This window comes from Artemia franciscana, chromosome 8, assembly GCF_032884065.1.
Source record: "Artemia franciscana chromosome 8, ASM3288406v1, whole genome shotgun sequence".
In the NCBI taxonomy this organism is placed as follows: domain Eukaryota; kingdom Metazoa; phylum Arthropoda; class Branchiopoda; order Anostraca; family Artemiidae; genus Artemia; species Artemia franciscana.
The window spans coordinates 13627945-13689737 of NC_088870.1; the positions used below are offsets into that span (position 1 = coordinate 13627945).

General features: G+C 34.9%; 2 long non-coding RNA genes across 2 annotated transcripts; both read left to right on the forward strand.

Annotated features, from left to right (window-relative positions):
* The first annotated feature begins 3143 nt into the window (after positions 1 to 3143).
* On the forward strand, positions 3144 to 59704 carry LOC136030014 (uncharacterized). The gene is made up of 2 exons (XR_010618167.1): positions 3144 to 3441; positions 56324 to 59704. It is a non-coding gene; the product is annotated as an uncharacterized LOC136030014 (long non-coding RNA).
* Positions 25287 to 44912, forward strand: LOC136030015 (uncharacterized). Its single transcript, XR_010618168.1, has 2 exons — positions 25287 to 25331; positions 41009 to 44912. It is a non-coding gene; the product is annotated as an uncharacterized LOC136030015 (long non-coding RNA).
* Positions 59705 to 61793: the final 2089 nt, after the last annotated feature.

A 61793-nucleotide genomic window follows, 5' to 3' on the forward strand; every position in this document is an offset into this window, starting at 1 on the left:
GGCATATAAACATTCAAATGGGAATAAGTCCATTTATTAGACAGTGAAAACAGATACAAAAGTTTGGATGTATCTGGATGTAGTGAAAACAAAATATATAAATACATTTCAAATGTTTTCACTGTTTTTACTTTACTAAATAAAAAATTATCAAAATTTTAAGAAGTTTATTTCAGTTTAAGTATAATAAAATTACAATCCACGGTTATTTGTTAATGTTGTTTTCTTTTCTTTTCTTTACTAAAGTACAAATTATGTTATGATCCTGAGGAGGCAGGGGTTATCAACTTTACTCATGTTTAAATTTTGCTTGTTTTGAGTTTGACTAAGCTATTTATTGTAATTTCTGTTATTTTTGGGTTTAATTTATTTATTGATGATGAGTGATGGTAGTTTTACGCTTGGAAGATTATTTAGCTTTATTTCTGCTCATTTTTGGTTAAATGGAGCAATTTTAATTTTATTTAAAAAACTTGTTTTTTGGAAAAAGTTTTTAAATTAATTTCTGTTCGTTTTTATTGACATCGACTTTTTAAACGGAATTTTAGATATATAGTTTTTTCTTCCATAAGAATACATAGCTTGGCTTACTTTTGTATATTGGACAAACTTTTTCAATATTTTTAAATCCCAACACAAACAGCATTGTTTAATTAGTTTTACACCTCCTAAAGTTCACCTGGAAAGTAGAACCTACCATTCCCAAAATACCAGAAGTTTTTAGTTGTTATAAAAAGTAGAGTCGTGAGAAGGAGTCTAACTGTAGCCTAAAGAGTGAGGCGTTGAGGATGGGACAGCCCCTTTCATTTACGGAAAATTTCTCTTCGTTTTAAGTTTTAATGTTGCTTCTTATCTTCAGTTATTTTTTTTTATTTAATTTCTGAACGTTTTTGAATTAATGCAGGTTTTGAATTTGGCTCGCCGTGCAGGAATAATTAAAACAAAATTTGAATATTAATTTTGCTTTTTGTTTGGCTAAATGGATATCTCAAAATTTTGATCGGACGATTTTGAAAAAAAGGGGCAGGGTAGTAAACTCATATCCGTGATCTTTCTTTTGGCAAAAAAAAATACAAAATTCCGCATTCTTGCAGTTAGGAGCTTGAAAACTCTACAGTAGTGTATTCTAATAGTCTTCTTTTTCTACATAATGTGATTTATATTAAGATCCTATGAATTTTGACAGGTGTTTTCTCGTTTTTCTCGAAAATCAGGCAAATATTCTCAGGCTCGTAACTTTTAATGGACAAAACAAAACTTGATGAAAACTAAATATTTAAAATAAGCATTAAATCCTATTCTTTTAATATTTCTATTAGTATCAAATTTCGTTTTTTAGACTTTCGGTTACTATTGAGCCACGCTGCTCGTTCGCCCTCTTTACGGATAATCTCTTTCCCAATGAAAAATTCCCCCATGAAAAAAATCTTGATACCAAAATTCTGTTTTTTTAGAGTTTCGCTTACTATTGAGCCGGGTGGATCCTTACTTACAGTTCGTTACCATGAACTGTTTGATAGGGCAAAATGCATAACTGTGGAGGGCATAATATGCATAACTCTTGACATTCCTGTGTATGTTCCCAAAATTTTTTGCCTGAATACCCCCTAGCTTTAGTAACAGTATAAGTACCAGCATTAATAGTAGTAGCAGTATTTGCGGTAACAATAATAGAAGTAGCCTTAGCTTTAGTGGCAGTAGTAGTAGTAGTGCTACTTAGCAGTCTGAAAAGTAGGGTTAAGATTATTAAAACCGAGTACGCAGTTATTATGAAAATGAACACTGGCTTTGATGTTTCTCAAACCTGCGTGCTTGTTACTAGTGTAATTTTTGCTGTATTCTTCGGAAATTCAAAAGTTGCAAAGCTGATGCTTAAGACGAAGAATACGATACATTGACGACCATACATCGAAGTTTGGACTGAAGATAGAACATTGTTTTTTTTTGTGTCACTCTATCGATCGAAAAGCCCAAACAGTGTCTTAACTCAACTGCCAAGAATTCCGATATTTCACCCGGGAGTGTTCAAGTCCGACCAAGCGCAGTAGATGTGCGGACAATCACAGCAATAAGGACCAAGCGTACCAAGTAGACAATATGCAAACTGTAGAAAAACCCAGAGTAGTAAGAAATTAATTTGTGTAGAGGTGAAAAATTACCTGCCTGCCCAAGGTCAAAGAAATAATTTGACAGCTCCAAGACGTTAAAACTTATATGTCAGGATTTATCAGAATGGTGATGGTGAGTACAAGACACATGGTGATGCGTCTTGCTGAGTAATTTTTAATTGAAAATAGTGTCTATATTACAGCCTTCGCCTTATTCTCAGCTTTTCCTTCGGCCAGCAAATAGCTGACAGATTGCGGTAAATAAAAAGTTCACCGCTTCTTCGTTAGATCTGAATAATATTTATATTGCTGTTGAGCAAGGATGCTTTGTATTTATATGCCGACTAAATAACGTAACCACATTTTTGATACAAGTTTGCATCAGCTTGTGCGTCACTATCAAATATTCTCCATAAAAGTTAGACTGCATACATGTGGCTTGTCATCTGTAGTGACTTCAACACTAGTCTGAATGATTCCTTACAGCCACTTACACACAGTGGTGGTTCTGGCCTTTCTTGAGCCCTGGGTAAAATCTCTATTAGCGCCCCCTCCTATCTCCCACAAAAATTTCAGGCAAAATTATAAGTAATCATTTATTCGCAAAATTATTTTCAATTTATTAATTAATTAATATTTATTTTTCATCTATTATTTTTATCATCATTATTTAATAAAAACTGTTTAATTTTCTTATATTTTTATTAACTACGTTTACTACATAATTTTAACAAAATAAAATTTTAAAAAATACAAAAGATTATTTAAAGCTAACCCAATCTGCGACTACTACAATTCAGATTTCCACGGAAATAAAACTTTGAAATTGGCATTGCAGTGAAAATTTTAGCATATCTTTCATTTTATATTCAAAATCTCTTCTCGTCTTGTAGGCTTTTACACCAAGATTCTGGTATCCCGGAAAGGAGTTAACAATTTGTCACAAGTGTTTAAAACCCTCAAGGGTTACCACCTAACCGACCCTCATCTTGATTTACCTGTCTCACTGTATTTTTTTTCCTAGGGCTTTTTGTGACAATCTGACAAGAACCGCCATAGGGAAACAGAGGAGCACAGTTTGTGCTTTGGGCGGCGCGTAGATCACGCCAGAAAGGTTTTAGCACTCGGCAAGTAAAGAAGTGTTCATTGGTGTTTCTTTGGTTTTTTTTCAAGACGAGAACTAGCAAGTATTTGGGAAAATTGTTTTTTTAAGGTGAAGTTTTTTTTGGATATCAAAATGGATATGACTTGTTGAACCTTCAAGGCCAGATTTGGAATACTCGCTTGAAAAAGTAAAATATGGATACAAAAATCTTTCTAGTCACCGCTTTAGGTAAGCTTTTTAACTAGGTCTAGCCTTTTGATTTAGACTACGCCTATTCATATTTTATTTGGATAGTCTAGTAGATAACCTAAAAGGTATATAGTGTTTTCTATCTTCTATACAGATATATATGGCTATTTATTTGCGCATTATGAGTGGTGGGGGGTAAAGTGCAAATGCAGTCAAGGTGCGTTAACTAGCCTATTATTTTTCTAGACATTGTGAAGTAGCCTAAAGAGTCATTTTCGTAACATGTTTCTTTTTAACTGTAGCCTACCAATCTTTGGCTTATACTTCTGTCTTCTATTGTCTATTCTATGTCTTCTGTTTTAAACGAAGATATAGGGTAGCCCGTTATTTTTATTGACTAGAGTAGGCTAATGTGAAATGACTGGTGGTTTTGAAATAGCCTAGCAACCTAAAGTGTGTTTCTTGAGCAAAAGCGAAACACAATATTCATTTTTCTAAGGATCCTCAAAATTTTCTATAAAATTTTCCAGTTAGATTTTGAGTCATAGAAATAGAGAGTACGTTCCCTGTACGACAGAAAGCAAGTAATATTTAGGTTGATAAAAATTAAGGTACTTACCGGTATGTATTATAGCAACCCAACTCAAGAAGTGAAGTTAGGTTAATCCTAATGAAATATATCAAAATATGATGAAAATATAATACTTTTTTAACAAAATTCTGGGAACTTCTACAGGGAATTATGGAAAGCAGGCCGCCTAGTTGTAAACATGGCCAAGTACAACCTAACCTAGTTGTACAATTCCAAAAAGGATTCTTCCTGACAGAGTATGTAAGTCATGTTGTTTTCATTGACGCCCTCATTTGTTTTGTGCAACACCCCCTTATCCTCGAAAAGTCTAATTGTGTCTTTTTAAGTCCTTGCCAAATCCCAAATCTTTTTTTTGCATCCATGGTCTAAGAAAACAGTTCTACCCAGATCAGGAATTTGACTGTGGTTGCTATAATATACAAGTAGCCTACCAAAATTCTTTTTTTGTTCCAGGGGAAAGGGAATTAACAGCTGTAATAGTCTAAAATTAACCTATTAAATTTCAAATTGATTTTGTGACTACATTTAGCATCTTTACCGTATTAACTTCTGCAGAATCATCATCAAATTGGGAAAAATAGGGGAAATGACCATTCTAATGAGAATAACTGAGTAATAAGGCAATAACACTCACGTTTTTTCATATTTTACTTACCACGCAATAACTACTCATATTTTAAAATTATTATAATGTTTGTTAAGACATTAATTCATAAACCATAAAAATAAAATTAATTCATAAAACTAATAATAATTCGCAAATTTTTATTTTAACTGAAAGCAAGGAGCAACATTAAAGCTCATATTTATTTGAAAAGAAATTGCAATTAAATGAAAAAAAAACGAAGTCTTTTCAACTGAAAGCAAGGAGCAACACTAAAACTTAAAATGAACATAAATTATTATGTATATGAGAGGGACTACCCCTCCACAGGACCTCACTCTTTACGCTAAAGTTTTTTACTTTAAAAAAATTAGCTTCTTATTGTTTTAATTAAATGAGCATGGTGTTTCAGCAGTCGCTCTTAAGGAATTGGGGCATAATTCAAACTTTAGCGTAAAGATTAGGGTTAATCTTTTTTTGATTCTTATTTTGATTCACATTAAAGTTGAAGTAAATATGAATTAAATTGCATTTTCCACTTGAAACGCACTGGAAGAAGGAGTAGCCTAGAGGAAGGAGCTTGAAAACACCTTTGCAGAGTACAACTTAGGCACTGGATTCATTCCTGACGGTTTCATTTTCCCAACTTAATACTTTGTAAGATTGAAACAGTCCCTCATCTTGAATTTTACCATAAACATCTTCAGGTATGGGCATGGGTGGGTAGAGGCCTCCTATAGACTGCAACCCTAATTCTAATCAGGGTCTTTTAGTGGCCTGAATCCTTTTCCAGTTACTCTGCAAAGTTTGCAAAAAGGTACTTGTGTATTATCCCGAACACTATAAAGAAGTTTGCTCTGTTTGATCTTAGAAAAACCGGTTTGTCTGTCTCCAATCGGTTATGATACTTATCTGTTATAGCCACCACACTCAAGTTCTTGGTCTGTCAGAACCGGTTTCTTTCTGTAGTTTCTTTAAGCTTAGCGTGAAGAGAGTATTTACACTACAATGTAGTTATATTTTAGTTGGTATTTTGGTCGGTTTAGGTCAGAAACCATTTAATATAATGCGTTCTCGGGGGCCTGATTTCCATAATTTCGTTACTAAAGAATTTTATTTTCACAATACTTTGGTATATTTCATTAAGATTAAACTAACTTCACTTCTTTAGTGGGGTGGCTATAACAAATAAGTACCTTGGTTATAATTTACATAGTCTTACTGAGAAAAACTATGATACAGGTTTATTTTCATTAAATATTTTTCTGCACTGCCTGCACGGCCTGCTTTCCATAATTCTTTTCTGTAGTATGCATAGTTTTGTTACTCAGTGTGATAAGCCACACCCTCCTCCAAAAATGAACAACTTGTGGTTAAGTGTCTGTGTCATTTCATGGTCCCATTAGCAATTATTGCTATAGTCAAGTTCCAAATCAGGTTAAATTGTAATTGGATTTGAAGCTAACATCCATGAATTAAAATTGTTATACTACTATTTATATGTCTTATTTTTTTTTTGTTTGAGCCCTGCATCAAGTTTCATTCTCCGTCTCCGTTTATTGCTATGAGCAAGTCTGGAAATTTGGATAAATTACAGTGTAGATTCAGTGCAATTAGGCTTTGAATAATTATAGCCCATATTTTTCCAACAGTAAAGGTTACTCATGCTAATTCAAGCTTTAACTGTAGTTATAACATATCTGTAAGCACCATTTATGTTACTTCTGACGGCGACTTAATGGTTTCTTCAAACCGTGGCGTGCTATCTCAAAATAAAAATGGACTAGTCTTCTCATGAGGAATATTCAGGAATTTGAATTTATGCCTGTCCGCTTTTATTAATGAAAAATATAGGCCACATTTTGATGCGGCGAGGCACATTTGCAATTTTCACCTTTGATCTAACCGTTGACCAAAGAGAAGAAAGATCAAAGGTGCGCAAGTCCATAACATAAAGAAAGGTTCAAGGGTTATCTAACCATTAGGGACCGGGGGGGCGTCTAAATTGAGTACTAGTAAAATGAGTGGAAGTTAAAATGTCACAAGTAGTGTTGATGCTATTTAAAATATTCTGGTGTCAAATCACGTTGAAAATTATCAAAATGATACTAAAAGACTAAATTTTATGTATTCAAATATAGACTTAATATTTCTTGAAATGTATTATACTAGTTATTTTATCTAGCTAATGAAAAACTAAGTTCAAGCCATAAATATTATTTTCCACTTTAAAATTATGGTAAAGCTACTTTTTGCTATCTTGGAAAAGGGTTAGGTTAGGAAAATTAGACTTTCAGTAATAAGTTCCGGGCAAAAAACATACTCTGGGAAGGTATTACCAAACTACTATATTAACCCCATCTGATTTCTAAGTCTTAGAAATTCGCCATACCTTCCCGGGTCATACTTCTTCTGTAGATCCATCCCTGGAAGTTTCTTTTCCATAATCTAACTGCTTTCCAGGTTAGCAAAAAATAGATCATCTAAAATTTTACCTTTTTTCTAATTTGGCACCTATCGTCAATTTGCACTCGGAAGATCTGTGGAAACGTCCACTGTAGACTGCATTTGTGGCCAAAATGAGTTTCAAAGATAATTTTATGGGCAATCTAATGTATATTATCTGGATTAAGGGTGCGCTTTTAGAGTCCCTCCCCGCATCTTGAAGTAACCTTTTGATGTGAGCCTTCCGTATTTTTTTTTAGTATGTACGTATGTTGATAAATGGCTTTGTATGATAACACACTAATTTTTCGTTACTTAATTTATTTTTATCCAGGTGTGAATGCAATGTAAAAAAGAATGTACCCACTCACTAAAATGTTTAATTACATAGCTGTGGTTTGACCAATAGACCAAGTTAACACCTTACCAAATCATAATGGCCAGTTGCTACAAACTTGGTTATTAAGGCGTGACTCGTGAATTATTGTTTTTTCATTTTGTTTTATCAGAACATCATCTGAGCAATGTTATAAAGTTTCGATGCGAAGGCAGATCTTAGAGCAACACGTTTTTATAGCTACCTCTTGCACATATTGTTCGTCTACCGGAAATAGACACAAATTGAATGCCACAAAAGTAATTAAAGTTGTTGAGGATTTTGAATGGGCGCTAAAAAGTTTTGAGAAAAATTGAACAAGTGCTAACCATGCAAGGTGACAAATATTTGTTTTTAAGAAGAAGGGAAAAATTGAGATATAGTAAGGTACTTTTGTATTATGGCCACCACACTCAAGATCTTGCATTGCGAATATGGTACAGTAACCGGTTTTCATGGTCTTTATGTTATTGTTAGCTTCGACTCGATGGGATCTTACATTGTAGCTATATTTTAATTACATATTTAGTTATTATTTTGGTTAGGTTAGTTTAGGTTGCGTATTTAATATAATGCCAACCATCTAGAGCCAAACGAAAAGCAGGTCGTTCCCAAATTGGGCAGTAGCAGGTCTCAAGGAAGGATATAATGGAAAATGGAACTTCTTGGGAGGGCGTAAAGAGGGAGGCTTTAAATAGATTGGGTCAGGAGTAGCATGCGTAGCTGTGTCAGCCTTAGATAATTTGGTGCTGTAGTGATTTGTTAGTAGTAGTAGTAGAGTTTGGAAAAATAAATTTCACCCCCCCCGACTATCATGCACTTGTGCCCTCCTGTTCGTCCAAACCTCGAGTTTGAGGACCAGTGTTGGCAATGGGGGATATGTCCCACTGAAATGTCCCGTGTCCTGCTAAAGTTTTGAGTCCTACCATATCCAAAATAAGTTGTGAGACCCACGTGCCTGGTTCATACATACCGGTAGTATAATATTTAAAATCAGAAGGACATCTGTTATAGAAGCAGATGTATTTTCTATTGCAGAAATGATTTCTAAAATCCCCGGGTGATTAACAACATGCTAAAAAGAGAACGCAGATAGTTATATTTTTCCATGCTAAGCAGCCATTTCTACAGACTGTGAGACGCATGTATATTTAAGAAAATCAAATGGACAATTTTTCATTTATATCAATGAAAATACCAAAAAAGCTATTTTTCGAAACCTAGGAGAGGAGAGGTAAATGCCCCCCCTCCCTGTAACTGGCTCCACTGCTAAGGGACCGTTTTCGTCAGTGTCTGAACTTGTAACAAATTAAACGGAGACGTCTTGTGATTTCATAAACATGATTAGTCGATAAAACAAGGCTAATAACCACAAATAGGACCGTTTAACACCAAACAAGCTTGTTGCAGGTAACTTGTTTAGATTCTGGACGGCCGAAATGTTTTTTTTTTCTTTCCAAATTCTAATTTATTGTCTCAAATTCTTCCCTGTCATGTCATTTATAGTTTCCTTCATTTCACTTTAAAAGCATTCTTTAAATGGTTCTTACCTTGCGGCGTCGCTCCAATCACGAGTTATTGCAAGATTTGGCAAGAGCATTCAAAATTTGAAGATCCGATGACGTTTGATTAGCTGGTTGTTCACTGTCTCAGATAACTGGATTTGGGAAATCATTACACCTCGGGCAGATATAGTGGGGAGATTTTTTGTTTGATTTCTTCTCAAAATTCGAGCTAAAATTCATAGTGGATGTGAAAGTAAGCAGTCCTGTTCTTTTGATTTTTTTTTTCTGAAGTAATGATTAAATTTATTGCAATTAATCGAGCAATATTAGTTTAATTGTATTTTCAGAATTTTAAGGATTCTCCCCGAGGTTTTGTTGTCTAAAACTACCAAAAGTTGTCTTTTAAGGCGCAAATTATTCAAAGCAACGCAGGCAGACCTATCCAGAATTTTATTAAGGGGGGAGGGTGTAAAACAACTAAAAAACGATTCAAAATTTGTTTGTATGCATTTTCCTTACGTTTTTACAAGTTGGAATCAAATTGGGGGGGGGTGTTCAAACCCTGAACCCCCTCTGGATATGGTCTTGGACCCAGGGTAACTTCTCTCTAGCTTGCAGGTTAACTATAGATATAATATTTTAAATATTACATGTAGCCTAGTATTATATTAATACATCTATGCTTCTCCCAGCGTGCACGATGTTCAACAAACGTTTTACTTTCATCAGCCTTTGGTATTGCTAGTAGTGTTGGGGGATAATCGATATCAAAAACAATATTATTTCGGCCTTTTTTGTATCTACCTGTGGACTTCCAGCAGAAAAGATCCAACCGAGAAAATTGTTTCGTAAATGGCCGAGAAGAAGAATAATGTATTCAATCCAGTGACCCATCAATGCTGATACACAGCGTGCACAGCTGTATCCAGAAGTTGGTATAGACTGCTCGTAAACTTATGTTTAGTGAGGATTCAAATTGCTGAGAACCTCTGAAAGGCTTGGCTAGATAAAATGCCTTCTAAGCTTATAGGCCTTGCTAAGATCACACTCGTCACGAATGCCACATACTTCAATTTGCGTTTCAATAAATTATACTAACGATTTTCTCCAAGTTAAGAGTAAAATAGCAAGAGACATGGATTTGGCATTTCTGGAATCTGTATAAAAAAATGCAAGTGCCATGACAGACCCTGCGATTCAGTCGATACAGAATCAAGCCAGTTTGTTGGGATTACATGACGAAGTTTCAGTAGTCAAGGAAAGCTTCGTCAGTGGTTACATCTGTCACGGCCTTCCAGATTTTCAGTAGGGAGTCTTTAGTTCGAAGAAAAACTGATCCACTCACGTAACATGTTAAATGGTAACATGGTAACTTGTAACATGGGTCTTAGCGATACCTGTGTAAATTTGCCATGAAATTAAGGTCCATGTCCGAGAAACAAGGGTGCACATGTGTGTAAGGGTGGGGATACCCTCTGATCCCTTTTGACTCATAAAAAGGCAACTAGAACTTTCAGTTTCCAATCAAGTGAGGCACCTCTGAAGTTTACACGACCAACCATTACATAAAAGCCTTATAAGTCCACGGGGAATAATTTTAAACACTTGGCCTCGGGCTCTGGGCGCTTTTGTGGACCCCGGAGTTTTGTTATGTAGTATTTGAACTATTTTTAACAAAATGGCAATCTCAAAGTTGTTTTTGGCTGGATTTGGGGGAAAAGGCCATGGGGAGGGGGCTAGTTACCCTCTGACCTCTCATGAATCTAAAAAGTGAACTAGAACTTTCCAATCCAAGGAGGCCCTTTACGAACACACCTTCCATATAAAGTGCCTCTGAGAAAAAAATAATTAATATATAAGTAATAAAACATTGGAACCGTATGGCCTTTACAATAAGCAACACTATAGCTTTGCCTCTTATTACAATGAAACCTTAGCACAATAGTCAATAAATCTTCGCAGAAGAAAATACATGAACATACGCAAACAGCGTAACAACGTGATAAGGTTGTTATATGTATCCTAATTCTTCAGTCTCACAAGTATGATGATCATGATTTCAATCCTACAAATAAACATATTAGCCGAGCACTATTAGCACGTGTTTGTAATCTTCGGTGAATACAATTTCTATAAAAGGTGAGATTCCTCGGAAAATACTTTAGGGGGAGGGCATATTCTTATCCTGGCCTGTATATGTCTACTAGGAATACCGTAGTGGCGGTTTATCTCACATCGAGAAGATAACTGTGCAAAGAGCCTGGCATTAAGGCATCTTCTTTTAGACGTATTTATTCTGATACTTCGTGACCAATGTCAAGTGCCCTTTCAATACACCTTTCCCTGAGAGTATTGTTTTTATTTATCCCACAGTAAGTTAAAAACCGCATCCGGTGTTGCCGGTTTAATGTGGGATTTTAAGAAACGCCTTTCAGCAATTTTTAGCAATGCCTTTTCAAGAGTGCACTAAGGAACAAAGAGAAGGGTGAGACAACGTACCCTTGTGGTATTTGAAAAAAGGGAAGTCCGGAGCGAATGGTTGGACAAAGGTCTCGTTGCTTCAGCTAGATTTAACACTTTAACGTTCATATTATTTCTTTGGGGTTTTGTAACATGTAATGGATATGATATAGGTAAATCCTATTTGAATTTAAAATACTTTTGACGTTGTATTAACGATAGGGATGTTCTGAGAATCAATATATAGATTTTTCAGACCATAATACAAATCGTTTTACTGTATAGATGAACACTCCTTAAATACACACAACTTTGTTTTAAAAATTTAATTGAAAAAAAAACTTCTTGTTATAATCTACATTCGGCATTAGGCCTACTCTGAAAAGCAAGCTGAAGTTCAATATTAAACACTATTCATTATACTAAAACAAGGAGGTTCTGTCCTTCATATAATACGACGGCGAATCACTACATATCTACTCACGGCAGGAACAGAATAATTCTCCCCTAGGACAACACAGAAAATTTACAAGATGTTGGTGGGAAACGAATTTTTGAGACACAATACTCTCTAAAACCATCTATACAGAGGGCCCCCCACCCCCGCCACTGAAATTTCTAAATTTTAACTGCTTCTCCGAATAATTCCCCATTTTCTGTTTTAAGTTGTGCCGACCTCAAATACCCTCCAACCAAATAATTTCTCTGTCTTATGTACCTGCCCCTTAATGACGAAGCATGATTCCCATATATTTGGCACTAACGAATCCAGGGGTCCAAATCCCCCCCCCCCCAAGATTTTTTTCTGGTACCCTCATTCCTTGTTTTTTTTCTGTTTTTCACTTTTTTTAAAATAAATTTGTCAGTTTGGTCATTTATTGGCGCCCCTGTCACACTGGACCTGCCCCAGGATTTTGCTTATTGGTGCCCTTGTCACACTGCCCCCTCCCTCGAGATTTTGCTCTAGGTCCACCCCGGATAGTAAACTACTAACATGTGCGCATCTATTGTTCCCTAAAAAAAAGACGATAGAGCACGGCAAGCCCTTTGCTTGCTATATTCCTCATTTATATAGCAAGCAATATGACTCATTTGCAGTTAAGTCTTCATCTTAGAAGTTATCTGTTCCAGGAAAAATTAGGCGTTATATATTTCTTAAGGATGTTGCCATAAATTTAACCAGCTGGGTTCATGGCAACAATTGTTCAGTACTCAATTGAAAAGAAAAAGAAATAATTTTGAAGTTGCAAAATTTGGAAGAGTCATAAAAATGCATTCATCTCAAAGTGGCTTTCCATCAAGACAAGCACTGCCGTTTGTTTATCAGATAGAAGAAAAGTGTCTTGACCTCAATCTGCATAAGTTACATCTTTTGCTCAGTACCTCCCACCTGAAATCAGACAGAGGGATGATGGACAATGAATTTAAATTTCATATTCTACTAAATCTGCGTATGCAAAACCAAATTGAGAAAATATGGGATTGGCTTTCCTCTAGGCTAAAGTGATCATAAGCTGAATTAGTGGTGGTATAAGCCATATCAAGAGGCTAACTCGAAAGATCATTCATCAAAGGAGAGAAGATGAACATAGCTTACAGATGATTATAATAAATTCCTATATATGTGAAAATCGAAATTGGTCAGTTTCTATGATGGATACCGATAAGGTGAAACGCAACGCAACAATAATTACGACAGTAGTTTTTCCAATATAGTGCATAAATTTATGAGGATTTTCGCATATAGAAAAAAAATCAAACACAAAAAAAAACTAAGCATTAAGTAAAACAGTTCTACGTAAATTTAGGACAAGGATTTTTATACCCTATGAGAGAAGGGTTGGTCCCTGTTGTCCACCTCTGTTAGAGAATTCGTTGGATTGAAACTACGGTTAATAATACCCAGATTCCGATTGGAAAAAAAAAACCTTGCATTTCCATCTTATCCCTCCAAGTTGGACGCCTGTATCAAACACTCAATACTCGACAAGATCAGACAGAGCTCAACCTCATGACATAGAATTTTCACGCAGCTTCTGAATAAGTATATCATGGCCGCACCAATAACTGTAGCCTAGTAAAGAACGAACCACATCTTATTGTAACCAAAAGTTCAAAAACACTTTTTAGAAAAGTACTGTCTAGTTAAAAAAAATAATCTCAGTTTAAAGTGTTTCAGGAGAGGTAACTACTTACTAGGTTTAACAGTAAAAGTTTACTAAGAAAACACATTTTCGGGGATTTTGAAAAAAGAGTGCAAAACCCCTCAAAAACAGTGGCGGGTCGAATTGAGAAGTAGCCTACATTATTTAGATAACTTCGAAGACCACACTGCCTTTCCATGACGAAAGTAAAACAGTTCAAAATAGGGATGATACCTTTTTACTGACAGTGAAATATAAAATTATTTAACTGGATATTTCGAACACATATAGCCTACAGTGTTCATCATCAGCAGTAAAACTAAAACACATGAATAAAAATAAACAAATTTATACCTAATAAACTAATTACATATAGTTTATTGCTCTTATTTTTTTTTTTCAATGCAACAGCCGAGGCAAATCTCCTTGACCTTTTTGGTTCCGGTTCATTAGATTTAACTGACGTATTACGTGGACAGAGGTCATAGCTCTTAGGTGAAGTGATATTTACTTTATTTGACCTCAGTAAATTATCATAAATTGAGTTCAATCCAAATTCACCTGTATCTCTGTTTATGGAATTATTCTTGAATAGAATTAAAAAAAAAATTAAAAATCGAAATTAAAAAAATTCTATTCAAGAATAATTCCCCCCCCCCCAATGTCACCAGATCCGGTCGGGATTTAAAGTAAGAGCTCTAAGACACGATGTCCTTCTAAACATCAAATTTCATTGAGATCCGATCACCCGTTCGTAAGTTAAAAATACCTCATTTTTCAGAACTACCCCCCCAACTACTCCAAAGAGAGTGGATCCGTTCCGATTATGTCAATCATGTATCTGGGACTTGTGATTATTTTTCCCATCAAGTTTCATCCCGATCCCTCCACTCTAAGTGTTTTCCAAGATTTTAGGTTTCCCCCCCTCCAACTCCCCCAATGTCATCAGATCCGGTCGGGATTTAAAATAAAAGCTCTGAGACACAATATCATTCCAAACATCAAATTTCATTAAGATCTCATCACCCATTCATAAGTTAAAAATACTTCATTTTTTCTATTTTTTCCGAATTAACCGGCCCCCACTCTCCCGCCCCCCAGACGGTCAAACTGGGAAAACGACTATTTCTAATTTAAGCTGGTCCTTTCCCTGATACGCCTGCCAAATTTCATCGTCCTAGCTTACCTGGAAGTGCCTAAAGTAGCAAAACCGGGACCGACAGACATACAGACCGACAGAATTGGCGATGGCTATATGTCACTTGGTTAATAACAAGTGCCATAAAAATCCCTGGTTAGCCATTTATATGCTGCGTCTTCATGAACTTCATCCATACGGGTACATAGATCAAAATCCTAGTAGTGGAAAAAAGTGTCCAAAAATGCTAAGAAAATTTTTATGCCAACGTGTCTTACGAATTAACTTACGTAACGAACTTCTATATTTGTGTATTTTTATTATGTATATGAGGGGGTTTGTACCCTCGTCAATACCTCGCTCTTTACGCTAAAGCTTGAATTTTATCCCAAATCTTTAAGAATGATCTGTGAATAATAAAGGCCGTAGAATAAATAGTTGAAATTACTAAAAATAGTTTAGCGGAAAGAGCAAGGTATTGTTGAGGAGAAAACTTTATTTCTTACGTAGTATTTTATGTTCTTTTTAAGTTTTAAAGCTACTCATTACTTCCAGGTGAATACATTTTTTATTTATTTTATCATTGTTTCTTTTTAAATACTGCTAGATATTCCTAGGCTCTCTTCATGGAAATTTTCTTCCCTCGTGATAAATTTCTCTATGGAAAGATCCTTCCACGTAGCCCCATCCCCCGACCAACTTCCACCCCAACGCGAAAAAGTCCCCTGAAAACGTCTGTACACTTCATAATAACCATTACTATATGCAAACAATGGTCAAAGTTTGTAACTTGCAGTACCTCCCCCAGGGACTGTGGGGGATTAAGTCATCCCCAAAGACATGGTTATTAGGTTTTTGACTAAGTTGAACAGAAATTTTGATCCGGTCACTTAGGGGAAAAATATGCGTGGGTAGGGGCTTAGGTGCCCTCCAATTTTCGGTCACTTAAAAGGGCCCTAGAACTTTTAATTTCCGTTAGAATGAGGCCTCTCGCAACATTCTAGGACCAATGGGTCGATACGATCACCCCTGGAAAAAAAAACAACAACAACAAAACAAACGAATAAACACGCATCCGTGATCTGTCTTCCGGCAAAAAATACAAAATTCCACATTTTTGTAGATATTGAAACTTTCTAACTAGTATATCTCATGAAGAAATTTTTGTACCCAAAAAACGGATAAAATATATTTTGATCAGCTCATCAAGAGCTATCGATTGCCATCGAAAAAAAAATTCGATCTGTCTTAGTTCAAAAGTTGATTTTTTTTTTTGCCGTAGGCTAATTTTTAACGTCACCACTTAGAAAGGAGCAAAGGATAAGCTCCAAATTTCCGTAGCAATAACAGAACTTTTAAAGTTAAAGAGGTACATTTTATAACATTTTTCTACCTCAATCCCAACTCCGAAAAAACAAATGATAAACCCTGCTGAAATCACGACAGTACTTTCGGACCCGTGGGAAAATGCCGCTTTTTTGTTTCTGTAAATTTTTCTATTTATCACTTAAAGCAGATATATTGGCTGTGGGGCCGGGTAACTGCCACATATATTTAACACTTATAGATTTTAGTTCATCTTCAATTTGAAAGTGGTGCCTCTCTGCTTGCCTGCTAGAACGGAGCTTTCCATTCGAAAGCAGAAACATGGTTTGATGAAACGAAAGCTTGGCTGCACAACTTCAGATACTTCTCGCTGACATAGGCTATATAACTCCACTTCACTTTGCACACCATTGTCTCTGGCTCGTGGACAAGAAAAAACCATCCTTTTTGACCCCAGGCAAGAGTTCTGCGGAGGTTTCCAAAATGTAATGCCATAGTCATAAATCTGGCCTGAGGTCCACACTTTCCGTAAAAACCGCCTTCCAACCTGTAATGGGGGGTGGGGTAAATGCTGGTTATTGGTAGGCCTATTTACTTTTGCTGCACAATCCCCCGATAGGTTTTGAAAACACCTTTTCCTTCGTATTTTTATTGAAAAGACCACGATTCTACCCCTTTAATTTTAATGAATTGACGCCACTTTCCCCTAAAAAAAAAACTTACTTCAACTAAGGTAATATAAGTGAAATAAAAAACCTTCACTGCCTGGCAAAAAGAAGGCCTTTATGCTTCTTCCTCTCTAAATTTTGGTGAATTAATTTTTTCCTCCTTTCATTTTTGTGAATTTACCCCACTGTCCCCCAAATAATTCGAAATCAGTTATTATATGTGAAATGATAAAGTTTAACTGCCTTCCAGTAGTAGGCCTATATACTTGTTAAGTAAATTTAAAGTTATTAAAAGTTCAAATTTTCAACATTTATCGAATTGAGAAGCTGAAGGGAAGGTGAGAAAAAGGAAGAAAAGAATGAATATTGGAATATTTTACCCGTATTCTTAAATACAATTTTAATACAAGACTTAATACAAGACTTTAATTTTAAATACAAGACTGTTTATTTTAGACAATTAATTAAAAAAATTCCACAAAATAAGTTTTTAAAAGAAAAGGCAAGTTAAAAGCATTAATTATAAATATCCACAATTATGTTTTTCAAAGAAAAGCCAAATATGAGCAGAAACGAGTTGGAATATTCTTCTAAACATAAAACTTTCAGTTTGCATCCCTGCCAATTTTTAATTAATTTAATATATCTGTGGCAACGAACCCAAGATTTGTTCAGATGTTGTGGATATTCCTTTTCAGACAATACCCAACGGACAAGTTAATAATTTTAACTTTACTTTTCAATACTTTCAAATTTGAAATTGGGCTGCTATTTAAATGTGGGGAATATATCAAAATTTGATTTTACATTATCTGGGGTAATAATTTGACTAATCCTGTACTTAGACCGCTATTTCACTACCTATGATTTTAGTTCGGCTTTATGTGAACAGTTGATATCAATGCTATTTATTAATATAAATTGCCAAATCTATAAACAAATAAATTAAGAAAAAATCATGAATAATATTTCAATATATCACGTGTATTAGAACTTTAGTACAACAAATTAACTCTTGTATGGTCAAAATCGATTCAAAATTACGAATAATTGAATAGCGCAATACCCTTGGCTATTAGTATAGAAATTGCTTCAGTTATGATATTGAGCATTCTGTGCTCAAGGAGGTGTCTCCCTGGAAGACCAAATACATGCACAGTTTAAAAATAGGCAAATTTAGAAAGTACAACAGTACCTTTCAAGATTTTTTTTCTTTTGCTTTCTGGAAATGCTACGTTGATACTTTTGAAACAGAGACAAGTTGTAGACAAAAAGAGATCAGGATGAAACTTGATGAGAAGAATAAGCACAAGTTCTAGATACGTGATTGACATAATTGGAACGGATCCGTTCTCTTTAGAGGAGCTGGAGGGTGCTAATTTGGAAAAATTAGAAAAATTGAAGAATTTTTAACTTAAGAACGGGTGACCGATTCTTAATGAAATTTGATATTTAGAAGGAATTCATGTCTCAAAGTTATTATTTCAAATCCCGGCCGGATCTTTTGACATTTGGGGCAGTTGGAGATGGGAAATCTTGGGAAACGCTTCGAGTGGAGGAATCAAGTTGAAGCTTGGTGGATAGAATAAACAACTTTCCTTGATACGTGATTGACGTAATCGTACTGGATTCGCTCTCTTTGAGGGAGTTGGAGGGAGGGGTTCAGTGATTTGGCGAGTTTGGTGTTTCTGGACATACTAGGACGATGAAAATTGGTAGGCGTGTTAGGGAGCTGCACAAATTGACTTGATAAAGTCGTTTTCCCAAATTCGACCATCTGGGGGGCTAAAGGAAGAGGAAAAATTAGAAAAAATGAGGTATTTATAACTTACGAGTGGGTGATCGGATCTTAATGAATTTTGATAGTTAGAAGGACATCGTGACTCAGAGCGCTTATTTTAAATCCTGACCGGCATTAAGCCTCTGATTTTCCTTTTAAATCAATCTATTGATTCTCAGAATTCTTAGAGCTCATACCATATGAGCTCTTGGCTCTTCTTGCTTCGTCACAAGTGACATATGAGCTCTTAGCTCTTGTTTTATTAGCAGAAAGTAATTGAAGACCAGTCAGCCACAGAGGGTTGGGGCAAATACTAGTTCTCGGTAGGCCAATATACTTCTGCTGAACATTCCCCCGATTTATTTTTGAAAACACCTTTTCATTGGCATTTTTATTGAAAAGACCACGAATTTGCTCCCCTCTTAAATTCTAAAGACTAAATGTGCCACTTTCCCCTCGCAAAAAAAAACTTACTTCAAACTCAGGTAATGTTAGTGAAATAATGAACTTTCACCGCCTGGCAATAGTAAGCCTTTATACTTCTTCCTCCTTAAATTTTGATGCCTTAATTTTCTCCTCCGTTCATTTTTGTGAATTTATACCACCATCCCCCTAAAATTTCGAACTCAGTTATTACATGTGAAATAGGAAGTTTTAACTTGCCTTCCGGTAGTAGGACTATATACTTGTTAAGTAAATTTAAAGTTATTAAAAGCTCTTACCTAGTAGAACATAGAATACTGTGACACGTTCACGGACGTAAAACAGACTGAATGATATAAGCGAGTCAAATTTGTTAGGGCTTTTGCTTTGGCAGATATAATAAAAAAAATCACTGATATTTAAATAATTAACATGAAACGTTAACTAAGAGCAGGTCATAATTACCATGTGATTGTATAAACAACTAGATCAGAGATTCACTAGCGGTGTTGATCAAGTCTTCCTTGAGTTGACTTGAAAGTACGCAAAATTATATATAATATAGATAATAATATTACTAATACATAAAATAGATGCATAATATAGATATATAATACATAAAATTACTAGTACATAATACATCAAATAAAATACATAATAATACATAAAATAGACAATACTATTACTTTGCTCATGAAGACTGTTTGACATAAGGCCAGAATATTCATTTAGTAAAATTAATTTAGTAATTCATTCTTTAGTAAGAATTAATTCTTCGTTGTTTTAACCTTCTGTTACCCCCTTCCACAAACTATTCCACCATGGTAAATTATCCCTCAAAAAACAATTATCCCACAGAAAATTTTCACCACTTATCGAATTGAAAATACAAAGGGGAGGTAAGAAAAAGGAAGAAAAGAAGGGATTTCGGAATATATTATCCGTATTCTAAAATAGGAAGAGATAAATTGTGGAGAATATCATATAGTAGGCAAATTTTCTTAGGCAACTAATTTAAAAAAAAAAAATTCAAAGAAAAAGCAAGATTAAAGCATTCATTATGGCCGTGATTAAGTGAACTTGAAAACATTGAGCTTCAAAACTGAAGTTAGGTTAGCCTTCTGTCTTTTAATTCTCTAGAGACCGTCGATTGTCAAAACTTCAAATAGCCCCATTTATCGAGTCTTGTGAATGGTTTTGATAGACAGCTTCCTTTGGCGAGATGCTTCAGCCGAGAAATAGTAATATATTTGGCTGCGTCTTGCAAAGCTTGGTTACCGACCAAGGGAGAAGAGAAAATGAGCAAAAGGGCACTATCATTCTCAGGTACAAAATGCCCCTGTATATAAAGCTGTGACGGCATGCGTAGAGTGCACTTTAAAATCTATAAATAAAAAAACTAGTTTTTTTAACTGAAAGTAAGGAGCGACATTGAAACTTAAAACGAACAGAAATTACTCCGTATATGAAATGGGTCGTCCCCTCCGCAATCCCTCACTCTTTACACTAAAGTTTTTAATTGTTTTAAAAAGTAGAACTGTGACAAAGAGTCAAACTTTAGCGTAAAGACCGAGGGATTGCTGAGCATGATGCTCAATTCTTATAATGACGGCAGTCGACAAACTGCATGACGTCAGTCAACACACAAACAATTTATTTTTATATATACAGATATGAAGGGGTTCACCGCCTCGTCAGAACCTCGCTCTTCACGCGAAAGCTTAAACTTTGTCCCAGTTTCTTAAGAATGACCCCTGAATCACAAAAGCCGTAGAATAAATAGTTGAAATTTCTAAAAATACTTTAGCGTAAAGAGCAAGGTATTAGGAGGAGGTGAGCCCCTCTTATGCGTAATAATTTCTGTTCCTTTTAAGTATTAATGCTGCTCCTTACTTTCAGTTGAAAAAACTTTGTCATATTTATTTTTTCATTGTTTTTTTAAAATAATGCTAGAAAACCCTGCCCTCCCTTCATGGAAATTTTCTTCCCCATGACAAATTCCTCCATGAAAAGTTCTCCCAATATATCCCCCTCTTCTCAACCACTTCCCCCAACCAAATGAAAACACCCCTGAAAACGTATGTACACTTCCCAATAACCATTACTATATGTAAGCACTGGTCAGTGTTTGTAACTTGTAGCCCCTCCAACGGAGACTGTGGGGGAGTAAATCGTCCCAAAAGACATAGTTATAAGGATTTTCGACTACTCTGAATAAAATGGCTATCTCAGAATTTTGATCCGGTGACTTTGGGAAAATAATTAGCGTGGGACGAAAGCCTAGGTGCCCTCCGATTTTTTGGTCACTTAAAAAGGCCACTAGAACTTTTCATTTCCGTTAGAATGAGCCCTCTCGCAAGATTCTAGGACCACTGGGTCGATACAATCAGCCCTGGAAAAATGATACGATATGATAGGAACGATACGATCTGAAATGATTCTTTCTGGCAACCGACTTGTAAAAATTTCAGTTAGCTGAAAATATTCTATGGGACTGTTAGAAAACAGGAAAATACATCGAAAAATGGTTCGAATCATCCTACAGGTTACTGTCTTCTGCTCATGATAGTACCGATTTTGTTCTAAAAGCAATAGCCTTCATAGAGTAGACTTGTGAAAAAGACCTAGACATTTTCTAAGATTTCTAAGCAATTAGAGGAAATAGAGCAAAAATGCGGAGCAACACTAGAAAATCTTGCGCCCCCTTCACAGAAATTATCGTCCCTGATGATAAATTACCCCTTGGAAAGATCCTCCCACTTTAACCCCTTCCCTGACCCCCCTCCACCCCTCAACGCAAAAAGTCCCCCTGAAAATGGCTGTACACTTCCCGATAGCCATTACTATATGTAAACAGTGGTCAAAGTTTGTAACTTGCAGCTCCTCCCTCAGGGAATGTGGGGGATTAAGTCGTCCCTAAAGTCATAGTTATTAGGTTTTTCGACTATGCTGAACAAAGTGGCTATCTCAAAATTTTGATCCAGTGACTTTGGGAAAAAAACCATGACTCTTAGGGGGTATTCCCCCTATTTTCTAAAATAAAGTAAATTTTCTCCGGCTCGTCATTTTTGATGGGTAAGATTAAACTCGATATGATGTAATAAAAATATGATTTTTTATGTAACTATTGCCATCAAAATTCCGTTTTTTGGAGTTTCAGTTACTATTCAGCCGGGTCGCTCCTTACTACTGTTTGTTACCACGAACTGTTTGATACCAAGCTGACTTCTTAACATTTTTGATTTTCTAAACATTTCCTTAACCAGTTCCTTAACCACATTTCCTTAACCAGTATATAACGAATGGAAATCAGGCACATCCAAAACATTTCCCAAAAAATAGGCAGCAATTTCGCGGGGAAGGGGTGCTTTAAAAAACAGGCAAATTATACAAAACCTATACAAAGTAAGGGTTAGGTTAAGGGTTAGGTGACCAAAAACATAAGACTTTGGAGAGGAGCAGTGTCCCAAAGTATCCCCTCTTATGTAAGCACCTGCAACAAACGCAACACATCAACATTGAATAAAAAATGGTACCGAAGACAAATTCAGTTGCTTGATGATAAATATGGGCATCAAGCACACTTTGTCACTCCTGAATTGTAGACCCCTTTCCTCCACCTTAAAGGCCAAATTGAACGGTATGTGGTTGGGATTGGCACCTACGCTCATTTAAAAAAATTTTAAGAAGTTGTTGCCCTTTTTCTTTAGATTTTGTTGTTGTGATTCTTGTTTCCGTTGTCTGGGTAAGCTTTTCTGTATACTTAAATCTTTACAGGTGCTCTGTTAGTCAAGTAAGGTTTGCACTTCCGGAACACTGACGTACCGAAAAAAGCTGAAATGAATGGTGTACGGTCAGAGTTGCCACCTCTAGCCATTGATCTATAGTTTTATTAATTTATTATGTGGCACTTTGCTTAATTGATTTTGATATTATTATTTTCCCTGTATAGTTAAACTGTTTTTTTTAGTCTTTATAGCAATAAAAGCTAAATTTGAAGGAACTCAAGAAAAGAAATTTTCACAAAACGTTTCGAAAAGTTTGCCTTTTTTACGAAAAAGCCAATGAAAGCATATCTTTGCTAGATTTCAATTTTAGTAATTGTTTATTCAACAAGGTTTTTCTAATGATTTTAGTAGTTCTAAACATTGTTTTTTTTTATCAGGATAATATCAGCTGTATATCAGTGACTATATTCATTTTCTGCCCTGATTCACGCTTAAATTTTGATAAATAATTATGTCGTTATTTTTCATAACACCATTTTTAGGTTTTCAAACAGTTCGTGGTAACGAACTGTAGTAAGGAGCGACCCGGCTCAATAGTAACCGAAAGTCTAAAAAACGGAATTTTGATACCAATAGTTACATCAAAAGAATACTGATTTTAAATACATAAGTTTCATCAAGTTTAGTCTTACCCATCAATAGTTACGAGCCTGAGAACTATGACTTTGGGGAAGACTTAATCCCCCACAGTCCCCGGCGAAGGGGCTGCGAGTTACAGACTTTGACCATTGTTTACATATAGTAATGGTTATTATGAAGTGTACAGACCTTTTCAGGGGGACTTTTTCACGTTGGGGTGGAAGTGGGTCGGGGGTTACCTGGGAAGATCTTTCTATAGAGGAATTTATCATGAGGGAAGAAAATTTCCATGAAGAGAGCGCAGGATTTTCTAGCATTATTTAAATGAAACAATGATCAAATAAATAAAAAATTTATTCACCTGGAAGAGATGAGTAGCATTAAAACTTAAAACGAACATAAAATAATACGTATAAAAGAAGGTTTTCTCCTCCAGAATACTTCGCTCTTTACGCTAAACTATTTTTAGTAATTTCAACTATTTATTCTACGGCCTTTGTTATTGACGGATCATTCTTAAAGATTCGGTATAAAATTCAAGCTTTAGTATCAAGAACGAGGTATTGACGAGGGGGCAAATCCCCTCATATACATAATAAAAATACACAAATATAGAAGTTCGTTGCGTAAGTTAATTCGTAAGGTACGTATGTTTATTGCTAACGAAAACGCTCGTACAAAAAATCTAGTTGCATTTTTAAGTAACCGAAAATTGGAGAGCGACTAGACCTCCTCCCCCACCATTTTTTTAAAATTATCCGATCAAGACTATGAGAAAGCCATTTAGCAAAAAAGTTAATATACAAATTTTGTTTTAATTATTCATGTGCGGTGAGCCAAAATCAAAACATGCATTAATACAAAAACATTCAGAAATTAAATTTAAAAAAAATGTTTTTTTAACTGCAAGTAAGGAGCGACATTAAAACTTAAAACGAGCGAAAATTATTCCGTATGTGAGAGGGTTTCTTCCCTCCGCAACACCTCGCTCTTTATACTAAAGTTTTTTTATCGTTTTAAAAAGTAGAGCTGTGAGAAAGAGTCAAACTAGCGTAAAAAGCGAGGCGTTGCGAAGGGGACAACACCTTTTATATACAGAACAATGTCTGTTGTCTTGAACAATTTCAAGCCTATTACCTCCAATCCTTTATATATTCATGGCCGAAAATAATATACTACAAAGGGGAGGTAGCCCATGATCAATAATATAGCTAGAAAGAAGTTATCCTATCTGAACAGCCCACCAAACAAATAAAATCAGAAGGATTATCCACAATTCAAAATATGGTGTAATGCCAGGTCGTTCACTAGGCTGTAATTTCCTCGAGGTACGTCACGTCACACCTCAAGGTCACCACCCTGCACCTCGGTTCTGGGTCTGCATTCTCGGTTCTGATTGGGAAAACACGTGAAAGGTCTACCTGAATGCACTATGAGGCCAAACAAGCAAAATAGGAAGAAAGGAAAGAGCTTATATAAGAACAAAATCCTTCCTTTATATCGAAACAGCTTTATCATTTTGTACCCAGCTTATTCTCATCAGATGGTTTATTAGGGCCAGCTAGCATCAGGGAGTAGTCTATGACTGATCAAGTGAAATTATCACAAAAATGCGAGGAAATTTTGTAAGTTCTTTTAAAAACTCACGTAAACCAATGTGACTGGGGTTTTTAACAGCTAGTCAGGCTTTTTTTTTTAGTGGTTTGTATTTAATAAGTAGGCTTATCATAACTGTTTATATGAAATCTGTGACTGATTATTAATTGACAAAATTTTTTCGAGGAAACTATCAAAATCAATTTTTTACGTTAATTGGCTCGTAATTTACTGCTGCGGAATAGCAAGGTGAAACAACTGTTCCAATATCTGTCTTTGACTCTGTCATCATTATTCTATGGTCGTTAATAATAATCATTATTTTAGATTTATTAAAATTAGTATAAATATTAAAAATGATTCCAAAAATCTTTAAATGGTGGTTTTTTCAAAAATAAAATTATTATTTTTTTAATTTTGTTTCATAAATAATTCTTAATTTTGTTATCTCTCTTTCATCACTTTTGTAGCAGCGTCAGCGGATAAAACTTCTGAAAGAATCAAGGTAATGATTTTGTATATATTAATCCTAATCGTGGTTATAGTCTTTATTTTCGTCTCCTATAAAAGTTTTAATAAATTAAACTCCATTTATCTTTCGAAATATTTTCTCGTCATTCATCATCACACTTAGTTAAATGTCGAGTTTGAACTTCTCCAAAATTTCAACTAGTTTAGAAGCATACTAGATGCTTAAGCCTTGGCTTTTCACCATTGTATTTGGAGTTGACAAATATCTTCAGGGTTGGTCTAACGCTAAAAGAGAATGTGGCAGGCTTTCAGGAATGAAACTAGGACATATAATTCCCATTAACTTGAGGATGTTAACAAGTTCTATGCTTGTGTATCTTCTCTCCTCGTTTCTAGGGCTTAGAAGATGTTCTTGACGACAGGTGTCTTAACTTGGGCCTACTTATATTCGATAAAATTTTTTTTAGGGGCTTCTTGATTTTAGGGGCAGTAGCCTAGTTCGAGTTTGGGGTAAAATTCTAGTTACTTGACCTCTTGCTATCTAAAAAAGTGTTTAGGTTAGGAAAATGAAACTTCCAGGGATGGGTCTACAGACTTAAGTATGTCCTGGGAAGGTGCATAGCAAAAAGTCAATGGATTAGAATTTTACCAATACATTTCCTAAATTTTTTAAAAAAAACATTGATATGGCTCAAAATTCTACTCAAGTAACAGGAATTGCATTTTCAGAACTAAAGGCAGAGAAAAAGCAACTAGTAACTGCAAATTAAGGTAAAATGTTGTTTTGTCAAAATTTCAATAAGTATAGATCTGTCATGTAGGCAAATTTCAGGGCCCTCTAGAGGGAGAATGACTAGTTAGAAACTTTAAAATACCTTCTGGGACATACTTTAGCCTGTAGACCCATCCCTGAAAGTTTCATTTTCCTAACCTAAACCCTTTCCAAGATTGTAAGAAGTCAATTAATTAGAATTTTACTGAGTTTGGTAATTAAAATTTTCAGGACTGATTCCAAGGCCTAAACACAACCTTGTAAGATGATACCAAGCTATTAGGCTACAATCCCATTAATTTGAGGATTTATAGGATCGATATTAATAGCCTAGTGCAAAATTACATCAAATATAAACAACCATTTGATTTTTAAGGCTATTTAAATTTGGGTAAAATTCTAGTTAGGCTACTTTTTGCTATCTAGAGAAGGGATTAATTAGGAACACAAAACTTGCAGTGGGCTAACCCAATGAATCCAGGACCAAAATTATTCTTTTAGAAGGTTTGAAGTTCCTGTTTTGACCTTCTTCCAATTTCTAAGCTATGGGAATCTGTCTAGGCTACTTGACAGGTCTAAACCTATTGAAATTTTGACAAAACAGCATTCTGTCTTAATTTTTACTCATCACTTTCATTTTCTTTAGTTTTAGTTCTGAAAATGCAAATCCTGTTATTTGAGTAGAATTTTAAGCCATATTAATTTTTTTTCTATAAATTTAAGAAATGTATTAAAAGATCCTTGAATCCTTGTAAATTGAGATTCAGCAATGTTGTGAAGCTGAAGACTTTTATTGGGTATAATTCAGTAAATATATGACTGTCCATATTATTGACTTACCAATAAAGTGAAAATACCACTCAATACCTTTCTTTATACTTTTTACAAATGAAATAGGCCAATTCACTTCTATTGGAAAATTTGGTGAATATTGGTGTTACCTGAACAATGGGGTAAAGCTTAGCATATATTAAATACTGCAATGGTTAGTTTACATATTTAATATATGCTATGTTTTACCCCACCCCCACCCCTAATGAGCAAATACATAGCCCAAATTTGTTTCTAAACTGTTATAGATTTGCAATTTCAAATATACAATCAACAAAAATGGAAATGATTGCAATTCTATATGTATAAATACAAGAATATTTGGGCTGGAATAACTCCATAATGGTGAGTTTGTGGTAGTTTTGCAAGAGAAAAGATGTTCAAAAAGTCAAAATGCATCTATTAACAATAGTTTCATGACCAAAAATCCATATTTAAGCACTTTGAGCTCTTAAAAATGACAAACTTTCAAATACATTTCCTAAATTTAGAAAAACATTGATAGGCTATTGCTTAGGCTGTTCTACTCAAATAACAGGAATTGCATTGTCAAAAATAAAGGCAGAGTAAAAGTAACTGGTAACAGAAAATTAAGGTAAAATGTTGTTTTGTCAAAATTTCAATAGGTATCAAATTGTCATGTAGGCAAATTTCAGGGCCCTATATAGGGGGAGGGAGTGGAGGTGGGTACTTCAAAATACCTTCCCAAGATATACTTTAGCTTAGACCCACCCCCAAAAGCTTCATTGTCCTTACCTAACTGCTTTTAGCAAGAAGTCATTAGCTAGAATTTTACCATTTTTAGTAAAATAGCCTCCATGGAACACTAATTCAGTTCAATTCAGTCTTTTTGTCAAGTAAGCTAACTTAAAGAATTGAGGAAGATAATGAATCTTGATAAAACATGGATTCAACTAATATGATTAGGTTTTCTATTTGCCTACATTTTTATTTTGTTTGGGTTCCTCTGACAAAAATGTGATTCATACATTGATATGATCATATATTTAATATACATTGACTGTATATCAAAGCCAAATGGTGTCCAAATGTCCTAGGAAGGTATTTTGAAACAACCACCTCCACTCTTCTCCCTCTAGAGGGCCCTCACATTTGATGACCTTTAAAAGTGTGTGTTATTAAAGTGAAACCTTGCAAAATAGAACTTCTGCTTCATTGAACTACAACAAAATTGTTTTCAGCTTTGTACCTGCTCAACTCTATTTTATAAGGTTTTAAAGATTTCCTAAATTTTGAAAAAAAAACATTCATATGGCTCAAAATTCTACTCCAATAACAGGAATTGCATTTTCAGAACTAAAGCCAGAGAAAAAGCAACTAGTAAATTAAAATTAAGGTAAAATTTTGTTTTGTCAAAATTTCAATAGGTATAGACCTGTCATATAGGCAAATTTCAGGGCCCTCTAGAGGGAGGAGTGGAGGTGGGTACTTTAAAATATCTTCCTGGGACCTTCTTTACCCTGTAGACCCATCCCCGAAAATTTTATTTTCCTAATCTAAACCCTTTCCAAGATAGTGAAAAGTCAATTAACTAGAATTTTACCTTTTTTCTTGTTTTTTTTTAAACAGTGAGATTTCAACAAAACTCAATGAATGTTTTGGATCTATATCTAAGCTGTCTTTAGCAAAATAAATAAATATAAAATTAAATTTACATTAAAATATGTTAAAATTTAAACAAAGAACAATAATGGAAAAGTCCCAACATCTTTACTGAGTAGAGGTTCTGATATTTATAGTAGACCTATTCTAATTTAAGCGAAACGCTTGTGTCTGGCTATCCTTAAAATATCGGCAATATGCACCTATGGTATATACATATTTAGTGGGCTTGAAGTCCAAGACAAATGGGTGAATAATATATTGCCAAAACCTTTCTTGGTACTTGTTCATTATGGTGCCCATGTGTATAGAAGCCAATTAGAACTGGTTTTCATTGAGTTTGTGATCTGTTTTGAATGAAATTTATTAATTCTAATGAAATATCACAAAACAAGATGAAAATATGATACTAAGAGACAAATTTGGGCTATATGTTTGTACTTCAGGGGGGGGGGTTGTAAATTATAGCAGGTCTGCATGCCAGGTGTGTTAAGGTACAAATATTCTGTATATTATAAAGCAAAAAAAAAAAAATAGAATTGTTTTCTAACATCACACTGTCCAAATGCTTTACCCCTCCCCCTGCTTTGAAATTAGCTGAATTATATATTTCCAGTGTATTCCATCACTTGTCTTTGTCCTGTGTCACGGTAGGTTGGAAAAAACTAAAAAAAAAATTGGTTGTAGACTATGTCCCGGAAGGTATTTTAAAGTACCTACCTCCACTCTTTCTAGAGGGTCCTGACCTTTGATGACCTTTAAAAATATGTGTTATAAAATCGAAACCTTGGAAAATAGATCTTGTGCTTGAATGAAGTACAACAAAATTGTTTTCAGCTTCAAAACTTCGCTCAATTCCAATTTACAAGGTCTTGGTATATGCAAATATTAAATTTTGAAAAAAAAACGTTGATATGGTTCAAAATTCTACTCAAATAACAGGAATTGGTACTTCAAAATACTTTTGACATAGTTTAACCTGTAGACACATCCCTGAAAGTTTTGTTTCCCTAACCTAACTCCTTTCTGAGATAGTAAGTTGTCACTAAACTAGACTTTTACCCAAAATATTTTGGTATTTAGAGAGCTAATTGAACAGAAAGAATCATGTTAAGAAAACAATTCTCACTTCTTATTCTATGGAAAGTAAAAACCAGCAGGATCCGATTGAGCAAAATTTTGTGAAATTAAAACACTTGGAACAAGAAAAGTAAAATTCTAGTTTAATGACTTCTTGCTATTTCGGAAAGGGGTTTGGTTAGGAAAACGAAACTTTCAGGGATGGGTCTACAGGCTAAAGTTTGTCCTGGGAAGGTATTTTGACATACCTACCTCCACTCCCTCTCCCTTTAGAGGGTCCTGATCTTTGATGACCTCTAAAAATATGTGTGTTATAAAGTTAATAAAAAAAACTTTGATTGCAAAGAGCGAGGCGTTGCAGAGGGGAGATGTTCTTTCACATACGGAATAATTTATGTTCGTTTTAAGTTTTATTGTTGCTCCTTACATGCAGTTAAAAAAAACTTTTATTTAATTTCGGAACGTTTTTGAATTAATGTATGTTTTGATTTTGGCTCACCACACATGAATGACTACAATGTAATTTGCATATTTTTTTTTGCTAAATGGCTCTCATAGTTGTGAATAGACGATTTGTATAAAAAAAGGGTGGGGAAGAGGCCTAGTTGCCCTCGAATTTTTGGCTACTTAAAAATGCAACTTGATTTTTTTTTTGTATCAATGTTATTGTTAGTAATAAACATACGTGCGTTATGAATTAACTTAAGTTAAGAACTTCTATATTTGTATATTTTTACTACGTGTATGAGCGGGTTCGCCCTGTCGTCAATGCCTCGCTCTTTAGACTATAAGTTTGATTTTTATCCCAAATCTTTAAGAATGACCTCTGAATCACCAAGGCTGTAGAATAAATAGTTGAAAATACTAAAAATATCTTGGCCTAAAGAGCAAGGTATTGTGGAGGAGACGAATCCCCTTGTATACGTAATATTTTGTTTTCGTTTTTAGTTTTACTGCTAGTAAGTTCTGCCAGGGGAAAATTGTTTTTATTCATTTTCAATTTTTTTTTAAATAATGCTAAAAAATCTTGCGCCACCTTCACGCGAATTCTTTTCCCTCGTGATAAATTCCTCTATAAAAAGATCCTCTCATGTAAGCTGAGCAGAACGTCTATCTTGAAATTTTAATCCGGTGACTTTGGGGGTAAAATGTACATGGGTGGGGGCCTAGGTGCCCTGTCATTTTTTGGTCACTTAAAGGGCACAAGAATTACATTTTTCGTTAGAATGAACCCTCTCGCGGGATTCCAGGACCATTGGGTCAATGATCACCCCTGAAAAAAACAAATACACATCCATGATCTGTCTTCTGGCAAAAAGTATAAATTTCCACATATTTGTCATACCTATGATAACATGCACCCATGATATATACATATTTAGTGGGCTTGAAGTCCAAGACAAATGGGTGAATAATATATTGCCAAAACCTTTCTTGGTACTTGTTCATTATGGTGCCTATGTGTATAGAAGCTAATTAGAACTGGTTTTCATTGAGTTTGTGATCTGTGGATGAAATTTATTAATTCTAATGAAATATCACAAAACAAGATGAAAATATGATACTAAGCGACAAATTTGGGCTATATGTTTGTACTTCAGGGGGGGGGGGGGTTGTAAATTATAGCAGGTCTGCATGCCAGGTGTGTTAAGGTACAAATATTCTGTATATTATAAAGTAAAAAAAAAAGAATTGTTTTCTAACATCACACTGTCCAAATGCTTTACCCCTCCCACTGCTTTGAAATTTGCTGAATTATATATTTCCAGTGTATTCCATCACTTGTCTTTTTCCTGTGTCACGCTAGGTTGGAAAAAACTAAAAAAAATTGGTTGTAGACTATGTCCCGGAAGGTATTTTGAAGTACCTACCTCCACTCCCTCTCCCTCTAGAGGGTCCTGACCTTGGATGACCTTTAAAAATGTGTTATAAAATCGAAACCTTGGAAAATAGATCTTGTGCTTGAATGAAGTACAACAAAATTGTTTTCAGCTTCAAAACTTTGCTCAATTCCAATTTACAAGGTCTTGGTATATGCAAATATTAAATTTTGAAAAAAACGTTGATATGGTTCAAAATTCTACTCAAATAACAGGAATTGGTACTTCAAAATACTTAGGACATAGTTTAGCCTGTAGACACATCCCTGAAAGTTTTGTTTCCCTAACCTAACTCCTTTCTGAGATAGCAAGTAGTCACTAAACTAGACTTTTACCCAAAATATTTTAGTATTTCCCTAGAGCTAATTGGACAGAAAGAATCATGTTAAGAAAACAATTGTCACTTCTTATTCTATGGAAAGTAAAAACCAGCAGGATCCAATTCAGCAAAATTTTGTGAAATTAAAACCCTCATATCTTGAAACAAGAAAAGTAAAATTCTAGTTTAATGACTTCTTTGCTATATCGGAAAGGGGTTTGGTTAGGAAAACGAAACTTTCAGGGATGGGTCTGCAGGCTAAAGTTTGTCCTGGGAAGGTATTTTGACGTACCTACCTCCACTCCCTCTCCCTCTAGAGGGTCCTGACCTTTGATGACCTCGAAAAATATATGTGTTATAAAAGTGAAACCTTTCAAAACAGATCTTCTGCTTGAATGAAGTACAACAAAGTTGTTTTCAGCTTCACAACTTTGGTTTTAAAGATATGTAAATACATTTCCTAAATTAAAAAGAAAATCCAATGATATGGCTCAGAATTCTTCTCAAATAACAGGAATTGCATTTTCAGAACTAAAGGTAGAGAAAAAGCAACTGGTAACTGAAAATTAAGGTAAAATGTTTTGTCAAAATTTCAATAGGTCTGGGACCTTCACAATTTCAATAGGTCTGGGACCTGTCATGTAGGTAAATTTCAGGGCACTTCAAAATACCTCATGGGATATACTTGAGCCTGTAGACCCATCTCTGAAAGTTTCATTTTCGTAACCTAACCCCTTTGCGAGATAGCGAGATGTCACTAAACTAGAATTTAGATCCTCCCTTAAGAAACATTATTTCATGTATAGGTCTATTTAAAAATTCAGAGAGGGCTAGGCCTTTGTCAAGCATTTTGTCATTGATATTCCATAATAAGAGACTTAAGGCTCATGCCATTTTGCTGACTTAACTTTACCTAAAAGTCCTTAAAGGGGAACTGGACATTTGAAGCTATAACTTGGATGTTCCTGTGATTTGCACTATGTACATCTCTTGAGCCCTTAACAAGGAGATGTTTTGGACCTTGAATGACCATGGTCACTGCAAACTGTGCAAATAGCTTCATTTTTATAGCTTCTGGATTGATGCCCATAAGCTTGACACTTGAAACATCTCACTGGGAGGGTGAGATATTCAGCTACTTTGGAGGATTATTATGGCATTCTTAAGGTCAACTTTGGTTTCAAACTTTAATCAAATCAAGTGGGTGTTGTCAATCTGTTTTGAACTGACACATTGTGGAATCAGTGCACCAAGTTCATCATTTATATTGTTGGGAACAAATTGAGCAATACCGAGGTGAAATAGGTTCCTGATTATTACAGTAATAGATATATTGCTGTTACGAAAGACCCTGGCAAAAGTTTCTGCATTGGCCTTGCTAGCTGTAACGATTTGCCAATTATCTCTTCTGTCCTGAACTTTGACAATTTTTTTTTGCAAAAAGTGTCCTCAAATCTGACTGTTAGGTCAGAGGGCAAATTCTTGAGTACCATTACTCATGAGCTGTAGGAACAATCAAGGGGGTGGGAGACATAGCTCAGAGGGGAGATGTTCTTTCATATACGGAATAATTTATGGTCGTTTTAAGTTTTAATGTTGCTCCTTACATGCAGTTAAAAAAACTTATTTAATTTCGGAACGTTTTTGAATTAATGTATGTTTTGATTTTGGCTCACCACACATGAATGACTACAATGTAATTTGCATATTTTTTTTTTGCTAAATGGCTCTCATAGTTGTGAATAGACGATTTGTATAAAAAAAGGGTGGGGAAGAGGCCTAGTTGCCCTCGAATTTTTGGCTACTTAAAAATGCAACTTGATTTTTTTTTGTATCAATGTTTTTGTTAGTAATAAATATACGTGCCTTACGAATTAACTTACGTTAAGAACTTCTATATTTGTATATCTCACCAAGAAAAATATTAGTAAAATTGAATCTTTGTACTTAATAAGTCGATTAGTCTCAAGGGAATTGATCCTCAAATATCTTATCAAAAACTGGGCATCATATCAAAAATTGTAAAAGTGACTAGTTTCCAATCTTTTCTGAGCCTTTCTTTTCTAGCCTAAAAGAAAATTATATAGGAAAACGTGAGAAGTTTAAATAGCTAACAGTTTTAGCTTTTGTATTAGGCTTAAATTTAGAAGAGAATAGCCATACTTGGGACAGTCCTAAAAAGCAACCTTGTCATCTTGCAAAACAATCTCAAAGAAATTGGACAACAACACCTTAGCAATAGATGACATCTGCAAAAGTTTCAAAGTCACCATTTCGTCGTAGTGGATGGGCCCTCAATTTTAGGTACACTCTCAAAAATATTTTGTGAACTTCTTTGAAATGTTTAGGGAGATATATGTTTTGAAGTGGCCATTTTCTTATCTTCCTTGTGAAAAAAAAACTAAATAAAAACAACAAGTTTTTTTTTTAAATGCAAGTAAGGAGCGACGTTGAAACTTAAAACGAACAGAAATTATTCTGTATATGAAAGGGGTTCTCCCCTCCGAATCGCCTCGCTCCTTATGCTAAAGTTAGACTCTGTCACAACTCTACTTTTTAAAACAATAAAAAAAAAACTTTGATTGCAAAGAGCGAGGCGTTGCAGAGGGGAGATGTTCTTTCATATACGAAATAATTTATGTTCGTTTTAAGTTTTAACGTTGCTCCTTACATGCAGTTAAAAAAAACTTATTTAATTTCGGAATGTTTTTGAATTAATGTATGTTTTGATTTTGGCTCACCACACATGAATGACTACAATGTAATTTGCATATTTTTTTTTTGCTAAATGGCTCTCATAGTTGTGAATAGACGATTTGTATAAAAAAAAAGGGTGGGGAAGAGGCCTAGTTGCCCTCCAATTTTTGCTACTTAAAAATGCAACTTGATTTTTTTGTATCAATGTTTTTGTTAGTAATAAACATACGTATCTTACGAATTAACTTACGTTAAGAACTTCTATATTTGTATATTTTTACTACGTGTATGAGGGGGTTCGCCCTGTCGTCAATGCCTCGCTCTTTAGACTATAAGTTTGATTTTTATCCCAAATCTTTAAGAATGACCTCTGAATCACCAAGGCTGTAGAATAAATAGTTGAAAATACTAAAAATATCTTGGCCTAAAGAGCAAGGTATTGTGGAGGAGACGAATCCCCTTATATACGTAATATTTTGTTTTCGTTTTTAGTTTTAATGCTACTAAGTTTTGCCAGGGGAAAATTGTTTTTATTCATTTTCCAATTTTTTTAAATAATGCTAAAAAATCTTGCACCCCCTTCACGTGAATCCTTTCCCGTGACTTTGGGGGGGAGGGAATGGGAGGGGGCCTAGGTGCCCTCCCATTTTTTGGTCATTTAAAGGGCACAAGAACTTACAATTTCCGTTAGAATAAACCCTCTTGCGACATTTCAGGACCATTGGGTCAATATGATCACCCCTGAAAAAAACAAATACACATCCATGATCTGTCTTCTGGCAAAAAGTATAAAATTCCACATATTTGTATATAGGAGCTTGAAACTTCTACAGTAGGGTTCTCTGATACGCTGAATCTGATAGCGTGATCAGATTCAAGACAATAGGCCTAGTCACTTCTATTGGAAAATTCAGTGAATGTTGGTGTTACCTGAACAGTTGTTTTGGTCATGAAACTATTGTTAATAGATGCATTTTGACTCTTTGAACATCTCTTCTCTTGCAAAACTAGCCTTCTGTGAACTCACCATTATGGAGTTATTATATATTTGCACATTAGGGGGGGGGGTAAAGTATAGCATATATTAAATAAAGCAATGGTTAGTTTACATATTTAATATATGCTATGTTTTACCCCCACCCCCTTAATGTGTTAACACAAAGCCCAAATTTGTTTCTAAACTAATATAGATTTGAAATTTCAAATATACAATCAACAAAAATGGAAGTGATTGCAATTCTATATGTATAAATACAAGAATATTTGGGCTAGAATAACTCCATAATTCTGTGTGTTTCTATCCCATGTTGTGTTGCCTCGATTCGGGTGGGGTATGCGAAATTAATGTTTCGTCTCCAGTTCAACCGGTTGCCACCTCAGTGGAAACCGTTAAAAAGATGACGATAACGCGAAAACAGCCGTGATCTCTTTGCTATTGGAGCCGGGGGTAAGTTCTTGTAAAGGCTACTTTAAAATTAGTTGAGAGGTGTGGTAAGTGATTCGAAGAACTTGGTAACTATGTCGAAAAATAACGTAAAGTATGGACTTTCTAAAAATAAATTGCATTTTTTGAAATTATCTTTCGTTGTGTACTATGGTTCAAACGGACCTTAATTAAAAAACACGCCTTGTATATCTACCGGATCTCTTTGGTTGGTAGATCTATTTTTGGTGGGGGGGGGCGAGTGTGCCTAAAGCCTCAAAAGTTCTTTTTAAGGAAAAATATTCGAACTCCATGAACCTTCAGATATATCTAAGAAGAAGCTTTGGGGGAGGGGGTAGAAATTAATCTCTATAATCTACCTTCATTCTGGGGAACATTCTCGGATTAGGCCGGTAAAATGAGCGATGCGGGATGACACCTCCTTTTTACTATTTTTTTTTTAAATTCATTTGCTTATCAATACAAAAGTTAGAAAATCGGAATGGGTATCATGAGTACTACTAGGCAATTTCTTGGGGGGGGGGGGAGTGCTGCCCCTTCAGAAATTTTTACCAGAAATTTCAGGTAAAATTAAGCCTTCTGATGAGCTTGGAAAATTTTTTGCATGTCGACCAATACTCCATGTCGTGCAGGTATCCATCTCCTGATTCTCTGCCTTTGACCGGGAGTGAAATGCGCAGTTGGGGTCAAATCATCCGACACTTCTCATGTTTTCCCCCCAGATTTCTCCAGGTTCTCATACAGAACTGGGTTGTCTCTGGCTCGTTTTTATTATTGCTATTTGACTAGCCGTCTCATAGCTGTACTCAAAATGTGGATCTGCTCTCTAGGGCTATAGTGAGAGAAAAGCTGAGATCGCTAGGACATGTTCTGTAGATGAAGGATGACAGATTGCCAAAGATTGTCCTTGTCGGCCTACCATCTAGGGCTAAATGAAAATCAGGTTGTCTTCAAATGGGATTGGGTGATGTGAGGTCGTAGGAAAGATTTAGGGCAAATGGAACTTCTTGGGAGGGTCTAAAGAAAGAATCTTTAATTAGATTGGGATGGAGGAGAATCGTGCGTAACCGTGTTGGCCTCAGACGGTTTGGTTTTGCGAGGAGTTGTCAATGGTAGTAGTGTTCTTAGAAAATTCAAAAGAACACATTACGTAGAGTGAAAGACTTACCAAAATGCTGTACAAGCGATAATGGAAGTGGCTTTTCGTTTCAACTAATAAATGTCCCCCCCCCCAAGAAACTTGGATTGAGTCGTGTTTTTAACGTCCTCTTTTAAAGTCAAATCTTTAAAATGTTTCACTTCCGTTTGGCGGATCTAGCAGGAATTTTAATATAGCCTAAAGCATAAAATCGCGAAGAAAGGACAATAAACAGCCAGTGAAAAGTTACGCAAATATTTTGGTCAAGACTTCTGTTTGACCGTCTTCAGTGCAAATAAAACTGATAAAAATATAAAAAAAAAAAAACCTTAAAACAAAACACTACACTAAAATAGAATGACCCTTTCTTAGTAACGGTGAAAGGGTAACAGAAAAAATAACAAGTTTATATGGCATTTCTCAATTTCATCTTACGTAAAGCACTCTTAGAGGCTAATCGCCTTCCAGTTAGATAATTATCAGAGATTCTATTTGATTGCACAGCATTATTTTGTGAATGTCTGAAAACAATCACAATTAATAATTTCATCATAAATGGGACTTAAGTTTATCCGGTGTCATTATTGAGAGTTACCTTTCGGTGTATGTGCTTTTTATGTCAACTGCCTCCCTAAAAATTTGCATGAGATCTTTAACGGTGGCAATAATAGAGGTCTTGCAAAATAAAATGAAGTGGTGTGGATAGCCTTTAGCGTAGCCCCAAGCCCTTGTCGATTAAGGACCTATGTTCCGATAACCTCTCCCCTATTTGCTGTTAGGTTCTTCCACTATAAAAACGGCCAAAAGAACAGGGAATTCTATAAACACTACTACTCAGAATGGGGCTGGTTATATCTTTGCTGCTTTTGAAAAAGCTCTGTATCATATTTGTATTTTTAAAGGTGAGCATTAAGTTGATGTTTTTAAGGATTCTTTTCAGTTTTTCCATCAATTTTGGAATATAGGGTAGAACAACGAAAAGCTCCTTATAATCCACCAACAGTAAAAATTACTACTATTATTTTTAAGAAAATGGAAAGGAAAAAAAACACACTTAGACCGAGCGTAAATGGAGTACCTCTTCAGGTTGTTTCAACAACAGTAAAGGTTACAACTGTTATTTTTAAGAAAGTGAAGAGGAAACGAAAAAACACAGTTAGACCGAGCGTAAATAGAACATCTCTTCGTAGTTGCTCCAACAGCAGTAAAAATTATAACTGTTATTTTTAAGGAAGTTAAGAGGAAACAAAAAACACAGTTAGACTGAGCGTAAATGGAGAACCTCTTCAAGTTGTTTTAATAACAGTAAAGGGTTACAACTGTTATTTATAAGAAATAGAAGAGGAAACGTAAAAATAGTTATAACTTATAAAAAGTTATAAAACGATATATATATAAATCGATATATAACGATATATATAGTTATAAAAAGACAAGTGATGGAATACACTGGGAATATACAATTGAGCTAATTTCAAAGCAGGGGGAGGGATAAAGCATTTGGACAGTGTGATGTTAGAAAACAATTCTATTTTTTTTACTTTATAATATACAGAATAATTGTACCTTAACACACTTGGCATGCAGACCTGCTATACTTTACTACCTCCTTCCTGAAGTACCAACATATAGCCCAAATTTGTCTCTATAAAGTATCATATTTTCATCTTGTTTTGTGATATTTCATTAGAATTAATAAATTTCATTCAATACAGATCACAAACTCAACGAAAACCAGTTCTAATTAGCTTCTATACACATAGACTCCATAATGAACCACTACTAAGAAAGGTTTTGGCAACATTTTTATTCACCCATTTGTCTTGGACTTCAAGCCCACTAAATATGTATATATCATAGGTGCATATTGCCGATATTTTAAGGATAGCCAGAGACAAGCTTTTCGCTTAAATTAAAATAGGCCTACTATAAACATCTGAACCTAGTCTACTCAGTAAAGATGTTGGGACTTTTCCATTATTGTTCTTTGTTTAAATTTTAACATATTTTAATGTAAATTTAATATTATATTTATTTGTTTTGCTGAAGACAGCTTAGATATAGATCCAAAATATTTTTTGTTGAAATCTCACTGTTTAAAAAAACAAGAAAAAGGTAAAATTCTAGTTAATTGACTTCTCGCTATCTCGGAAAGGGTTTAGATTAGGTAAATGAAACTTTCAGGGATGGGTCTACCTGCTAAAGTATGTCCCAGGAAGATATTTTAAATTACCCACCTCCACTTCTCCCTCCAGAGGGCCCTGAAATTTGTCTATATGACAAGTCTATACCTATTGAAATTTTGACAAAACAACATTTTACCTTAATTTTCATTTACTAGTTGCTTTATCTCTGCCTTTAGTTCTGAAAATGCAATTCCTGTTATTGGAGTAGAATTTTGAGCCATATCAATGTTTTTTTTCTTCAAAATTTAGGAAATGTATTTGCATATCTTTAAAAACTTATAAAATGGAATTGAGCAGGTACAAATCTGAAAACAATTTTGTTTAGTTAAATTAAGCAGAAGATCTATTTTGTAAGGTTTCACTTTTCTAACACACATTTTTAAAGATCATCAAAGGTGAGGGCCCTCTAGAGGGAGAAAGAGTGGAGGTAGTTGCTTCAAAATACCTTCCTGGAACATACTTTAGTCTGTAGATTCATCCCTGAAAGTTTCATTTTCCTAACCTAAACTCTTTCTGAGATACCAGGAATTCAATTAACTAGAATTTTACCAAAAATAAAACCAAACCAGACATAGCATTTACAAAATAATATGAGTGACTTGCAGATTAACATATGGTAAATGATTTATTCTAATTCAGAATTTTTAATTCTGAATTTGGTTTTGAGATTACAGTCAGTGTATTAAGTCTATATGAATCGCATTTTTGTCACAGGAACCCAAACAAAATAGAAATGTAGGCAAATAGAAAACCTAATCATATTAGTTAAATTTGTGTTTTATCAAGGTTCATTATCTTCCTTCAATTCTTTAAGTTAGCTTACTTGACAAAAAGACTGAATTGAACTGAATTAGTGTTACATGGAGGCTATTTTACTAAAGATGGTAAAATTCTAGCTAATGAATTCTTGCTAAAAAGCAGTTAGGTTAGGAAAATGAAACTTTTGGGGATGGGTCTACAGGCTAAAGTTTATCTTGGGAAGGTATTTTGAAGTACCCACCTCTACTACCTCCCCCTCTATAGGGCCCTGAAATTTGCCTATGACATATCAATACCTATTGAAATTTTGACTAAACAACATTTTTACCTTAATTTTCTGTTACCAGTTACTTTGACTCTGCCTTTAATTCTGACAATGCAATTCCTGTTATTTGCATAGAATAGCCAAAGCAATAGCCTATCAATGTTTTTCTAAATTTAGGAAATGCATTTGAAAGTTTGTCATTTTTAAGATCTCAAAAAGTGCTTAAATATGAATTTTTGGTCCATGTTGGTATTAACTGAACAATTGTTTTGGGTCATGAAACTATTTTTAATAGATTCATTTTGACTTTTTGGACATCTTTTCTCTTGCAAAACTACCACAAACTCACCATTATGGAGTTATTCCAGCCCAAATATTCTTGTATTTATACATATAGAATTGCAATCATTTCCATTTTTGTTGATTGTATATTTGAATTTTCTTATTCGTCAAAAGTGATTGGAAACCAACCAGTCTATATCCTAAAACTGTTTTTCATATCGAGTCCCTTTGTTGCCCCTTAGGAGATCTGATTGACATTTTGAAGTACCTATTTTGTACTTTATTTTTGGCTGCTCCGTTTTGTGTGTGGAGGGAATTTTTTGCCAGTGGAGGGGTATATGTCTAGACCCATTTTTCATAACCAAACTAAATTGTATAGTTTCTGTCGTAAACATTTTGTATCCTAAAAATTTAATATAATTATCTTTATTTCAGATGGATCTTCCGCCAGATTGAATGATTGAGAGCGGTTAATCTTTCAACGGTAGATGCTAAAAACAACGAAAAACCATTTGTTATTGTTGTTGCCTGTTCAATGTTGTATAATCATCGTTATAATATAATTCCACTTCAAAGTATGATTGAGAGGAAATTGATTAAGGCGATTGTATTCATACCGTGGCATGTTCTTGATGAGGTTGAAGATCACGGAAAAGAAAATCCCTTTACCCGAAAAATTATAAATTATATAATGGAGGTGCTGGAAAACAAGAAGACAGGGATGTTTTTTCAGACAGCCGAAGAGGCAGAAAAATCCAAGAGTTTATTTGCGTCACATTTTGATGAAACCCTGTATAAAAACCCCAGTGTTTATAAAACCCTGAACTGTTGTATTCATTGGAAACAGAGGATATGATGTCGCTCTTTTTACTAATGATAATGAGCTCTTGAATAAAGCTCAAATTTTTTCGTTAAAACCCCTTTCAAGGATATGTGATAATGGGCCAAAAAATATTTGATCTAGTAATGACACCGACAAGACTGTCTTCATTTAATATGGAAAATAAAACAGAAGACAAAACAAGTGCATCATTTTTATCCCTTTTTGAAACAGTTATGAAAACTATTTTCAAAATTTGTTGTTCTTATTCTGAAACTGTTGGACTTAAATATGGGAATGAAAAACTCTCTCCTAGTGCCTATATCAGAAACAAGGAAGAAAATTCCGTCCATAGCACTTAAGACTGAAGAACTTGCTAAGATCATTACTAAATTAGAAATATATGATGAATTCAGTGCTGCCGAGTTCTTAATATTTCTTTTTGCCTTGATTATTTGTAGTAAATCAATCCAGAAGGTGCTGAGAAACTGTCTCTACAGTGTTTGTGTTTGGTTGATGGGACGATTTGCTCGATGGGACGTCAACTATTGGTAGATGGGGAGAAGAATTTGAAAGTGTTGTTTTGTCCTCAATGAAATATGGTTTCAATTAGAATGGCATCTCGATGCAGTATTGATGCCTTTTTAAGCAATTTATAACTTGAAAGAGTGTAGTTAATGTAATTCTTGTTTTACAGGGGTAAGAGGGTAAAACCGCTCAAGTCGTCCTTGAAGACTAATCAGTGATCTACGGAAATTTAGGGGCGTGGGACGAATGTATTTTGTCATATCTGTGGGGTGGTAAATTCTTCGTTGTTATTTTTAATGAAAACACTAAAAAGAGATTTTTCAATAAAAATATCCCCAAAAAAGGTAGGCTATACTGTAGTCCAAAATAGTGATGGGAGGGGGATGAAAAATCTAGGAGAAACAGGATGTCTTCATCACTGATTCTGTCGAAAATGTATCCGAAGTGCTATCCAAGACTTGATATTTTGCTAGTTGTAATAGTTTGTTTTGTTTTTTGACATAAGCAATGTTTAATTGTTGTAAATTTTGTATAAGCCAATTATTGCGAGAAAACACTGTTTGGTGATGTTTAAGCTTGTGGCGTAATTTCGTCAAAATCCTTCGGGAGAGGGGCAAAGCTAAATCCACGAGGGGGGGGATCTGGAGTCAACTTTCCAGTATCAAGTGTAAGTGACTGTAAAAACTGAAAAATAGGACATTTTTTCATGAAAAAATAAAACTGAAAAATTTATAAGAAATATTAAGAACTCAGCAGCACTAAATTCATCATTTATTTCTAATTCAGTAACGATCTTAGTAAGTTCTTCAGTCTTAAGTGCTATGGACGAAATTTTCTTCTTTGTTTCTGATATAGGCACTGGGACAGTTTTTCATTCCCATATTTAAGTCCAACAGTTTCAGAATAAGAACCACAAATTTTGAAAATAGTTTTCATAACTGTTTCAAAAAGGGACAAAAATGATGCACTTGTTTTCTCTTCTGTTTTATTTTGCATGTTAAATGAAGACAGTCTTGTCGGTGTCATTGCTAGATCAAATATTTTTTGGCCCATATCACATATCCTTGAAAAGGCTTTCAACGAAAAAAATTTGAGCTTTATTCAAGAGCTCATTATCATCTGTGAAAAGAGCGACATCATATCCTCTTTGTTTCCAATGAAGACAACAGTTCAGGGTTTTATAAACACTGGGGTTTTTATACAGGGTTTCATCGAAATGTGACGCAAATAAACTCTTGGATTTTTCTGCCTCTTCGGCTGTCTGAAAAAACATCCCTGTCTTCTTGTTTTCCAGCACCTCCATTATATAATTTATAATTTTTCGGGTAAAGGGATTTTCTTTTCCGTGATCTTCAACCTCATCAAGAACATGCCACGGTATGAATATAATCGCCTTAATCAATTTCCTCTCAATCATACTTTGAAGTGGAATTATATTATAACGATGATTATACAACATTGAACAGGTAACAACAATAACAAATGGTTTTTCGTTGTTTTTAGCATCTATCGTTGAAAGATTAACCATTTTCTCAATCATCCGATCTGGCGGAAGATCCATCTGAAATAAAGATAATTATATTAAATTTTTAGGATACAAAATGATCAAACCAAGGGTCTTAGAAGATTTTGAGATTGATTCTTTCTTTCCCCAATAGATATACTAATGAAACTCTGGGATAGCTATTTGATTCATCATAATTGAAAGGACCAATAGAAATACCTCTGGGGATGACAAGACCCCCCACAGTCCTTAGGGAGAGGGCTGTTAGTTTTTGCAATTTGTCCATTGCTTAAAGATAGTATTTGTTACCTAGTCCTGACCTAGCCCTCTAAAACCGTGGCTTTAATATACCTATGAAAACTATTATATTCACCATTTAATCCGTCATCACGCTTGTCTGTAGTTTTTTTTGGGGGGTGGGGCTGGGATGGCTCCAACCTCCCTTGCGCCAGGACAAAATCTTGGTCCAAATTGTTTGTTTCCAATTCTTTAATTTGATCTACTTACTTTTTACTTGATCTTCAATTTGAAATAGCTTAAATTTGGTATACTTACTTCAATTTTCAAGAAATGGCGATGAACATATGAAAAAACTTAAAATTTCGGATTTAATTTGCTTATGCTTAGCCTACTGTCAACTATGCCATCTACTTTGTATAGCAGAAAATAAATTTCAAAATCGCAAAATAATTATTTGAAATTTTGCACCCCAAAAAATTTCTGTGCTCGATGTAAATGGCCTCGACTGGCAGTGGTAAGCCATTAGCATAGCCGTTGGACAATGGGGGTATCTCTCTCCTGAAAACAGCAAAACAAGTGAATTATTGGAATTTTGGAAAAATCATAAGCCTTTTGAACTAGTTTTGTTGTCAGCTCATCCTTCCACAACTTCAGCCTACTTTCCTGCCATACATCATAACTGTATGAGACTTATTACACACTAAAATCAGGCATCCCTTATTGTCTTAATTTTGTGATCCAGTTAAATGATATTTAAAAAAAGGATGTAATAGTTTTGTCGCTAGCGATTTAAAAGATTTCAGACTGAATTGCATCCTGCTGAAATGAAAAATGTCCGACAATCGTGGATGTCCCCCATCCCTAAATAGCGTCTCTAGTTTGTTATTTTTTAAGGGTGTATTGTTTGTAAGCGATTTGAAATGTAGTTCCTATAAGTTTATGTGAGTTCATAATATGTGCTTCTGAATTTTATTTGAAATTCATCTTAGTCGGCATTATATTCGACTTTTGAAATTTAGTTTTGCTGTGTCCTCTTACTTTGTTTAATATATCTTTTTCATTCTTCCTTTGATGTATCTCAAGAATTGATAATCTGTGTTTAGGCCCTTATGCAGTGACGTAACTAAAGTTTCTCAAATCTGAGATGGTCTGCAGATAATTTGAAAACTACATGTGTCGGTCGGAGTCAGGACAATTCCCTAGTTTCGAGTAATTCACAGGAGTAAAATAAATTCAAGTTCATTGATCTTTGGAAATAACTTCTAATTTGAAACCCAAGATATTCACGGTTTAGGCATATATATATTTACCACAGCTATAAACCACACCATTAACGATAAAATATTCACTGTTTAACACGGTAAGACCTATTCATAATGAGGTTTAGCCTAACGCCAATATTCAGCCAGCGCGGTGCCATTAACTATTTTGGGACAAAATTTTGTCAAATTTTATTTTAAATTGTAAGGATCTTAAAATAATTGTAAGGATCTTAAAATAAAAAGTCCCCTACATATCTTACCACTGAAACCAAATTGGCATCAAATACACGGGTAAACACATCCGTGATCTGTCTTCTGGCAAAAAAATGCAAAATTCCACACTTTTGTAGATGGGAGCTTGAAACTTCTACAACATGGTTCTCTGATACGCTGAACCTGATGGTGTGATTTTCGTTAAGATTATATGACTTTTAGGGGATGTTTCCCCCTATTTTCTAAAATAAGGTAAATTTTCTCAGGCTCGTGTAACTTTTGATGGGTATAACTGATCTTGATGAAACTTGTATGTTTAAAATCAGCATTAAGATGCAATTCTTTTGATGTAACTTGATATCAAATTCCATTTTTTAGAGTTTTGGTTACTATTGAGCCAGGTCGCTCCTTACTACAGTTCATTACCACAAACTGTTTGATTCAGTGAATGTTGGTATTACCTGAAAAATTGTTTTGGGTCATGAAACTGTTGTTAATATATGCATCTTGACTTTTTGAACATCTCTTCTCACTTGCAAAGCTACTGCGAACTCACCATTATGGAGTTATTATATATTTGCACATTAGGGGGGGGGGGGTAAAGTATAGCATATATTAAATACAGCAATGGTTAGTTAACATATTTAATAATGCTGTTTCCCTCCCCTAATGTGCAAATATATAGCCCAAATTTGTTTCTAAACTATTATAGATCTGCAATTTCAAATATATAATCAACAAAAATGGAAATGATTGCAATTTTATATGTATAAATATAAGAATATTTTGGCTGGAATAACTCCATAACGGTGAGTTTGCGGTAGTTTTGCAAGAGGAAAGATGTTAAAAATGCATCTATTAACAATAGTTTCATGACACAAAACAATTGTTCAGGTAATACCAACATTGACCAAAAATTCATATTTAAGCACTTTTTGAGCTCTTAAAAATGAAATATTTTCAAATACATTTCCTAAATTTAGGAAAACATTGATAGGCTATTGCTTAGGCTGTTTTATTCAAATAACAGGAATTGCATTGTCAGAATTAAAGGCAGAGTAAAAGTAACTGTTCACATAAAATTAAGATAAAATATTGTTTTGTCAAAATTTCAATAGGTATTGAAATGTCATTTAGGCGAATTTCAGGGCCCTATAGAGGGGGAGGGAGTGGAGGTGGGTACTTCAAAATACCTTCCCAGGATATACTATAGCCTGTAGACCCATCCCCAAAAGTTTCATTTTCCTAACCTAACTGCTTTTAGCTAGAAGTCATTAACTAGAATTTTACCATCTTTAGTAAAATAGCCTCCATGGAACACTATTTCAGTTCAATTCAGTCTTTTTGTCAAGTAAGCTAACATAAAGAATTGAGGGAAGATAATGAAACTTGATAAAACACGGATTTAACTAATATGATTAGGTTTTCTTTTTGCCTTCATTTTTATTTTGTTTGGGCTCCTGACAAAAATGTGATTCATATATGCTTATATACATTGACTGTATATCAAAACCAAATGATGTTGACTCAAATTTCAATAAGTATAGACCTGTCATGTAGGCAAATTTCAGGGCCCCCTCTAGAGGGAGAAGGAGTGGAGATGGGTACTTTAAAATATCTTCCTGGGACATACTTTAGCCTGTAGACCCATGCCTGAAAGTTTCTTTTTCCTAACCTAAACCTTTTCCGAGATAGCGAGAAGTCAATTAACTAGAATTTTACCTTTTTTCTTGTTTTTTTTTAACAGCCAGATTTCGACAAAACTAAATGAATATTTAGGATAAATAATATATCTAAGCTGTCTTCAGCAAAATAAATAAATATAAAATTAAATTAAAATATGTTAAAATTTAAACAAAGAACAACAATGGAAAAGTCCCAACATCTTTACTGGGTAGACTAGGTTCAGATGTTTATAGTAGGCCTATTTTAATTTAAGCAAAAGGCTTGTGTCTGGCTATCCTTAAAACATCTGCAATATGCACCTGTGATATATACATATTTAGTGGGCTTGAAGTCCAAGACATGGTTGAATAATATATTGCCAAAATCTTTCTTGGTACTTGTTCATTATGGTGCCTATGTGTATAGAAGCTAATTAGAACTGGTTTTCATTGAGTTTGTGATCTGTATTGAATGAAATTTATTAATTCTAATGAAATATCACAAAACAAGATGAAAATATGATACTTTAGAGACAAATTTGGGCTATATATTTATACTTTGGGGGGGGGGGGGGTAGTAAAGTATAGCAGGTCTGCATGCCAAGTGTGTTAAGGTACAATTATTCTGTATATTATAAAGTAAAAAAAAAGAATTGTTTTCTAACATCACTCTGTCCAAATACTTTACCCCTCCCCCTGCTTTGAAATTATATAGCTCAATTATATATTTCCACTGTATTCCATCACTTGTTTTTTTTTTTTCCTGCGTCACGCTAGGTTCAAAGAAACTAAAAAAAAATCGGTTGTAGACCATGTCCCGGGAAGGTATTTTGAAGTACATACCTCCACTCCCTCTAGAGGGTCCTGACCTTTGATGACCGTTAAAAATATGTGCGTTATAAAATCGAAACCTTGGAAAATAGATCTTGTGCTTGAATGAAGTACAACAAAATTGTTTTCAGCTTCAAAACTGCTCAATCCCAATTTACAAGGTCTTAAAGATATGAAAATACATTTCCTAAATTTTGAAAAAAAATGTTGATATGGCTCAAAATTCTACTCAAACAACAGGAATTGGTACTTCAAAATACTTTCCTAGGACAAACTTTAGCCTGTAGACCCATCCCTGAAAGTTTCGTTTTCCTAACCCCCTTCTGAGATAGCAAGTAGTCACTAAACTAGAATTTTACCCAAAATATTTTGGTATTTCCCTAGAGAGCTAGTTGAAGAGAGAGAATTATGTTAAGAAAACAATTCTCACTTCTTATTCTATGAAGGGTAAAAAACCAGTAGGATGCAATTGAGCAAAATTTTGTGAAATTAAAACCCTCACATCTTGGAACAAAAAAAAAGGTAAAATTCTAGTTTAGTGACTTCTTGCTATCTCGGAAAGGGGTTTGGTTAGGAAAATGAATCTTTCAGGGATGGGTCTACAGGCTAAAGTTTGTCCTGGGAAGGTATTTAGAAGTACCTATCTCCACTCCCTCTCCCTCTAGAGGGTCCTGACCTTTGATGACCTCTAAAAATATGTGTGTTATAAAAGTGAAACCTTTCAAAATAGATCTTCTGCTTGAATGAAGTACAACAAAGTTGTTTTCAGCTTCACAACTTTGGTTTTAAAGATATGTAAATACGTTTCCTAATTAAAAAAAAAATTCATTGATATGGCTCAGAATTCTTCTCAAATAACAGGAATTGCATTTTCAGAACTAAAGGTAGAGAAAAAGCAACTGGTAACTGAAAATTAAGGTAAAATGTTCTGTCAAAATTTCAATAGGTCTGGGACCCGTCATGTAGGTAAATTTCAGGGCACTTCAAAATAACTCATGGGATATACTCGAGCCTGTAGACCCATCCCTGAAAGTTTCATTTTCGTAACCTAACCCCTTTGCGAGATAGCAAGATGTCACTAAACTAGAATTTAGATTTTCCCTTAAGAAACATTATTTCATGTATAGGTCTACTTAAAAGTTCAGAGAGGGCTAGGCCTTTGTCAACCATTTTGTCATTGATATTCCATAATAAGAGACTTGAGGCTCATGCCATTATGCTGACTTAACTTTACTTAAAAGTCCTTAAAGGGGAACTGGACATTTGAAGCTATGACTTGGATGATCCTGTGATTTGCACAATGTACATTTCTTGAGCCCTTGACAAGGAGATGTTTTGGACCTTGAATGACCATGGTCACTGCAAACTGTGCAAATAGCTTCATTTTTATAGCTGCTGGATTGATGCCCATAAGCTTGACACTTGAAACATCTCACTGGGAGGGTGCGATAGTCAGCTACTTCGGAAGATTTTTATGGCATTCTTAAGGTCAACTTTGGTTTCAAACTTTAATCAAATCAAGTGGGTGTTGCCAATCTGTCTTGAACTGACACGTTGTGGAATCAGTGCACAAAGTTCATCATTTATATTGTTGGGAACAAATTGAGCAATACCGAGGTGAAATAGGTTCCTGATTATTACAGAAAGAGATATATTGCTGTTCCGAAAGACCCTGGCAAAAGCTTCTGCATTGGCCTTGCTAGCTGTAACGACTTGCCAATTATCTTTTCTGTCCTGAACTTTGACAATTTTTTTTTTGGAAAAAGTGTCCTCAAATCTGACTGTTAGGTCAGAGGGCAAATTCTTGAGTACCATTACTCATGAGGGCTTTGTTTCAGTAGCTGTAGGAACAATCAAGGTGATGGGAGATCCTTATTCATGAAATTGTCAAGCTTATTACAAACCTCTTTAACTTTTCTGGCGATTACTGCTGCTGTCTCAACAGGACAGGTAGGGGCTTCATCAGGTTCGACTATCACAAAGACTGGCAGCTCAACATTACATTGCTCACGAAATTCAAGTACCTTTAACATTTCGTTAATATTGGCTTTGGTACTTTTTTTAATTGACACTATTGGTGTCAATTGGTGTCAGCCAAAGACCACAGTATCTCCTTAGCTTTAATTATATCATGCTTCATAAAAAAGTTGCAAGCTTTACAGCTTATCTCATCACTCTTATTTCTAGCTTTTTTAACATGATAAAAAATTCAATATTGCACTCCAAACTAATTTCTCCGACATAGCTAACGCAGATATCTCACCAAGAAAAATATTAATAAAATTGAATCTTTGTACTTAATAAGTCGATTAGTCCCAAGGGAATTGACCCTCAAATATCATATCAAAAACTGGGCATCATATCAAAAATTGTAAAATTGACTAGTTTCCAATCTTTTCTGAGCCACAGCCTAAAAGAAAATTATTTAGGAAAACATGAGAAGTTTAAATAGCAAACAGTTTTAGCTTTTGTATTAGGCTTAAATTTAGAAGAGAATAGCCGTACTTGGGACAGTCCTAAAAAAACAACCTTGTCATCTTGCAAAACAGTCTCAAAGAAATTGGACAACAACACCTTAGCAATAGATGACATCTGCAAAAGTTTCAAATTCAGTCACCATTTTGTCGTAAAGTGGATGGGCCCTCAATTTTAGGTACACTCTCAAAAATATTTAGTGAACTTCTTTGAAATGTTTAGGGAGATATATGTTTTGAAGTGGCCATTTGCTTATCTTCCTTGTGAAAAAAAAACTAAATAAAAACAAGTTTTTTTTAAATGCAAGTAAGGAGCGATGTTGAAACTTAAAACGAACAGAAATTATTCTGTATATGGAAGGGGTTCTCCCCTCCGAATCGCCTTGCTCCTTATGCTAAAGTTAGACTCTTTGTCACAACTCTACTTTTTAAAACAATAAAAAAAACTTGATTGCAAAGAGCGAGGCGTTGCGGAGGGGAGAAGTTCTTTGATATACGGAATAATTTATGTTCGTTTTAAGTTTTAATGTTGCTCCTTACTTGCAGTTAAATTAACTTTATTTAATTTCTGAACGTTTTTGAATTAATGCATGTTTTGATTCTGGCTTACCTCACATGAGTGACTAAAATAAAATTTGTATATTTTTTTTTTTTTGCTAAATGGCTCTCATAGTTGTGAATAGACGATTTGTTTAAAAAAATGGTGGGGAAGAGGCCTAGTTGCCCTCCAATTTTTGGCTACTTAAAAATGCAACTTGATTTTTTTTTTTGTATCAATGGTTTTGTTAGTAATAAACATACGTACCTTACGAATTAACTTACGTTAAGAACTTCTATATTTGTATATTTTTACTACGTGTATGAGGGGGTTCGCCCTGTCGTCAATGCCTTGCTCTTTAGACTAAAGTTTGATTTTTATCCCAAATCTTTAAGAATGACCTCTGAATCACCAAGGCTGTAGAATAAATAGTTGAAACTACTAAAAATATCTTGGAGTAAAGAGCGAGGTATTGTGGAGGAGACGAATCCCCTTATATACGTAATATTTTGTTTTCGTTTTTAGTTTTAATGCTACTAAGCTCTGCCAGGGGAAAATTGTTTTTATTCATTTTCCAATTTTTTTAAAATAATGCTAAAAAATCGTGCGCCCCCTTCACGTGAATTCTTTTCCCTCGTGATAAATTCCTCTATAAAAGATTCTCTCATGTAAGCTGAACAGAACGGCTATCTTGAAATTTTAATCCGGTGATTTGGGACGGGGAAATGTGCATGGGAGGGGGCCTAGGTGCCCTCCCATTTTTTTGGTCACTTAAAAGGGCACAAGAACTTACAATTTCCGTTGGAATGAACCCTCTCGCGACATTCCAGGACCATTGGGTCAATATGATCACCCCTGAAAAAAACAAATAACAAATACACATCCATGATCTGTCTTCTGGCAAAAAGTATAAAATTCCACATATTTGTATATAGGAGCTTGAAACTTCTACAGTAGGGTTCTCTGATACGCTGAATCTGATAGCGTGATTTTCGTTAAGACTATATGACTTTTACGGGGTGTTCCCCCCTGTTTTCTAAAACAAGGCAAATTTTTCTCAGGCTCGTAACTTTTGATGAGTAAAATTAAACTTGATGAAACATATATTTAGAAACAGCATTAAAATGCGATTTTTTTTAATGTAACTATTGGTATCAAATTTTCTTTTTTTAGAGTTTCGGTCACTGTTGAAACAGGTCCACAACCTGTTTGAAATTGATGGATCTGAAGTGTTATTTTTACCATTTTAGATTAGGATTGAATTTGTTTCTGTGACAATGTTGTATTCCATACTTGGGACTGCCACAAGTATTGGTACTTGGGACATGGTCTTATGTATGGCAACTATAAACAGATATGAAATAGCCTGTATTATTTTGCTTTGACAAGTTAAGATATCTTGGCGTCTTGACATCTTGGAAGTCCATGAGTTGGCATGCGAATATGCAAGAAAAAATAGATTAATGTATCGTTCAAGTTGGGATGACAAGAAGAGGTGGCAAGAAATGGTATTATTGATTATTTCACAAAATCAAGGTCATTCACTCAGAAAACCTGAAGGAACTAATCTCTCTAAGAGGACCAATTTAAACCACCACAATGTCAGCATGTTCTTCTCCAAGATGTGTGACCAGGTTTTAACCAAGATGTATATTATGACCAGGTATGCTTTCTCTCCCCAGAGTATATGCACTATGGATGAGAGTGCCTCGACTACTGTACAAATGCCACTGAAGATTGTTGCTGAGAATGGAATTCGTCAAGTTTGGAAGAGCATCCCCTGCAGATAGAGGATAGACTTTGACAATTTATACCTGACTTTCAGCACCTGGAAATTTAATTCCACCAATACTTGCCTTTCCAAGAATAAAGACAACAGTAATGATGACTTTAGGGGGCTTCACTTAGTACTGTTGCTTGTGTTAGTGACAATGGCTGTACTACAGCTTCAGTATTCATTGCATTTCTTCATCCCTTTGCTTCCACTGTGCAGCCAAGCAAAGAGAAGCTCCAGCTACTTATTATGAATAATCACAAATCTTGGTTTTCAGTTGAAGCTATCCAAGTAGCAAAAAATGACTATGTGATTATGTTAAGCTTCCCTCTACATGTCACAGATGCTCCGATCAATTGATCTTGGATTCTTCTACTCTCTGAGATCCCATTATAACAAAGCTATTTGCAATCTCTGTATGAAATCCCCATTTTCTTGGAGTAGCTGAAACCTTTCATTCACCATGTCACACATCACTGCAGGTGTTTAAACAACAGATATTTGCCTATTTAATGACAACTTTTTGCTATCAGTTGTAAATGACTGACCATTGGATGAGCCAGCATCTGAGCCAAGAGATGAAGATATGACTTCCTCAAATCAAGAACAATGTCAAGGTGTAGCCTTTCAACCCATGTAAGTCACATGCACTTCAATCTAGACAGTTTTATCTTTCATGATAAGGACACATCCAATAGCGTGTCTGAGAAAGGTCACATTGAGATGTCGAAAATAAGGAGTCTGCAGAATATTGATGGATACTCCACATACAAAAATATTGAGGATCAGACTGCTTCAAAAAGCTAAGAAAGTGAAAGACTCTCAGAAACCCTTCTTTAAAATACAAATATCATGAGAAATTGCTCTTTATTGAAAGTGGCAGCATCCCAGAAGATGTTTTAGGAGCCAAGGAAATAGATCCAAGCAAAAGACCTTCACTCGAGGAGAGCCTCCCTTTTTCTGGTTTAAATTTCGGCAATTTTGTTTTGGTTCTTATAATGAAATGAAATAAAGGAGTGACATTAAAACGAACATAAATTACTCCGTATATAAAAGGGGCTTTTCCTCCTCAACACCCCGGTCTTTACGCTAAAGTTTGACTCCTCTCAACTCTACTTCTGTGTGTTTCCATCCCTTGTTCTGTTGCCTCGATTCGGGTGGGGTATGTGAAATTAATGTTTTGTCTCCAGTTCAACCGGTTCCCACCTCGGTGGAAACCGTTAAAAAGACGACGATAACGCGAAAACAGCCGTGATCTCTTTGCTATTGGAGCCGGGATCAAGTTCTTGTAAAGACTACTTTAAAATTAATTGAGAGGTGTGGTAAGTGATTCGAAAAACTTGGTAACTATGTCGAAAAATAACGTAAAGTATGGACTTTCTAAAAATAAATTGCATTTTTATAAATTATCTTTCGTTGTGTACTATGGTTCAAAAAAAACACGCCTTGTATATCTACCGGCTCTCTTTGGTTGGTGGATCTATTTTTGGTAGGGGGGGGGGTAGTCTGCCTAAAGCGTCAAAAGTTCTTTTTAAGGAAAAATATTCTAACTCTCCATGAACCTTCAGATATATCTAAGAAGAAGCTTTGGGGGAGGGGGTAGAAATTAATCTCTATAATCTACCTTCATTCTGGGGAATATTCTCGGATTAGGTCGGTAAAATGAGTGATGCGGGATGACACCTCCTTTTTTACTGTTTTTTTTTTTTTTTACATTCATTTGCTTATCAATACAAAAGTTAGAAAATCGGAATGGGTATCATGAGTACTACCAGGCAATTTCTCAGGCGGGGGGTGCTGCCCCTTCAGAAATTTCAGGCAAAATTAAACCTTCTGATGAGCTCAGAAAACTTTTTTGCATGCTGACCAATAGTCCATGTCGTGCAGGTATCCATCTCCTGATTCTCTACCTTTGACCGGGAGTGAAATGCGCGGTTGGGGTCAAATCATCCGACACTTCTCATGTCCCCCCCCCAGATTTCTTCAGGTTCCCATATAGAACTGGGTTGTCTCTTGCTCGATTTTAATATTGCCATTTGACTAGCCGTCTCTCATAGCTGTACTCAAAATGTGGATCTGCTCTCTAGGGCTATAGTGAGAGAAAAGCTGAGATCGCTAGGACATGTTCTGTAGATGAAGGATGACAGATTGCCAAAGATTGTCCTTGTCGGCCTACCATCTAGGGCCAAATGAAAATCAGGTTGTCTTCAAATGGGATTGGGTGATGTGATGTCGTAGGAAAGATTTAGGGGAGATGGGACTTCTTGGGAGGGTCTAAAGAAAGAATCTGTAATTAGATTGGGATGAAGGAGGATCGTGCGTAAGCGTGTTGGCCTCAGACGGTTTGGTTTTGCGAGGAGTTGTCAATGGTAGTAGTTGCTTAGAAAATTCAAAAGAACACATTACGTAGAGTGCAAGACTTGCCAAAAGGCTGTACAAGCGATAATGGAAGAGGCTTTTCGTTTCAACTAATAAATGTCCTCCCCCCAAAGAAGCTTGGATTGAGTCGTGATTTTAACGTCCTCTTTTAAAGCCTAATCTTTAAAATAATGTTTCACTTCCGTTTGGCGGATTTAGCAGGAATTTTAATATAGCCTAAAGCATAAAATCGCGAAGAAAGGACAATAAACAGCCAGTGAAAAGTTGAAAAGTTACGCAAATATTTTTGTCAAGACTTCCGTTTGACCGTCCTCAGTGCAAATAAAATTAATAAAAATATAAAAAAGAAAACCAAACCTTAAAACAAAACACTAAACTAAAATAGGATGACCCTTTCTTAGTAACGATGAAAGGGTAACAGAAAAAAAAACACAAGTCTATATGGCATTTCCCAATTTCATCTTACGTAAATCACTCTTAAAGGCTTTTCGCTTTCCAGTTAGATTATTATCAGAGATTCCAGTTGATTGCAGCATAATTTTATGAATGTATGTGAAAACAATCAGAATTAATAATTTCATCATAAATGGGACTTGGAAAAGTTTATCCAGTGTCATTATTGAGAGTTACCTTTCGGTATATGTGCTTTTTATCTCAACTGCCTCCCTGGAAATTTGCATGAGACCTTTAACGGCGGCAATATAATTTGGTCTGGTACAAATGTTGAGCCAAGGCCTTTGCCGTAGCCCCAAGCCCTTGTCGATTAAGGACCTATGTTCCGATAACCTCCCCCCTTTTTGCTGTTAGGTTCTTCCACTATAAAAACGGCCACAAGAACAGGGAATCCTATGAACACTACTACCCAGAATGGGGCTGGTTATATCTTTGCTGCTTTTGAAAAAGCTCTGTATCGTATTTGAATTTTTAAAGGTGACATTAAGTTGATGTTTTTTGAGGATTCTTTTGAGTTTTTCCCTCTATTTTGGAATATAGGGTAGAATAATGAAAAGTTTCTTATAATCCACCAACAGTAAAAATTACAACTATTATTTTTAAGAAAGTGGAAAGGAAAAAAAAAAAAAAAACACAGTTAAAACGAGCGTAAATGGAGTACCTCTTCAGGTTGTTTCAACAACAGTAAAGGTTACAATTGTTATTTTTAAGAAAGTGAAGATAAAACGAAAAAACACAGTTAGACCGAGCGTAAATGGAGCATCTCTTCAGGGTGTTCTAACAACAGTACTTTTCTTATAAGTCAAAAGTGATTGGAGACCAACCAGTCCATGTCCTAAAATTGTTTTTCAGATCTGGTCCTTTTGTTACTCCTTAGGAGACCAGATTGACATTTTGAAGTACCTATTTTATACTTTCTTTTTGGCTGCTCAGTTTTGTTTGTGGAGGGAGTTTTTTGTCGGGGGAGGGGTATATGCCTAGACCCATTTTTCATAACCAGACTAAATTGTATAGTTTCCGTCGTAAACATTTTGTATCCCAAAAATTTATCATAATTATCTTTATTTCAGATGGATCTTCTGCCAGATTGGATAAAAGTAGAATCAAGAAGAAAGCCAGGCGTACAGTGTCACTGGTCAATCTTCATGGGATCCTCTGCATATACGAAATCATTGCCGAAAATCAGCTTGTAATTGTTGTGTTGACACTAATATATTTCTGAATCATCTTTCATTTTTTTGTGAAACTTCGAGGAATGGCTGAGAGGACTGTAGTGAAGATGACTTTTAATACCACAGATTGTTCTTATGGAGCTTCAACACTTTTCAGATCCCGAACTTGAAGTTGTTGCCCGGAAGGCTAGAGAATATATACAGGTGTTGAAAAACAAGGGGACAGGACTGGTTATTGAGACACCTCAAGATGCAGAACAGGCCAATAGTTTATATGAGTCCAAGTTCAATGATGACAAAATCCTAAAATGTTGTCTTCTTATGAAAAAAAGAGGAAAGGATGTTGTGCTTTTCTCTGATGACCATATGCTTTTGATTAAAGCTTGGGTTAATTCATTGAAAACCTTTTCAACGGAGGACTTTGCCGTAAAGATATTTGACTTTGCTCTGCCAAAGTCTGAAATAATGACACCAGCCAAACTGTTTTCAATGATTGAAAGTGATATTTATCTTCCAACACGTGATTCAGATCTAAAGGAGACCAAGCTACTACTTAAGAAGGTACAATGGGAATATAATGACTAATATCAGCACGGCTGAAGTTGATGTCTTTGTGAAAAATTTGCTAAGATTCTTGGAAGAAAGCTAACCCAAGTATGACCTTAAAAATACAGATAAGTTATTACAGTGAATTTGACATATAAGTTATTACATTATTACAGTGAGTAAAAGAGAAGAAAAAACAAGTGCAACTTCAGCAACAAGTAAAATGTTTCTTAAGAATCCGTATGAGGGATTGTTTTATTATTTTTATTTTGGGTTTTATTTGTATTTTATTTGTTTTTATTTGTTTATTATATATTTTTTATTTTTCTTTTATTGTATTTTACGTGTATTTATTTTGTATTTTATTTTGGTTCTATTTTATTTGGTTTATTTTTTTATTTTAGTTTTATTTTGCATGTTAAATTCATTGTAATAACTTATCTGTCTTTTTAAGGTCGTTCATATTTAGCAAATTCAGCAAAACTTAACAAACTTAGCAAATTTTTCTTGATATCAACTTCAGCCGATCTTGCCCATATTACTATCTTGTGCCTTTAGAAGTAGTTGCTTGCACTTCTTCAGGTGTGAATTATCTTCTGGAAGATCTTTTTCAATCATTGAAAACACTTTTGCCGGTGTCATTATATCAGACTTGAGCAGAGCAAAGTCAAATATCTTTACGGCAAAGTCCTCCGTTGAAAAGGTTTTCAATGAATTAACCCAAGCTTTAATCAAAAGCATATGGTCATCAGAGAAAAGCACAACATCCTTTCCTCTTTTTTTCATAAGAAGACAACATTTTAGGATTTTGTCATCATTGAACTTGGACTCATATAAACTATTGGCCTGTTGTGTATCTTGAAATGTCTCAATAACCAGTCCCGTCCCCTTGTTTTTCAACACCTGTATATATTCTCTATTCTTCCGGGCAACAACTTCAAGTTCGGGATCTGAAAAGTGATGAAGCTCCGTAAGAACAATCTGGGGTATTAAAAAAGACATCTTCACTACAGTCCTCTCAGCCATTTCTCGAAGTTTCCTAAGATCTTGAAGATGCTGCAGGAGTATATTTGTGTCATTAACGATTAAAAGCTGATTTTCAGTAATGACAGGTGCCGGAAGATCCACCATCCCCTCATCTCTCCCTTACAACTAATTCTGTAATGATCTATATTAAATAAAACTTACAATAGGTTATCAAGGGATAATCGTATCAAACCAAGGGTCTTAGAAGATTGAGGGATTGATTCTTTCTTTGCCTCTTTTCCCCAAAAGATATACGAATGAAACTGGGATAGCCGTTTGGTTGCTATCCCATGCTAAAAAAAATCAATGTTTCAAGCAATGCCAAAATTTATACCTGAGAAAGGAAAATTTCTGACCTAGCCCTCTAAAACCATGGCTATATGTATCTATGAAAACTATTTTATTCATCATTTAGTCTGTCGTCACGTGTGTCTGTAGTTCTTTCTTTGGGGTAGAGATGGCTCCAACCTCACTAGCTAGGACAAAATCTTGATTAGTGCTCCCCCCCCCTGCTACAGAAAAAAGTTTAACTTCAATTCCAACAATTTTAATTTATTAATTACGTTTTTCTGTTTATTTAAATCTGACTTCGTATTTTTTAAGCATCTGCAAAATTATTATCTCGTCCCAATTGATTGTTTTCAATTCTTTAATTTGATCTACTTACGTTTTGCTCGATATTCAATTTGAAATTTCTTAAATTTGGTCTACTTACTTTTGTTTTCAGGAAATGGCGATGAACATATGAAAAAACTGAAAATATCAGATTTAATTTGCTTATACTTAGCCTACTGTCAACAATGCCATCTACTTTGTTTAACTGAAAGTAAATTTAAAAATTGCAAAATAATTATAACCGCTAGATTATTTATCTGAAATTTGCTCCCCAAAATATTTCTGTGTTTTATGCAAGTGGCCTCCCTCCTTCCCAGAACCGCCTGTGTTTGGGGTAGAGGCGAAATATATAAAACTATTGAACTAATTTGCGAGCTTTTCGGGATGAAGTGAACTCACCCCTGGATATGTGCCTGTCTATGTCATATACACTTGTCAGACTTTTTCTATTCTTGAGGAACATTGGAAAACTTTCCGATGGTTATGGTGGTTTTAATCTCATAAATTGTTGACCTATTAAGGGCCGGTGGCAGTGGTAGGCCCATTAGCATAGCCGTTGGACAAATTGGGGCATCTCCTGAAAAAAGCAAAACAAGTGAATTATGGGAAATTTGAAAAGTCATGAGGCCTTCTGAACTAGGTTTGTTACCACCTCATCCTTCCACAGCTTCGTCCTACATTCCAGCCATACACCATAACTGTATGTACACAAAAGACTTAACACAAACAAGAATCAGTTATCCCTTATTGTCTTAATTGTGTGATCAAGTTAAATCATATTTTAAAAAATGATGTAATAGTTTTGTCGCTAGTGATTTACAAGATTTAAGACTAATTTGCCTCCTGCAGCAATGAAAAATGCCCGACAATCGTTAACGCCCCCCTCTGTAAATAGCGTCTCTATTTTTTTTTTAAGGGTGTATTTTTGGTAAACGATTTGAAATGCAGTTACTATGAGTTTATAATGTGTAGTTCGGAATCTTATTTGAAATTCTACCCCAGTTCATCTTGCCGGGATCATGTTTGACTTTTGAAATTTAGTTTTGCTGTGTCCTCTTACTTGGTTTAATAAATCTTTTTCATTCTTCCTTACATGCATCTCAAGGATTGATAGTTTGTGTTTAGGCCATTATGCTGTGACGTAACTAAAGTTTCTCAAATCGGAGATGGTCTGCAGATAATTTGAAAACTACATGTGTCGGTTGGAGTCAGAAGGACAATTCCCTAGTTTCGAGGAATTCACAAGAGTAAAATGAATTAAAGTTCAGTGATTTTTGAAAATAACTTAATTTGAAACCCAAGATATTCACGGTTTAGGTATATGTATTCACCCCAACTGTAAACTACGCCATTAACGAAAAAATATACGCTGTTTAAAACGGTAAGACCTATTCATAATGAGATTTAGCTAACACCAATATTCAGCCAGCGCTGTACCATTTACTATTTTGGAGCAAAATTTTGTCAAATTTTAATTTAATCTTTTGTGTTTGGCCTTTAACCTTGACTATTCGCTTAATTTAATCTATCCTCCTTCGCCGTGAAAAATTACCCCACATTAGAAATTAAACAACCACGCAGAAAGTATGACCAAAAAAATACAATGAAGAAAATGAGAGATTTTGGATTACTTTACCAATATTCCAAAAAGAAGTGAAGAATACAATAAACCTAAGACGAGAGTAAAGAGTAAATGTAGTCAAATAGTAATTTGAGTGCAAAACGAACATAAATTACTTTCAATGGGAGTAGGAGTAGGGCTAACTTGTGTACCTTGTAAAGACCATAAGGTCATTTACACCTTACAGAAAACAAATACCTTTACAACGGTAATAAATACAAATGGGAATGAATACTAGATCTATGTTGCATGGGCAACGTGAGGCGTTATGGCAACGTTTCTTTGACTTCGCCGAGCAAAAGTGTTGCAAGAGCAACACTTTGGTTTTGTTTCCTCGCTTCGATTAAACGCTGAAGTTGTTAATCTGTAAGGATCTTAAAATAAAAAGTCCCATACATATCTTACCACTGGAACCAAATTGGTCTTACCATCAAATACAACGGAAACAAATAATAGGTACACCAACTAGCAAAAGTTGCGAACCCCTTATTGCTGAAGGTGATTATGAGCTAAAAGCCGACTGTTGTTTAAAACTCCCCTTTATGTCTCACAACTGGTATTGGCCTATTTTTGGTTTCAGTGTGTACCTTACTACCGAAGTTGTCAACCACTTTAAACTTTCAAACTGGTACATCTGTTGAAAGAATTTTTCCACCAAAAAATAGATGATATATTCTTTGATCAGCTTATCAAGAGCTATCGACTTCCGTCGAAAAAAAAGTTTCTTTTGTAAAGAAAGAAAGTTAGAATGTTTGTTTTAGCTGTTAGTAATAATAAATGAGTAATAAAAATTTCAATCCTTTGTTTTCACTAACTTATCTATGTATTTAATAGCATAAATAAAACAAAGAGCCTTGAGCCTGTCTTGATTACTTTTAGAAATTTTTGACCTCAGTCCTCCTAGTTGGAATGTTGAGGTAATTATCCAGATAACTAAGATCACCAACCCTCTGGCTAGAGGGTGTATATACTCTTATCTATCTTATTCTTTGATCAGCTTATCAAGAGAATAATTTATTACAAATTTTACTCGTATTATCTTTTGAGATCCAAGACTTGCTGGAAAAAATTGTAAATTTACGTAAACCCGAGAACGTTCTATTCATGTTCATTAATTTAAACTTCTAGTCTGATTTTGGTTCCAGGTCGATGACTTCATAAAAAAATGTATGAGTTTATGTAAACTAGAGAAAAAATTAACATGAACTAATGTTCAGGTTTTATTTTCAGGTCCAAGACTTCATTGAAAAACCGGTGAATTTATGTAGACTAGAGAACGTTATGCTTAACACTCAGTAATGCTATTACAAATTTTACTCGTATTGTCTTTTGAGATCCAAGACTTAATGGAAAAAATTGTAAATTTACGTAAACACGAGAACGTTATTCGAGTTGACAAACGGAAGTCAAAAAATGAACCGAGTAATTACCGACCCATTTCTATTTTACTTTTTTTTTTTCGAAGATTTATGAGAAAGTAGTCCATAAAAGAATGTATGATTACCTCCAGGAGCAGAATCTTCTATGTGATACCCAATTTGGCTTTCGCAAAGGACTTCC